This window comes from Salarias fasciatus, chromosome 6, assembly GCF_902148845.1.
Source record: "Salarias fasciatus chromosome 6, fSalaFa1.1, whole genome shotgun sequence".
In the NCBI taxonomy this organism is placed as follows: Eukaryota; Metazoa; Chordata; class Actinopteri; order Blenniiformes; family Blenniidae; genus Salarias; species Salarias fasciatus.
Genome location: NC_043750.1, coordinates 8,160,526 through 8,231,248, shown reverse-complemented (window position 1 = coordinate 8,231,248; position 70,723 = coordinate 8,160,526). Strand labels below are relative to the sequence as shown.

The following is a 70,723-nucleotide window of genomic DNA, read 5'->3' as shown; positions in this document are numbered from 1 at the left end:
CTCTGGATTCGTCCACCACCCGCCGTGTGATGGGGTTCCTGCGGGATCCGCCAGCCCAGGACAAGTACGCCACCCTGAAGGCGCAGCTCCTCCATTTGTTCCAGCTGTCGGACGCGGAGCGCGCGGAGCTGTTGTTAACCCTTAACGGGTTGGGTGACAGCAAACCGACGGAGTTGATGGAGAACATGTTGGCGCTGCTGGGATCTGGCGACACGTCATTCCTCTTCATTCACCTGTTCCTGCATCAGCTGCCGGCTCCTTTGCGCACCGTTTTGGCCACTTCGCCGCTGTTACGCACGAAGGACTACCGGGGTCTGGCGGAAGAGGCCGACAGGATCCTGTTCGCATCACGCGCACTCGGTGTCCATGCTGCGTGGCTGCCGGAGCAACAGCACCAGCCGGAGGAGGACACACCAGCTGCAGTCACCACCGTGAGGGCTCGACATAAGGAGGACGACACGCTGCATTTTTTTCACCTTTGTTTTCAATTTCAATCAATCAATCAATTTATTTTTGTATAGCCCAGTATCACAACAACAGTTGCCTCAGAGGGCTTCAAGATGTTACATTGGTCGGTAAAAGTTTTGGCTCCTGGGCGAGATGCTGCACACCGCCGTGCACATTCCCAGTGCAGGGAAAAGGCAAACCCGGCGCTCAGCAACGGCTGTGAGCGCTGGGGATGCTAACAAGCTGCTGTTTGTTACCGACGCCGTGTCAGGGAGGCGGTTCCTCGTTGACATGGGCGCGCAACGGAGTATTATACCGGCTTCCAACGTCGACAGAACCAGCAGTGAGCAGGGCCCGCAGCTGAATGCTGCCAATGGAACTCCGATCTGCACGTTCGGCACCAGGTTCGTAACTGTGTGTTTTGACGGTCGCTGGTTTGGTTGGGACTTTGTTGGGGTGCTGTGTCTGTGCCGATCCTGGGGGCTGATTTCCTGTGCGCGCATGGATTATTAGTGGACATGGTGAACCGCCACCTGGTGGACGTGCTCTCTTTTTCCACATATCCATGCACCTTGGAGAAGGGGGGGTCGTTGTCCCTCGTGAACATTCTGTCCTCTGGGGATATATATCAGCGGCTTCTGGCAGAGTTCCCCGATCTGACTGTCCCCACTTTCTCAGCCTCGGTCATTAAACACGGGGTGGAGCATTACATTCCCACTGTCGGGCTGCCAGTTTTTGCGCGTCCTCGCCGCCTGGATGCAGCGAAGCTGGCGATTGCCAAGGAGGAGTATGCCACGATGGAGCGGCTTGGGATTGTGTGGCGCTCTGACAGCCCATGGGCCTCACCTTTGCACATGGTCCCGAAGTCAGATGGCAGATGGCGGCCGTGTGGCGATTTTCAGCGCCTTATTGCTGTCACCAAGCACGATCGGTACCCCATTCCGGATATCCAGGATTTCTCGGTCCACCTGGCGGGGAAAGTAATTTTTTCTAAGGTGGATTTAGTGAGGGGCTACCACTAGGTCCCGGTCCACCCCCGGGATGTGGCTAAGACTGCATTAATCACCCCGATTGGTCTATTCGAGTTCCTGCGGATGCCATTTGGACTTAAAGCGATACTTCAACATTTTGGCAAATTGGCCCATTTACCGCGATTCGTTAGTCATTTCGAACAGCATACTTACTTTTTTTGTGAGAGCGAGCTATTGTTTATTCAGAGGCGAGTCGGGGAAGGTTTTCAGGACGTACCGCGATTCGTTAGTCATTTCGAACAGCATACTTACTTTTTTTGTGAGAGCGAGCTATTGTTTATTCAGAGGCGAGTCGGGGAAGGTTTTCAGGACTGACACAATGGAAGTGGATGTATTTTTGTTCCCCCTCATCAAACTCATCAAATACACAATCCAACAACCCCAAAACACTTTAGTGGACACGTTATAATCCGCACATTCACTACGCTGTGAAATATTAATGCAAAATTACGAGATTGAGTTGTTTATGCGTAGATTGCTAAAACAGAACTACTTACTAAACATGGCGTCTGGGCGTTGTGATTTCAACAGAAAAAGTAGTTCCCAGTATTTGCTTCAGTGTCGTAACGCTACAATATTATTTGTTGGTGTTCCACAGCGTAGTGAATGTGAGGATGTGGACTGGTCCCCGGAGAGGATCCGGGCTTTTGAAGATGCCAAGGCTGCACTGTCCAACACCCCCATGTTGGCACATCCGTCACCTGCAGCGCCAGTTGTGCTCACCACAGATGCCTTGGACTACACGGTGGGTGCAGTGTGCGAGCAGTGGGTTAATGGAGCCTGGCAGCCACTGGCGTTTTTCAGTAAACAGTTGCGTCTGGCCAGGTCTCAGGAAGGACGTCAGGAGTTGGGAAGCCTCCTGCGTGGCATGGCAGAGGGCCAAGATTCACCGCCACACTAAGGGCCCGCTGGAACTGTTTTTTGTGCCTGAGCGGAGGTTTGAATATGTTCATCTGGATTTGGTTTGTCCGCTGCCCCCCTCCCAAGGGACGCACCTCCTCACCATGGTGGACTGGACCACCAGATGGCCGGAGGTGGTCCCGCTGGTGTTGACAACGTCGGCGTAGGTGGCTTGGGCTATCATATCCACCTGGGTGGCCCGTTTTGGCACGCCCCTGGATGTGGCATTGGACAGGGGCCCTCAGTTCACCTCCGAGCTCTGGACAGCAGTGGCGACGAGCCTCGGTGTGAAGCTCCACTGCACTACGGCATTCAACCCTCAGGCTAATGGGCTGTGCGAGCACTTCCAACGCTCCATGAAGGCGGCTCTCTGTGCCAGCCTTACGGACTGCAACTGGGTTGACCGACTGCCGTGGGTCATGCTGGGCCTGCGTTCGGCCCCTAAAGAGGATCTGCAGGCGTCTTCTGCGGAGCTGGTCCTGGGTCAGCCGCTGTGGGTTCCCGGGGAATTCTTCCCTGATCCGTCGGAACCCTGGTCAATGGCGGTTGGGCGGCCTGTTTCCATGGAGGCCGTGTTGGCATTTTGTCCCGGTTCCAGCTTATCACTGCCTCCCCCGCTCCTATGTTCCGAGGACGCTGATGGCAGCGAAGTTTGTGTTCGTTCGCCATGATGCCCACCGGGCCCCGCTGCAGCCTCCTTATGATGGTCCATTCCGCGTCCTGGAGGCGGAGCCCAAGAACTTTCTTTTGGACATTGGCGGGAGGCAGGTCAGGGTTTCGGTGGATCGTTTAAAACCTGTGCACGTTCTGCCGGAGGAGCTGGTGGAGGTGGCGCAGACTCTGAGGAGGGGGCGTCCCCCCAAATCGGCTGCTGCCACCGTGCCCCCTGCGCCTGCAGTCGCCCCTCTGGCTGGTCCTGTGCCTGTGCCTGTGGAGGTGCGCAGTCATTTGGCTGCGTCATTCGGCATCCTGTGTGGGGCTGCAGTTGATTATTGATTGTTGATGGTGCTTTTTCGAGTTTTTTTTTTGTGTTTCTCATTGGGACACTAGCTCTCTTCTGAAAGTTCGGGGGGGGGGGGGGGGGCTGTGTGGTGTCTGTGTAGCTGCTGGGTTTCCTCACATTAGAAGGGGTGGGGCTTGCTGACGTGGGGAGGTGTGTGCACTAGTGGCGGGGTTTATAAAGGTGGAAGTTATCTGTCAAAGGGGATTCCTGGTATGACAGCTGTTACTGCCGTGTGACAGGATAGAGGACAAATTTCTCTACAAAAGTTGTGAACAACTTTGTCAAAAGTCTCACGGTGTGGATTTTATTAACGTTCAAAGTTGGAAGTCTGAAATCCTGCCTTGCTCCGGTCCTCATCCGTTATAATGGGGAAAAAAGGAAAAAAAGTCGCCTTTTGTCAGCACCTCGAACAAGTGGCGACTATGACTGAACTGTGACTCTTATCAACAAACTGAGCACACGTGAAGGCTCACAAGGTCCTTCCGAACAAGATGATATAACATAACTGTTAAAAATTTCATGATAAATGTACGTTTTCACAGGTATGAAAAGGTGTGCTCTTTGCATTTTTTTTTTTTTTTTTGCTCTCAGTTATAATGGAGCCGGATGGGGAAAAATCTCGCACTTCTCACAATCTGAGGCCTCTACAGTCCAAACTAAACGTGTGACTGCTCTGAAAGCCTCACCAACTGAAAGACAGCTAATTTTCCTATCAAACGTGGTATTTTTTGTTCAGTTTTGCAAAACTGGAAAGGAACATGGAGCAGTTGTTTCCCAAAGACAAACTTTAATTTTCTCCTCTCTCCCACTCTAACTCACATGACCATATATGGGCGTACAGTGCAGTTACACAGCTGACAGCAGCTGTCAATCAAACTCTGACACTCAGTGCCTTCATTCATTGACTGTCAAAAGCAGATGGAAGAAGCCAACAGCTCCTTGTTAGTGGATGACAGATGCTAACAGCTACATTTTATTGGATGAGATATGCTAACAACTCCATGTTAGTGGATGGGACATGCTAACAACTCCATGTTAGTGGATGGGACATGCTAACAGCTCCATGTTAGTGGATGGGAGATGCTAACAACTCCATGTTAGTGGATGACAGATGCTAATAGCTCCATTTTAGTGGATGGTACATGCTAACAGCTCCATGTTAGTGGATGACAGATGCTAACAGCTCCATGTTTGTTCTGTCAAAACTGGCTGCTCGCTGGCTCCGCCTCCCATCCCCCATCGGGAAGGAGAGGGAGCAGGTGATTCCTATCACCTGACTGATGCCCCTGGCCAGCTGGGTGGAGAGACGACCTGCTTCACAGCCTTCCTGCTTGGAGCAGGAGACGGACCAGGGGAGAGCACAGCTCTCTGGGAATGATCAGGAAAGTTGCTCTTCCTTGGATTTCACCTTGTGCAAACAACTCTTCAACTTGGATGGACAGCCGGTAAGAGCTGCAGAACAGTGACTGTTTCAAGAAGAAATGTTTGCATGCAGAAGCGCCTGGGACTCTCCAGTTGCAAACGAGAACTACAAGTTTAATGTTTTCTTTTCATTAATATTTAATTGAGGTGATGAAGTTTAAGTTAAAATTCACTGAAAAGTAAGTTAATGTATTGTGAGGAAAAGCATTTGATTTATTTGCTACCTTAAACTGATAAGTAAATTTAATATTCAGAATCTACCTTTGTTAGGATTGCTTGGTACTTTGTGGCCAGATCATTGTTAGTTCTTCATTACTTTTGTGAAAAAGTCTAAATACTACTAAGCTGCAAAACGACTGAATTTGAAGAGTGAAGCCATAACTCTTGTGGTCCACGGAATTGGAGGTATGGAAGTTGCGGTCAAGACAAGGCGATACTTCCTAAAAATCCGGATTTGCTCAGACAAAGGGACTTATGACTCCCATCAGCTAGTCTGCTACGGATTGGATAGTATCACAGACATTCACCATCCTGTTACCGCCACGCAACTTCAGAAGATCTTCCCCGACATCCCACTCGACGAATTGCAAAGGCCAAGAGAAATACATCTCCTGATAAGCCACAAAGAGGGTCGGCGTTCGGACTTCCGGCTATGACGCGCTACTAGGCAGACGTGCGGCAGAGGCTCCCATGTAAACGCTATAAAATAGCTATCAGAGCGCAACCAAGCTTGGACAACTCGACCAAAGAAGAACCTTTTGGATCACAACGAACTACTAGGATGCCTCCTAAGGTAAATCCAAAGTCAAAGTTAGCTAAATCCGTTGAAGATCCGCTCCCCTCCGGACAGCTAGCTACTGCTAGCATAGAAGATGCTAATGATAGCCCCGACAGCATCCAAGATAAAATCATTCGCTCAATGAGAGAAGAATTTTCCACAATGAAGGAGGATTTTAATTCGAAGTTTGACGGAATTATGGGCGCCATTGGCGGTGTGAAAAACGATATCAAAACACTGACGGATCGGATAATCGAGGCTGAAGCAAGAATCAGCACATGTGAGGATGATGTAGATGACCTGAAAACCGGTTCATCCACCATGAAAACAACCATGGAGGAGCTAACCCGGAAGGTGGATGACCAGGAGAATAGAGCGCGGAGATCAAACTTGCGTTTGATTGGACTACCTGAATCTAAAGAACAAGGAGATATGTGTGCTTTCTTGGAAAAGTGGATTCCAGACGTTCTCGGAGAGAGCGTATTTCCTCAGCCTCTGATCATTGAACGAGCACATCGTGTCGGCAGACGCGATGGAGGGAATGCAAACCGGCCCAGAGCAGTGGTAATGACATTTCTTAATTACGCTGACAAGGTACGAGTAATGCGCGCGACCAAGAGCAAGGGTGATATCTTCGTGGATAACAAGAAAGTGATGTTTTTTCAAGATTTTTCAGTGGATCTACTAAAACGACGGAAGATTTTTGACCCTGTGAAAAAAGAACTGGCCTCCCTTGCCATCCCAGGTTTACGCTACGGAATACTCCACCCAGCCACTTTGCTTGTGTCTGTTGGAGGAAGACGGTTCACATTTGAATCCAAAGAGGGAGCAGAGAGCCTTGTACAGAGGCTGAAGATGAAGAGCAATGACACCACAGAGGATGACAACTAGAGACATTCCGGGTGGACTTATGTTTACAGGTGACATTTTCTTGTTGTATGTTATTTAGTGCCACTCTGAACCAATATTAATACGAACATTTTTATAGTTTATGGATGTTTTTCGCATCTTGTGTTCAGTACATTTAAGGTCTAATTTTTTAAATATTTTGTTACTAAGAGTTGTGATTTCTGATTGCAACGTTTTTTGTTATTGTTATTTTGCTGGGAGCTCTGCTCTTGCACTTAGTATGCTGTTCCTCAGACTAGTGGACCAGTTTAGCTCCATAGTTAATCCTCTTAAGGATCTATCAGAAGCTAGATATAGGTGGGGTAATGTATTCATTCGGGGGAATACATTTCTATTTTTGTTTGTTGTTGTTGGTTTTTTTTTTTTTTCATGTACATGAGGAACCTTTTTGTTTCATTTTTTATTGTCATAAGCATGCCACCAAATTTACTTCAGCTTCAATTTTTTTTTCTTTAATTAATCATGTTGTCAGAGCTTCAGATCACATCTTGGAACGTAAGAGGCTTAAATAAACTTGTCAAGCTTAAACAAGTAATGAACAGGATTAAAGAACTAAAAGCAAAGATAGTATTTTTGCAAGAAACACATCTGACCCCCGAAGATATTATAAAAGTGAGAAGGAGATGGCCCGGTAGAGTTTTCTCGGCTTGTTACAGCTCGCACTCAAGGGGTGTGATTATTTTGATCCACAACTCTGTACCTTTTCATCTCATTCATGTTGAAGAGGATAGATTGGGCAGATTTCTCATTGTTCAGTGTGAAATTTTCTCAATTAAGCTAAATCTTGTAAATTTATATGGTCCCAATGACGATAGTCCTTCTTTTTTCAGAAATTTATTTTTATCTCTGGCTGTTTTGCCAGGTAGGTATATTATAGGTGGAGACTTTAATTGTACACTTCAGCCAGAAATTGACAGATCAACAGGAAGAGATGCGTCACATGTTCAGACCAGAAAAGAATTATTCCATTATATTAAAGAATTTAATTTAATTGACATTTGGAGAAAATTATATCCGGGTCAGTCAGCATATTCTTGTCATTCGACCGCTACTCAAACATTCTCCAGAATAGATTATTTTTTGACCTCTGCTTCATTGTCATCATCTATTTCAAAAAGCTGGTACGACAGTATTATTATCTCAGACCATGCTTCAGTGTCCCTATGCTTAAATATTCAGCACTCCTTAAATTCTGCCACAAGATGGCGCCTTCAACCTTTCTGGCTGAAAGACCCCAATTTTTTAGAGTATATTGGTGTTCAGATCAGTGATTTCTTTATAAATAACACAAATCAAACTTCAGCTTCTGTACGATGGGAGGCATTTAAAGCATTTTTAAGGGGACACATGATAAGCTATACGAGTTCGAAACATAAATCCTGGAAAGTTGAAACGGAACAATTGGAATCAAAAATAATTGAAGCTCAAGCCCAACATTTCATTAACCCTTCCCTTCAGACATATAGCGAATTAAATAAACTCAGAGCTCAATACAACACTCTCTCTACCAACAAAGCTACCAAAAGTCTTCTGAAATTAAAACAATCCTATTATGAGCAAGGGGAAAAAGCGAGCAAACTCTTAGCCTGGCGAATCAAACAGTTCGAAGCTGAAAGGTCCATAAATGCAATAGAACTGGATGATGGTTCAGAAACCACTGATCTCAATGAGATCAATAACGTTTTTAAGACATTCTATAAGAAATTATATTGCTCTGATATTACCTCTTCTGCCTTACAAAAACAAAAAGATTTTCTGGATTTACTAAACATTGCTCCACTAGAAGAAAACTTGGTTGATAATTTAAATCTTGGCATATCTTGTGAAGAACTGGCAGCAGCAACTAGGGATATGAAGGGGGCAAAGACCCCTGGACCAGATGGCATTCCTATAGAAATTTACAAAACTTTCCAGGATACATTAATGCAACCCTTACTCGAGATGTACCAAGAGTCCTTTGACAGTGGGTCATTGCCCCCATCATTGAATATGGCTGTGATCACGTTATTGTTAAAACCAGGAAAAATATCTACATCATGTGGATCTTATAGGCCAATATCCCTCCTTAATCATGATTTAAAAATACTTTGTAAAGTCTTAGCCCGTCGCCTTGAGAAAGTGTTGCCAAGAATGGTCCATTCTGATCAGAATGGTTTTGTCCAAGGGCGGCATGGTTTTCATAATATTCGCCGTGTGTTTAATTTTGTGTTTGAATGCTCTGGTCTTAAGGACACTGCTATTTTGTCTTTAGATGCAGAGAAGGCCTTTGATAAGGTAGAATGGCCTTTCCTGTTTGATGTTCTTCAAAGATTTGGCATAAAGAACACCTTTCTTAGATGGGTTAAATTACTTTCAGTGAGGACAGCAACTGGAAAATACCAGGAACTTACCTGTGACTCACCTGCCATTAAGCACTCCTACACTGCGACAACGGTTCGCAACTTCCTGAATTGGAGGTGGGAAGGCATCAGCGCTGCCTGCGATCCAGAATGCGGAAGCTGTGGTAACCCTCAACCTGGTGGCAAGGGCACAACCCAGGCAGACAAACGACGAGAAGTATCGAAAAGCGACCCCACACTTGGCGGTGCTGACGAACACAGCTATGTGGGTGACATTTTGGCGTCCCACAACAGGTTGCCAGAATTCAAAACCAATGCACAAAATGCAGAGCAGACTCTGGAAACTGGAGGTTTTGGAATAAAACCTTGGGTCTCCTCAAATCAAGGCATTGGAGGAAACAAGTGGGAGAATCGTAAAGTCCAGCCAAAGATCATCCTGCAAAGTCAATTAAAGAACAACAAAACCCAAACCACAAGAACTCGAGTCCGAAGAACAGCCAAAAACTACGCAGGCTCTAACCACAACCTGAAGACCTCAAAGTGGGAGGCCAGTCTGCAGGCCATGCGAAAGCCAACTTGGGTCATAAAAAGAACTGTCAAAAAGGCGAATCGAAGCTCCTGCATTCCCATGACCCGACCTCCCGAAACCAGCAAGCGACTGTTCAAGGAAACCAGTGTCCAGTCTACGATCCTGCGGAGAGATGCCCGACGACAGCTGGTTCTTCATCCATTGAGGAACGGACTGGAGACTCCAAGGAGGATGCAAAGACCATCAACTGGCAGACCCAGCTCCCGATCTGTGCGGCCTTCCCAGCAGTACCTGTGGAAAGACCGAGTGGGAGGTGTTCTGTCAAAACTGGCTGCTCGCTGGCTCCGCCTCCCATCCCCCATCGGGAAGGAGAGGGAGCAGGTGATTCCTATCACCTGACTGATGCCCCTGGCCAGCTGGGTGGAGAGATGACCTGCTTCACAGCCTTCCTGCTTGGAGCAGGAGACGGACCAGGGGAGAGCACAGCTCTCTGGGAATGATCAGGAAAGTTGCTCTTCCTTGGATTTCACCTTGTGCAAACAACTCTTCAACTTGGATGGACAGCCGGTAAGAGCTGCAGAACAGTGACTGTTTCAAGAAGAAATGTTTGCATGCAGAAGCGCCTGGGACTCTCCAGTTGCAAACGAGAACTATAAGTTTAATGTTTTCTTTTCATTAATATTTAATTGAGGTGATGAAGTTTAAGTTAAAATTCACTGAAAAGTAAGTTAATGTATTGTGAGGAAAAGCATTTGATTTATTTGCTACCTTAAACTGATAAGTAAATTTAATATTCAGTATGCCGCCCACTGAAGCAGGAGAAGGACTCCGGTTCTTTAACTACAGATGGTGTCTTTATTGATGCTCTTAAATAACTAGCAAAGCTAGTAACATGATGCATCCAACCACCGTAGAACTACAAACAGACACAAATAAACAATGAACTTACATATATACAGTGCATGAAATAACAGATCAAATAAAGTATAGAATTAAACTCAACTAACCACTTTGCCCGCTTGTAGCTCCAGATGGGAGGGTGTAGTTGATCTTGTAAATCAAATCTCTTATTAAACTTCAAGTAATACAAACAAACGTCCGCCATCCATCATTGTCTGAGACGACACGTTAACGTCAAGGTGAAAAAAAGAAAAAGAAACAGGAAGTCACTGAACTCTTGTGGCGGAATGTCAAAATAAGAGTGTGACCCCTGCTGGTCAAAACCAAGAATGACAGTATTACACAAGCACAGCATTTACATTCAGAATCTACCTTTGTTAGGATTGCTTGGTACTTTGTGGCCAGATCATTGTTAGTTCTTCATTACTTTTGTGAAAAAGTCTAAATACTACTCCCAGGAGTAATTGGTATAATTGGTTTTCCTGAAGGTTTTTCACCTAAAGAGAAGCCTAATAAGAAGCCCAAAGGAACTAAAAACCAGCTAAAGGTTTAGCTAAAATAAAATAAAATCAGATCCAAAGATTTATCTACAATAAAAGAATTGGAAAAAAAAAAAACTTTGAATTCTTCTTCTTCTTTGAGTGGAATCCTGCCACATCCATACCACATCCATACGAAGAGAACGCTCTTTTCAAGTCCAGAGCAGCACAAAAACTTGGAGGACTTGACAATGTTAGTGGATGGGACATGCTAACAACTCCATGTTAGTGGATGACAGATGCTCACAGCTACATGTTAGTGGATGGGAGAAGCTAACAGCTACATGTTAGTGGATGGGACACGCTAACAACTCCATGTTAGTGGATGACAGATGCTAACAGCTCCATGTTAGTGGATGGGACATGCTAACAATGCCATGTTAGTGGATGACAGATGCTAACAGCTACAAGTTAGTGGATGGGAGAAGCTAACAGCTACATGTTAATGGATGGGACATGCTAACAACTCCATTATGACAGATGCTAACAGCTCCATGTTAGTGAATGGGACATTCTAACAACTCCATGTTAGTGGATGACAGATGCTAACAACTCCCATGTTAGTGTGTGGACGTCTGTCGCAGGCCGGCAAGTAGGCTCGGTTCCGACCAATGCCGCTTGTGGCTTTAATTCTATGAGGTAGTTTGTTCCATAGCTGAGAAGCCCTGTATAAAGATGACTTCTGCAAAAAACAGGATCTAGGGCGGTCAACAACCATGTCTCCTCCAGAGGCGCTTCGTGTGGGATGAACATGGATCTGATTTACAAACGTCACTCTCTGAAATAAAATGTCAGGTTGTTTAGATATGATGATCTTCTTCAACAGCATTAATAACGTATATTGCACTTTACTATGAAACATTAACCAAGACAAATTAGAGTGCATGTCTTTCACTCTGGTAGTGTAAGGACATTTCAGAACGAAACGGGCAGCCTTATTTGGGGCAACCTGCAACTTAGCTAAGTCAGTTTTATTTGCGGCGTACCAAATGATGTGACAATACTCGAGTTGAGATAAGACAAGTGACTGAACGATCTGTTTGATGATCTCTGGAGTGACATAATATATGCACCTTCTGATCACAGCCATAGCTCTGCCCATTTTACTGATCACATGATTGGTATGATTAGACCAAGAGAGATGATGATCCACCATGACTCCCAGCAACTTAAATTCTTGATCCTGTTCTAACAAAGAATTTTCCATAGCAAGTGCAAGTTGCACATTTTTCAGCAACCGTAATTTACTCCCTATAAGTATGGTTTTAGTTTTAGAAATATTCAAAATCATATTATTTCTGACCCATTTCAGTACAGCTGACAACTCCACTTCCAGCATATTAGAGATCACATTTACGTCAGGATTAGCATAGTACATTGTCGAATCATCTGCATACATAACACAAGATGCCTTCTGTAATACATAAGGTAGATCATTCGTAAAAACAGAAAAAAGAAATGGTCCCAGACAACTGCCTTGGGGAAGACCGCAGGGGACACCAGTGCTGCTGGACAGAGAGCCATTATAAAACACTTGCTGACTTCGGTCTCTTAAATAGTCTCTTAACAAAAACAAAGATCTTGAAGAAAGTCCATAGCACTTAAGATTAGAAATGAGGAGGTCATGGTTAATTAAGTCAAAGGCGGTGCTGAAATCAAGAAATACAGCTCCCACTAAGCTGTCGTTGCCCAAGGCTCGATACCAATCATCGATCATGTGAACCAAAGCTGTAACAGTGGAATGATGTGATTTATATGCATGTTGAATCTTTGTGAGTAGGCAATTGTCCACAAAGTATTTCTGAATTTGTTCACATATAGTGCTCTCCATCATCTTACCTAAAACAGGCAATATACTTATTGGTCGACTGTTCACACCATTAAATGACACCTTATTGTTTTTTGGAATAGGGATAATCTTTGCTTTTTTCCATTCATCAGGAAAAAACCCCACATATCAGACACCTATTAAATATGTGGCATAAGGGACGTTACACAGATTTTGCCACAAGTTTATGAAACCACCCATCAATATTATCCAGGCTAGCTGACATATTGTCAGATAGAGCATTGAGAAACCCTTCAACTTTTTCCACATCAACTCTAGTAAAATCAAAAGAGCAAGGTTTGTTTTTCATGATTAGATTTTTTATTATTTCTGATGAAGATGCAGAGTCCCCTTTGCTCATGTTAGATCTTAATTCCTGGACTTTGTCCTTATAATAATCAGAGAAATAATTTGCTATGTCTTCCAGCCTGAAAATACAACCTTTTTCAGAGACAATATGTAGTGAAGGCTCATGTTAGTGATGATGTTTGAAATAATTTTAGTTAATAGTTTCTATGTGAGTCTTCTCTGCCCTTCATGGTGAAATGTTATCACATGTTTCTGTTTATTTGTTAACTTATGTTCCTTGAATGTGAAATATCTGAAAGTTAATTTGTCCTACTTTCTGTGTTGTAATTGAATGCTTCCCGTGTATCTTTTTTATGTGCGTTCCGGGGCATTGTGGGGAAGTTTCTCGTCCTACAAGTGCGGATGTAACTCAGAGCACGGGGGCGGGTACTACTTTTCTCGTTTTGTTGGCCGCTGGTGTGGACTTTAATGAAGCTGGAGCTGTAACTGTATAGTGTGGACTTTCCAAGAAGAGATCTCGTGGCAGCGTCAGCGCGCTTGGTGTGCGTTTATGAGGAGGGATGCTACCGGCTAATTAGCTTTAGCTCACATCGTCGGCTGATCGTCCATAAATACCAAGGTGGCGAGTAACAATCGGAGTTCGTTCGGACCTTGTCACTGCCAGTGGATTATCATCGTTCGGGACATCAGCACTTCACCTCTCTGCTTCGTTTTGGCCCGCTGACGGGTTGTCTGCAGTGCTGCAACTATCGTCATCGTAATCATCGTCAGCTTCCAGGACCTTCGTCGTCAACTTCCAGGATCTTCGTCAGCTTCCAGGACCTTCATCCAAGTAACGAGCTCCAACCGGCCGCAACGGTATCATTTAATTAGAAAGGGAATTTGATCTGTTTAGTAAGTTAGGAATAAGACGTTTCATTGTGGTATTGCATTGTGTGTTTGATTCTGATCATTTTTTATATAAATATCTGTTTTCATGATTGTCATCCTGTCTCCCTCCCCAAGTTATTTAGTGGAGTGTCCTCTTTAAATTTCAAGTACATAGCGGTACACGGTGGCTGTACACAGCGCCATATTTTGGGTTTAGTTAAAATACAGTCCTTTGATTTAATTTTAATAACCGCCAGTACACAATATGTACAGGAATGGCATTTACTCTCCTTCCTGACAGTGTGTTGAATGTTCTCCAGATCATTTTACTATTGTCACTGGCTTATTTAAGTTCTTGCTGATAATATTGGTTCTTTTTACAGTTATTTAGTTTTACCGTAACATTTCTTAACTTGAGGAAATGAGTCCAGTCTGATTGTCTGCCTGATTTGATGGCAGTGACCTTGGCAGCATCTAGCTCTGACATAGAAGTTCTCAACTCTTTAGCTAACCAGGGTGCATAATTTGACTTAACCATTCTTCTCAATGGAACATGTTTGTCTATAAATTGACAGAAAATATTTAACATCGATAATGCCACCACTGGGTTAGATTGAGTAAATATTTTCCCATTTAATGTTTCCAAGTTTAATAGACAATGTTGTCAATATTGAACCATTTAAATGACCATCCATAGGTAATTTTTGATTCAGATTCTGGGGAATTCATTTTTATATTCAGAGCCACGAGGTGATGATCACTAAAACCCACTGGGATTGATGTTATATTGCTGCAAATTTTGGGCATATTAGTATGGATGTTGTCTACGCAGGTGGTGGTGTCAAAACCAGCCCTATAGCCTTTGATTCTTGTTAGCACACACAGTCCCTTTTAATATTCTGTTGATAGTGTGCAGCTGAGGATATTTAACTCTTTATGAGAGATGGATGGCTCTTAAAAGAGCCGTTTTATTTGGAGGATCAAAGGTTTTGACGCGTTTACTTGGCCTTGGCCGGCTTCTCGGTCTTCTTGGGCAGCAGCACCGCCTGGATGTTGGGCAGGACGCCACCCTGAGCGATGGTGACTCCACCCAACAGCTTGTTGAGCTCCTCGTCGTTGCGCACAGCCAGCTGCAGGTGACGCGGGATGATGCGGGTCTTCTTGTTGTCGCGGGCGGCGTTTCCAGCCAGCTCCAGGATCTCAGCGGTCAGGTACTCCAGCACGGCCGCCAGGTACACGGGGGCTCCGGCTCCCACACGCTCCCCATAGTTGCCTTTACGCAGCAGCCTGTGGACACGGCCCACCGGGAACTGGAGGCCCGCACGGGACGAGCGGGTCTTGGCCTTGGCTCTGGCTTTACCGCCGGTCTTTCCTCTGCCGCTCATTTTCTCGTCGGGTTCTCTGGAGTTGATTCTCTGAGAAAGTGAAGCGTTTTGTCTCAAAGTGTCCTTTATAAGAGGGCAGAGAGCGCGAGGCAGTCCAGGACGCACCAATGAGACGCTTTGAATCAACCGTCCTCCAATCAGCAGCTCAGCCTGAGGAGCGGCTCCACTCAGACCTTCTGACCAATCAGAACAAAGCCCGCCGTGGTTTCCCAAGTGGATTTACAGTTTCTGATATGTTCATTCTTTCTTTGTTCAAAAAGGCGCGCAGTCTGGAGACTGGTGATCAAGGAAATACTGTAGGACGCAGACAAAGTCTTCATGCCTGTCATTCCCTCGTTTCATGGGAATAAAGTAACTGAACCGTGTGTTCACTTGTTCATATATTTTCGTACATTTCATTTCAGAGATTCCCCCTCTCTATAGCGAGTGAAGAAAATAAGCTGTTTCCACTTTGTAGGATGATCTGATCCACTGGGTCCAGAGGCTCATGAGAGACTGGCAGTTGGTGGAGTAAACTGAGTAGAAGGTGTCAAATGAGAAAAGGAAATTTAGTTTTTCAAGTGAAGTGAAAAAAACGTCAAGAAATCAAATCCACCAGCGTCCAGATGGATGTCAAGTCTGCACGTTTCATATGAATGAAGGACATTTTGCTGATGGTAATGTTACTGCTGTAACTTCATCCAGGTTGAGATCTTCTGAGTTCATGTGATGGATCCTAAAATTATAGTTTCTTATACCTAGATTTCTTCAGATATCAATACAAAAACGTTTTGTTATTTTATTAACAACCAGGATAAGCTCTTCAGAGAAGGTGGGTGGCCCTGAAAAGGGCCTTTGTTTTGTTTGGTGTGGTCGCTGGACGGAGCTTCAGCCTCCGAAGCCATACAGAGTGCGTCCCTGCCTCTTGAGAGCGTAGACCACGTCCATGGCGGTGACGGTCTTCCTCTTGGCGTGCTCGGTGTAGGTGACGGCGTCCCGGATGACGTTCTCCAGAAAGACCTTGAGCACGCCGCGGGTCTCCTCGTAGATGAGGCCGGAGATGCGCTTGACTCCGCCGCGGCGGGCCAGGCGGCGGATGGCGGGCTTGGTGATGCCCTGGATGTTGTCCCGAAGGACTTTGCGGTGGCGCTTGGCGCCTCCTTTGCCCAGACCTTTCCCTCCCTTTCCTCTGCCGCTCATTTTCAGTTATCTATATCAGAAAACCGAATGTTCCCTCCTTGAGCAGTCACGGTGATTTACGTGCCATCTGAGGACGTAGTGGAAGACAGAGGCGGAGCCTCTACTGCTAATCTTTTCTGATTGGTCGCCACTGTTTTCTGTGATTGACATGGATTGGAGGGTCGAGTTATTCTATTCGTGATTTAAACTCAATGAAAATAACTCAATTAAAACTACATTAAGGTGACACAAAGCATCCCAGCAGCACCTCCCCTGTTCATTTGGTAATGATCTTGATAACATTCCAACACCAAAGTAACAAACTTTATATAACGACAATGTGCATTTTTATATAAAGGGTGCAGTAATGAATTTTTTAGACAATATTTTATGAAAGTAATGTACCCTTCATTACCAAGAAGGATACTAAATTTTCAAAACTTTGAAAAAAAAACCAAATATCTGCTATTCGAACAAATTTCCCTAAATTCCCAATCCCTCCAAAACATAGATGCATATTAAAATATTGAATGAAATGTATCTTCTCAAATGAATTTATAAGAAAAAGATTTCAATTTTTAGTTGAAAACTTCCACCTATGTACCACAAGGTTAGAAACAACCGAGCACATTCCTGTCATATAATTCAAAATCTCTGGCAATCTTTTGACATTTGGTTGAGTTCCAAATCCATAAATATAGATTTATTTTACTTTAAAACGATGCAAGCAGGAATAATTACAAAGAACAAGAAAATAGATTATGTGAACAACATAATTATAATAAAGTATTATATACATAAATGCTGCTATGCAAAAGCCCCCCCCCCCCCCCCCCCCAAATATAAATGCACTAATGAATGAAATGTCTCTGCTTTGTACATTCATAAAAAAGTTAAAAATGCCCATGTTCCAAGGTTTTGTTTACTTGGAGCTGAATATATGCTACTTTAGACTGTTGATTAGGTTCCCCGTTTCTTTATTACAATGTTTTTTCTTTAATTTAAAGTGGCTGTATCGTGTAAAATTCACTTTTTGTATGTTTTAACCTTGTTATAGTTATGTACTCACCAAAAACACCCCCAAAGCGTTTTTTTTCCTTCGTGCCTGCGTGTTTGAGCTGTCCTCGTGTGTCTGCTGCTCAGAGGCAGCCCCTCAAGCACCTGTGAAAGCTCTCCGTTTACCATGTTGACGTCGCACAGTGAAGATGGTAAATTCTGTTATAGTTCTTATATATACACACTCTTGTTCTGTATAACATGAGAATGTCATTGTAATTTCTGTGATATTGTCAATAAATGTTCATATTATACAAGCCGAAATGCTTGCACAGAAAAAAAGTTGGGGTGCTGTGGAATCACAGTCTTACAGTACTTAAGCACTCAGAAGACATATCGAAGCTGCAAAGCAAACGGATGGAGGAGGGGAGTCCCCCGAACCTGGAGCCTCCTAGTGAGACAGCTCAGGCTGGCAGAGACCTGTGGGCATGTCAGGATCAGAATCAGTGAGAGGCTTATTGCAAAATACAGTAGCCGATACGAAAATATTGTTGTGACAGTGTCAAACAGGCAAAAGAACGAATAGACTTAAGAAGGCACAGATATAACCAACAGAAGGACTTGACAGGACATGAATAACTACTTCACAGAGTCAGCTTCAGCCTGATAGCTGCCCGGTCAGGCGGGGCAGTATTTCAAAGCTTAACTGTCTTTCCTTTAATCAAAACATTTATTAATCAATATTGATTCATAACTCAAACAACAGTGCGAACACACTACACTTACGACAGACTAAGGAGACGTGATCTTCAGAGGAAGTGGGTGGCTCTTAAAAGAGCCTTTGGGTTTCAACTGCAGCAGCATAGCGATTTACTTGGAGCTGGTGTACTTGGTGACGGCCTTGGTGCCCTCGGACACGGCGTGCTTGGCCAGCTCGCCGGGCAGCAGGAGACGCACGGCGGTCTGGATCTCCCTGGAGGAGATGGTGGAGCGCTTGTTGTAGTGAGCCAGGCGAGACGCCTCCGAGGCGATGCGCTCGAAGATGTCGTTGACGAACGAGTTCATGATGCTCATGGCCTTGGACGAGATGCCGGTGTCGGGGTGGACCTGCTTCAGCACCTTGTACACGTAGATGGCGTAGCTCTCCTTTCTGGTCCTTTTCCTCTTTTTACCTCCTTTGCCGGCGGTCTTGCTCACGGCTTTCTTAGAGCCTTTCTTGGGCGCAGACTTGGCGGGTTCAGGCATCCTGACGTTCCGATACTTCACAGCAACGAATGATCGGCTGCAGTCAGAGGGACTCTTCTTATGCAGGCTGCATGTAAATTACACTGCGTGGTCTCTCATCGCTGATTGGTCCAGCTGGTCAGACGGTGGGAAAGGATGGCGGAGGAGGAGCCTATTGTTTCCAGGGGAAACTGATCTTTGTGTGTTAGACTGCGCACCAGTCGTTAGAAGTGGCGGTTTTCTGATCAACAAATTCAAATAGGATGGATTTAGCTGAAAGGGAACGAGAGCAGAATTAGGATTGAGCCAGGGAGCTTTTCTGAAAGAGTTCATCAAACAGCAGTGAGGTGGTTCCTCACATCCACTTAAAGCTCGTGTCCGGAGTTTCCGTTCGTTTCCAACTTATGTATCATTTTTCAACAGACCTTCAATGTGTCAGTCTGGTTCGATACTACAATATAATATTAGCATAAAGCAATATAAAAATTTATTTATGAGCCACGCCTTCGTCTCATATACCCCCATGTTATCCGAAAAAGCGCCGGTCAGCTTCAGCCAATAGATTTCCAGCTTCCGCATTCTCGTGTTGTCAATCAAACTGTGCACACAGCGTCACAGCCAGAGAGCACGGCCGCTCGCCCAGCAGAGGAGAGTTAGCTCCGCAGCAGCCGCCCCGTTTACCTCGGATATATCCACTGTCTGCTGAACATCCACCGTAAACAGCTCAACATGGAGGATGCTGTAGGACTCAGAGGCTCTCATTTTCACCCGACGGATAATAGCGTGCACAATTAAAGGGGCGTGGCTTGGTCGCTCATGAAAGCAGAGGGAGGGCGGAACCTCCAGACGTTGGATTAAAAAAAAAACCTCTCTCTTTCAAAACTCCGGACACGAGCTTTAATGCCCACATACTGACAAGAAGTTCCTGAATTTAAAGAGAAAAACAATCAGATGTGAAATTTGAGCAAATTATTCATATGTTGATAAATAAATCAAGAAATGTTCAACATGATAAGGGTTAATTGGAATCTGGAGTCAGAATAGACAAAGAGTTAAATAATCGTTTAAAAATTGGGTGATGATACAAAACACATTGGTCTTTTGTCAGTCTGCTTCCAAGAGAAAATGTGTTCATTAAAGTCATGGTAAAATACATCTTAGGTGCTGATAAAACAATATTCAAGAATACAGCATAGATGAGATGGTGAGTCTTTGAGTGTATGTACAGAATTTCTATTCTATGAATGGCCATGTCAGTTTAAGAAGTGAATTGCACAGGACAGTGACTTTTATTTCCAATGAAGTATTGTTCCTCCTTGAATCTTTTGCAACCCTAATAATAATAAGCAATGTATTGACCTTCATTCACGTTATCTTTGATATATTTGTGGTTCTTGAGCAACTGAAACAGGTTTCCTACATTTAAGAATTGCAGTGCTCTTGGATGTGCATGTAAGTGTGATTTCCCTGCACTAAAAAAAAAAGTTTTAACAAAAGTTGAAACCAAGGATTTCCAGTTCTCTGTGACTGTTATGTGCTGTCATTCAACATCAGTAACAAGATGAGAAATATCTTTCTTCGACATGTGTATTATACAGAAGCCCTAAAAGGACATTGTTTAACGCTCTCTTATTTCCTCCGTTTTCCCGTGATACCAACTTAATTTCAGTGTTTTTCTCGAGTTTTTTTTCGCGTTATCTCGAGAAAATGACAATCTTATGGCGAACCAGAAATTCCAGTCTTTCACCAGACAGCGATGCACTCTGCTGCCACGGACCACAAACAGGTGAGTTCAGCCAGTTCTTGAGTTATTTTGTGCTAGTATCTGTTCAGAATCTGCACAGTACAATAGCTATATTTCGACTCCCTGTTTTCACTCCAATATGGCGGCGGTCGTCCAGTTGCCAACTCCCGGGTCACAATACAGCAAATACTCTGTACCCCTTTCACACTGCAACTAGTGGGTCGACCCGTGTTTTCGACCTGCTATTAATCGCCTTTTGAGTCCTTTCACACTGCCTGCAGACCCAGGTCTAAACCGCCCGCTGGCGAGCCGCGTCGCTGCGTTTTCTTGCACTGACAGAGTCCTGCGTTGATGACATCATCAGCGTGATGGAGCAAAGCGAAAGTAAACAATGCAGGGGAACACAGTCCCCGTTACCTGTAGACCAATCTCCTTTGCCCACGGATCCAGAGGAGCTCTCTGGTCTCGCTATCTTGCCAATACTGGGTGTAGCTGACGCTGTTTAAGAGTCTGGTTGCCATGACAGCACAGGAAGCTGTATAGTTCATAATCGGAAAACAAATTTTATTTTTGAAACTGATGTTCTAAAAACGATTCTGTCACACTGTTGATAATTTTGTGTGTTGGAAATTGATTACTTTAATTTAGTTTTTTGTTTGCCCTGGTTGATTAAGTTTCACTGATGTCATGTGACTCGCGCATATCAGGTAGTGAGTAGCGCGGGAGAGAGAGAGAGCCAGCGAGCGGGAAGTGGCCGATTAAACATCCCAACTTCATTTAATCTTTCTGTTGGTCATCCAGGCGAACACGTTTTCACAGTGTTCCACGGTGCTCCACAAAATGACGTATCTTCTGTGAAGAATAAACCTTGATGTGGACATCAGTATGAAGCGTGGACTCTTTCAATGACCAGCAGTTATATACTGGGTCATCTTGACGAAGGAAATCTCACGCTGTGTCCAGAAACAACAACAAGTGCGCTAATGTAGCCACTGTGTCGACGTCATCACCTAAGTTACCGCATCGCCTCTTCTCTGCCTTTCACACTCCCTTTCGCCTCTCCCACTAAAAGCCGATAGTAGCGACCCGCTAAAAACCCACGTCAATTGCTGAGTTGAAAAACCCGGGTCGAAATGCCGATTAAACCCTTTCACACTGCTGTGAGAAGCCGATTATTAGCGGGTTTAAACGGGTTTATTGGCCAGTGTGAAAGGGGCTGAAGGCACACATATCAACAGCTGGCTGATGCCCCCATGCTAGCCACTCATGTGGGCTCAGTAGCACAGCTTTTGTTATCATTTCTTAACACACAACCGCATGCATGCACACACTGATAACTGACAATTTGTGAGTTTTTTTTTTACATTTTGTAAATAAGCAGTGTTGAGCCCTGCATTCTCGTTGGTCTTCGTTGCAGACTTTGAGCCGGGCGCCTGGTTGTAAAACAACACACAGCTTCTCTGCTAGGTAAAGCTGGGCTCTGTTCAGGTAAGGTACAACAGTCTCTCTGATCTCTTTAATGCTTTAAGAGAAGCAGAAACCAGTATTCAGGAAATCCTAGATATGAATCAATATAATTGAGACTGGCAAATATTAAGAAACACTGGCTTGAGTTTGAAACAAAAATCTTTGTTGACAATGATATTCTGCAATAAAACCAGTCAAGCACTGACAAAAGTTTGTCATAAAAATAAAAAAAAAACTGCATGAAACTGAACAGGAGAAAGCGCAGCAGAAAGTGTAAAGCCGGCTTCCACACGGCTCCAGAATGAGGAATAGACTTTGACATGGTTTCCTCATCCTTCATCCCACCAGCATCTTTGTCCACTTGCTACAGTAAAAACATAAACTGAAATTATTAAAGAAAACACCACTGAACAAGCCCTAACATATAATCAGGAAGCAGTCTGGGCTGCACTACTTGTCATCAATAGGATAACGCCTGTAAAAGCTGTAGCAAAGCAGAACCTTCCTGCAGTCAGCATCAAGTGCTGTAAATGAGATAAGGTGGAGTAGGCGCAGTTTGTTAGGGTTGATCCAGCATTCAAGATGGGTGTCGGTAAGAACAGAGGAGGGAGGTTTATTGCTCTTCAAAGGTGTTTATTCTTGATGCCCGTGAACACAAATCAGTTTCTGAAATAAATTATAATAAGGAACAAATCAACTTCAGTCTTGGGGTTTCACTTAACAGGAACATAAATACTTCATTTAATGACAAATAATACAAATATATAGGTGAATAAGCACCACCCACCTGGATGCGCGGGTGTGGAGAACGAGTGCTCCTATAACGCCGTGGAAGACAGAGCGTATCACATGTGAAGTGATAACACCGCCCGCCTGGAATGCACAGGTGTTGAACCAAGCGCTCCCACCGGCGCAAACTCCGACAATCGGCTTATCAACTAAGGAAATAATAACATGCATTAACCTACTCAGCATCTACACATGAACACCTTAGTTAGATGCAGGCAGGAACAGATTGCATCTTTACTTCATGAGAAAGGCTGGCACGGCACGGAAAGCACTCGGATCACAGCTGACAGGGACAAGCATGCTGCAGATGAATGGCACTCACTTCTGTCATTTACTATGGATCCGAGGCATCAACCACAACACGCACGTCTGAAGGTGAGGCAAACGGTAAACCGACTCGTAGGCAGAAGGATGCAAGCACTGAGGGGATCCGCTAATACACACGCTCTGCGGGACATTAAAGGTGTAATACAACATTTTGATTTCCGGGTGGATCACCTAAATAATTGGTGGGTCTGTTTGTCAATCATTCTGACGAGCTGCTTTCGTAAGGCGGTTCTCCGTGCTTGCGCCCAATCAGCTTCTCCCTTTTGCGCATGCGCATTCAGAGTGTTTATGTTGCCGGTGAGCTTCTGAGCTCCTACTTACCAATGGCGAGTCTGACATAATGAAACTGTAGCTGTTTCGGAAAAAAAAGCTTTATTTATGAGCGAGGCGGATCGCAGAAACTGTACAGAGCCGTGCACGCCGGAGAAGAGGAGATCGCGCTCGTACACTTCCGCGTTTTCTGGGAGAAGCAGGAGAGCCGGGCGGATGGTCTGGCGCATGCGTGTTGTTCAAAAAGTGAGTAACAGACGTGGGGCTTCGTCTTCTCGAGAAAATGTTGTATTATACCTTTAAGCTGACGACCCGTCGTCATTTCCGGCTGCCAGGAACCAACCCGGACACTCCCTAAACCCAGCCTTTTATACAAGTGCAATACATATTTTCAATGCAGGAAGACCTTAAATTTCCTTTTTTGTTTCACTATAAATTCAGACAAAACAGTGGAGGTATTTCATTTGGATGTTTCAGACTTCCAAATACATCTAAAGTTTCTCAAGCAGGTTTCAGCCACCTTCTTGTAACTTAACATCGTCTGTGACTGCTGATGCTGTCGACATGGAATCATTTGCAACAGTGTCTTCTTTATCTTTCTCTGTAATGAGCATATGGCTGAGGTGGCTATTCTGCTTTGCTATATGTGTATATAACACCTCTGCAGCAAGGGTGCCAGAATGGGAAGCACGGACACAGCAGTATTTGATCATTACACAAGTACAGAAAGTTGACCTGGTGAATTTGGTGTGGTTGTTGCAGGCCTGTAAGCTTGTCCAGCTCCAGAACGAAGACAAGTCTATCAGACACAGGAAAACACACAGATCCCAGCATTAGGGGAAATAAGGGTATTGTGCAGATTCTGGACAGACTTCCCATGAGAAGAATCAGTGACATGAAGATCAGCACCATGGACAGCTCCCAGTCATCCAGCGGAGCTCGCTGATACAAAAAGCTGCACATTTGACGGTTGTGTTGACAAACAGTTCAGGTGGACGGGTGTGCAGCCACTAGGTGTCGCTGTTGCTTCAGAGGTAATATGGCTCATAGAGGAGTTACGTTTTCATGTGTCCCAACCAGCCCCTTTCCTCCTGTAAGCTGATACACACGTAAACTAGGCGTCTAGTTCATTCAACTAGTATGGGAAGTCACGTGAGAAAGCAGCTCTCAGTGCGTGTAGTTGGCTCTTAAAAGAGCCGTTGGTGTGGGTTTGAGGCGCAGTCAGCCAGCAGAGAATTTAAGCTCTCTCTCCGCGGATGCGGCGGGCCAGCTGGATGTCTTTGGGCATGATGGTGACCCTCTTGGCGTGGATGGCGCACAGGTTGGTGTCCTCGAACAGGCCCACCAGGTAAGCCTCGCTGGCCTCCTGCAGGGCCATGACGGCCGAGCTCTGGAAGCGCAGGTCGGTCTTGAAGTCCTGAGCGATCTCTCGCACCAGGCGCTGGAAGGGCAGCTTGCGGATGAGCAGCTCGGTGGATTTCTGGTAGCGACGGATCTCCCGCAGAGCCACGGTGCCGGGCCTGTAGCGGTGAGGCTTCTTGACTCCGCCGGTGGCTGGGGCGCTCTTGCGGGCGGCCTTGGTGGCCAGCTGCTTCCTGGGAGCTTTGCCTCCGGTGGATTTACGGGCGGTCTGCTTGGTACGAGCCATTTCTGGAGCTGTTTTCTTCAGGGATTGAGAAGAGAAGTGCAGACGGAGCGGAGAGTCGCTGCTCTTAAGCAGGAGGAGCAGCGGCGACGCGGTGACGTCTCTTCTTCTCATTGGTCACAAGGAGGAGGAGAAGCCCCGCCCACCTGAGAGCGAGCTGCTGATTGGAGGACAGTCTGTTCGAGGTGCCGCAGAAAGTGAGCCTGTCTGTCCCTCTGCTGTGTGATGAGCGCCAAGTAAACTTTCTACCGAATTAAACCATCTGTGTTCATTGCGTTTACTCCAGGACCGTTATGAGAATTATCTCAGGGCAGAAAATGAAATACACCAAGCTTTATGTGGCAACTTTAGAATAAAAGGAAGCAAAATGTTCTGCCATTTGTTATTATATAAATCAGATGTCCAGAGAAAATAATAGGTTCATTGATTTAACATAAAAATGTTGTTTGGGCTTTTGAAGTGTTCACCCTCATTTACTCTTCAATGACATGATGTGATGATTGAAGAGAGTTGAAGAAGGATTACAATGAAACAAAGGATATAAATAAATCTGGACGTAACTTCTGGGTGCAGTGTAACTTATATTTATATTGAAACTACATAAATGCAAGTTGCTTTTTCTTATCCTATTTTCTTAGGTCGAACTGTCTTGTAACAGACTTCAAAAAAACTTGTTTAATTGTAAAGATCTATAAAGATAATAAACGTGAGTCCCGTTCAGAGAAGTGTTCAGTTGGCTCGTCATGCTTGTGTGACAGTGTTTGGCGGGGAGGACTGGTGTCTCCAGAGGAGCTGTGGTGGCTCTTAGAAGAGCCTTTGCTGAGGTTGGACGTTGGACAGTGAGAGCTCACTTCTTCTTGGCCGCGGTCTTCTTGGCTTTGGGCTTGACGGCCTTCTTTGCTGGAGCTTTCTTGGCTGCTGGAGCCTTCTTGGCTGCGGGGGCCTTCTTCTTGGGGCTCTTGGCAGGCTTCTTGGGGCTCTTGGCTGCCGCCTTCTTGGCCGCGGGCTTCTTGGGCTTCTTGGGAGACTTCTTAGCAGCTGCGGTCTTCTTGGCTGCGGCCGCTTTGGGCTTTTTAGCCGCTGCGGGCTTCTTGGCGGCGGCGGGCTTCTTGGCTTTGGGAGCCACTTTCTTGGCGGGCTTCTTGGCCTTGGGCTCGGCCTTCTTGCTCATCTTGAAGGAGCCGGAGGCCCCGGTGCCCTTGGTCTGGACCAGGGTCCCCTTGGCCACCAGGCTCTTGACGGCGGTCTTGACGCGGGCCTTGTTCTTGTCCACATCGTAGCCTCCGGCGGCCAGGTTCTTCTTGAGGGCGGCCAGCGACACGCCGTTCCGCTCCTTGGAAGCGGCCACAGCTTTGACGATGAGGTCGCTCACGCTGGGGCCGGTCCGAGGCTTCTTCGGGGCGGACTTCTTCTTGGCGGCCTTGGGCTTTGCCGGAGAGGCGGCGGGGGCGGCGGCCGGAGCTTCTTCTGCCATTCTTCCAAAATAACACGCTGGTCAGATTTCGAGTCGCGGAGAAACGGGAGTCCGAGCACAGATGAGAATCTCCGAGCAGCGGGCGGGACTTAAACACACCATGAGAACCGTGGAGACTCAGCCCGGCGCCCGGCTCCGGCGCGCAGGCTGAACAGGCTTCACTTGTGTTTTCTGTCGGGAGAATAAAGAGCTCCAGACGGCTTTGTGAGCATCGCTGAGGGCTGAAAGTGGACGAGTCCACAGCGGACTGCTGTCTCTTCACCTTCAGCTCACATTCTCTTCTCAGGATCTCTGCGATTCGTTCCTGGAGCCTTCAGAAGTCACTCATTCAGTCCGGAGCTCAGCGCTTCGCAGCGGCTTTTCTCTCTCTTTCCTGTCAGAAAATACTTTCGGACACTACAATCATCCACGGAAACACATCCCACAGCTTCAGGACATGTTTGTTCACAGAGTGTGTGTAGAAAGCCTCCACTGCTGATCACCATTTTATGATAAAATGATCATTTTGTCGGAGCAGCAAACACAGTGATGGAGGCGGAAGCAGAGCGCAGCAGCTCCTTTCTGACTTCAGCTGGGAGCACATCTCACTAACACTACTTTAAACTGCTCAAATATTAGTTTTCCAGAGGAAAACACTTGAACATAAATCCATAAATAAGAAATAGGGATGTTTTTGTGATTGAAGTCATAAGTTGAGTGTCCTTAGGTTTTTGCTTTGTTGAGAAGATGGAGTTGAGGATTTACAATCAACTTCAGTTCATTTCTTCCCTCTGACATGTCTTTCACAGCATTCCTCTTTTCTATCAATTATAAATCACATTTATTGAGGTTAGAGACCTTGAATTTCCTATGAAGTGATGGAATATCCTGACTGTAAATTGGTGGAATTGATAAATTGCTTTTCAAAAGATATGTCAAATATATCAAATGCCAGTTTGAATTTCTATTTTATTCTTTTTTTTCTGTCCTTTTTAAATTTGCTGAAACAAATCTCTTAATTCTATTTACAGAAACGTAGCATGTCACAGCGACTGAAATTAAACCTCAATCTACTAAGAGTTCAAAACCATTTAAAATTTTCATCAAGCAACAAATAACCTATCATAACAACATCCCAAAAGTTTTGTGCAAGAGAAGGTTACAATTCAATGGAAAACAAAAGCTTCAAAGTTCTCAAAGATCAAACTGCATTAAAAGCACTCTTCATTATGATTGGTGAGGTTAAACTGTGGAATAACCTGTGGGGGGGAATTAAATATCAAACGTGATTCAGTATAATTATAATAAAAAAATACAAAGTACAAAAAATTGAGCCTGGGAAGGTATTTAATACATAAAAAGTAATGAGGGACTATTGTGTGAGGGACTATTGTTGTGAATATACTAAAACAGAAACTTGTACACCTGAATATGTCAAATAGAATGAGTGCAGTGGCAGAAATACTTGTGCTTTCTTTCATGTAATTTTGGAATATTTTTTATTTGTTTTTATGTCTTTATTATTCTCTTGTTCTTTTCCTTACGTTTGCATTTTCAAAATAAACTATTTCAATTCCATTCAATTCAATATTGTCAACTTCCCCCGTCTGAAAGTGAGCTATATATGTATAAAATGTATCAACACTTGACGCCATGTAGTTTCACCACTTTGTGTAACTGTGAATAAATGTGTTGTATGTTTTGGTTTCATCAAAAAGCTGAAAGAAAGACTGAGGACAAGCTTTTAAGGTGGTGTCACTATGGATCTTAATGGTTTCGTTCAAACATGTTGTTGTACTGCATTGTGTAATCATGGTGCAATTTGTGACAAGTTTGTACATTTTCGCCTCTTTATGTATTAACGTTGAGTTCTATAATCCAATTCTTGAACACAAACTAATCATTTACTTTGTCTAATAACTTCTCAGTCATTCCAAATTGCAGATGTTCCACTTTATTGGAGAAAATATGACATTAGATGAAAGGCACTGCACATCTTCCCTTTACTTATTAAGCAGTCATGTCTTCCTGCGCGATCAACACCTATTCATGTTAATTTCTTCCTTGTCAAAAGTAACCCAGACTGATGAGTAAAAACAACGATTCGACAACACGAATCTGAATCATTCTGAAGATTCGACAGTTCCGATTCATTTTAGTCAATTTGACTTGGCATTGTTAAGGTGATGTGGGAAACATGATTGATTTGCGGGGAGTGGATTCATGACGTATCCAAGTCTTCTCGACTTCTGGTGCCAATTCTCAAGCCCAATAGGTGGAAGGACACTGGCTGCTCTTCGTTAGAGGTGGGTGGCTCTTAAAAGAGCCGTTTTGTTTGAAGGCTGGAGATTCTTGAAGCGTCTACTTAGCCTTTGCTGGCTTCTCGGTCTTCTTGGGCAGCAGCACCGCCTGGATGTTGGGCAGGACGCCGCCCTGAGCGATGGTGACTCCACCCAGCAGCTTGTTGAGCTCCTCGTCGTTGCGCACAGCCAGCTGCAGGTGACGCGGGATGATGCGGGTCTTCTTGTTGTCGCGGGCGGCGTTTCCAGCCAGCTCCAGGATCTCAGCGGTCAGGTACTCCAGCACGGCCGCCAGGTACACGGGGGCTCCGGCTCCCACGCGCTCCGCGTAGTTGCCTTTACGGAGCAGTCTGTGAACACGGCCCACCGGGAACTGGAGGCCCGCACGAGACGAGCGGGTCTTGGCCTTGGCTCTGGCTTTACCGCCGGTCTTTCCTCTGCCGCTCATTTCCTTTTCGGGTTCTCTGGAGTTGATTCTCTGAGAAAGTGATGCGCTTTGTGTCGAAGTGTGCTTTATATGGGGTGCAGACCGCGAGGCAGTCCAGGACGCACCAATGAGACGCTTTGAATGAACCGTCCTCCAATCAGCAGCTCAGCCTGAAGAGAGGCTCCACTCAGACCATCTGACCAATCAGAACAAAGCCCGCCGTGGTTTTTCAAGTGGATTTACACAGTTTCTAATATATTAATTCTTTCTTTGTTCAAAAAGGCGCGCAGTCTGGAGACTGGTGACAAAGAGAAGTGAATTTATATCATGAAGACTAAAACTCAGCTGTTCAGCTTCACAGGATCATTTTACTGCCTGTTGCAGTCCCTTTGAACACAACTTATATTAGATAAATGCAGTTCACATTCCAACAGTCCTTATAATCTGTCACATTTCAAAGTTATAAATCCTTCACAGTAGTCGGGCGTTTGTTGCTCACTTTTGAGCTGTGTGGGTCAATTGCAGTGTTCAAATCCATTCTCGTGCCTACCTTTTCCCTGTGATTTTCAGATCATTTTCTGAAATATTTGCAAGTCACAATGAACAATATTTCTCTGGGATGAATCAAGTATTTCTAAACCATGAAGATCCGAGGACAAGCAGAATGTAAACTCAGTCTTCTCTAAAGGTTGAATTGCAATTAAATTATTTCAAACAACAAATAACAATGTAAAAACAAAGCACAGAATACAAAAAAGAAGAGCGTCTGGAAAGGAACAGAAGGAAGTGAATGTTATATGAAACTGAAACTGACCCTTTTTTAACTGAATAAAACAGTGTTCACTTTAATCACTTTACAACCAAAGATAAACATGTATATAACATTTCATTTCATTGCCATGCAGATGATGAACAGATTTTTTGTGCCACTGAAACCATGTTCACCATCATTTGAATCCTTGAAGAACTGTTTGACAGAAATTAAGGACTGGATGGCTCTGAACTTTCTCCGTCTTAATGAACAAAAAACTGAGATTGTTGTTTTTGGTGATTCCACCCTCCTTGAGGCCATGGACAGTGCTACCGGTCTGTTGTCATCCTTTCAGCAGGCCGTTTGTAAAAAACCTGGGTGTGTTCTTAGATCCAGGTCTTACCATGGATAAACAGATCAGTGCTGTTGTCAAAAACTGTTTTTTTCCAGCTGAGACTACTTGCTGAAGTCAAAACATATCTACCTGTCACAGACTTTGAGAGAGTGATGCACATGTTTATCACAGTGCGCCGAGATCACTGTAATTCCCTGTATGACAAGCTAAATCAGGCCTCCCTTCAAAAGTTGCAGTTAGTGCAAAATGCTGCAGCACGCTTACTGACTGGAACAAAGCGGTATGAACACATCACTCCAGTCCTAAATTCTTTTTGCACTGGCTCCCAGTCCTTCAGAGAACTGATTTTAAGATTTTACTTATGGTTTTTATATGTTGGCATGGTCTGGCTCCTTCATATCTTAGTGACCTATTATCTGTTCACAAGCCAGTCAGGATGTTGAGGTCCTCCTCTCAGTTGCTCCTGATGTTCCTAGGACAAACTACAAAACTGGAGGAGAGCGAGCTTTCTCTTCTATTGGCCCAACTCTTTGGAATAGTCTGCCTCTACAGATTAATAGTCTGCCTCTACAGATTAGAGCTGCAGAGTCCCTTCAGCAATTCAAATCCTGATTGAAGACGCACCTTTTCTCACTGGCTCTCCCACATTAGAGGAGTCTATCTGTTATTTGTTATTTTATTGTATATACTTTTATATATTTTATTCTGTTTTATTACTTTGCTAACTCTAATGTTTTTGTCTTTTAGTGTGTTTTTGTTGTTGTGAAGCACTTTGGGCTTTTACCTGTAAATGTGCTCTATAAATACATTTGACATTGACATTTGACATGTAAGCAGCAATCCCCAAACGGAAAATATACACATTCATTACATTATTTAATGTCCACACAAAATAATAATCTGATAAAATCATCCCTTAACACAACCCATCCTCAACCATATAACTCCCCCAAATGTCTGGGTTTTTTTTATAATGTATTTGTCTTTGAGCATTTTTTCAGTTCCTCAGACCCACCCCACAAATCCACACCAACAACTGAAACACACATACTTGTCCTTTTTGAACAAACACAATGTCATTTTAAAATTAAGTTTTCCTCTTAAGTTATAACCGTCCTCCCTGTCACAGAACATTTTCTCAGTATTGCCCAGAACAGAATTGGTTGTTGCTTTAAATTTGACTTGTGCAGCTTCAAATTTGACCAGATCCCAGAGCTTCACTGCACATGACTTAATATTGAAATCTTTACAAAAAGAAAATATTGTTCTGACAAGCTTTGACAGGAAAATATTCCCTGCATACTTTCTTTAAAGGTTTCAATCCTGGATGCAGGGGCTCTGAACACACAGCTGACCATCACATTTTTTTCTATGAATAGTGTACTGCAATACAGTCCATCACTTCATTAAAAGAAGCTGACATCCTCCACATTCTTACAGTTAAGGTTCGTGTTGATTAGAGTGAGACCTCCTCCTTCTTGGTTCCATCTGCTCATTGAATTGAATTTGTATCCTCTTAATTCTAAATCTGCTCCCTTCTCAGAGTTGAGTCAGGTTTCACATATTGCTGAAATGAAATGTTTCATTGAACTGACAAATGTTCTTTACCTCGACAATTGATATTTAAGATTCTGTTGAAGTCAACAACTGAAATTTTCTTGGCTACATTATATTGCTCATGGGTGGAGTAGTAACTGTTAAATTGCTTTGTCATAGTTTGTGTGACTCTCCGATCAGCTTGCTTTCCAACCCCCCAGCAGTGCATTTCTGTGTTTTCTAAAGACAAGCCTTGTTATCGGCTAACTTCATAATCAATCTCTGAAGTGCTCCGATTGGTACCTTAGCTTTGAAGGTTCAGACAAATCCTACGCATCCTGTCCAGTATAGGTGATTAGTTTTTCCACGTGTGATAACAGGAGCTGCTCTTCAGAGAAGTGGGTGGCTCTTAAAAGAGCCTTTGGGTTGTGACTGCAGCAGCAGAGCGCTTTACTTGGAGCTGGTGTACTTGGTGACGGCCTTGGTGCCCTCGGACACGGCGTGCTTGGCCAGCTCGCCGGGCAGCAGGAGACGCACGGCGGTCTGGATCTCCCTGGAGGAGATGGTGGAGCGCTTGTTGTAGTGAGCCAGGCGAGACGCCTCCGAAGCGATGCGCTCGAAGATGTCGTTGACGAACGAGTTCATGATGCTCATGGCCTTGGATGAGATGCCGGTGTCGGGGTGGACCTGCTTCAGCACCTTGTACACGTAGATGGCATAGCTCTCCTTCCTGGTCTTTCTCCTCTTCTTGCCGCCTTTGCCGGCGGTCTTGCTCACGGCTTTCTTGGAGCCCTTCTTGGGCGCGGGTTTGGATGGTTCAGGCATTTTCTCTCTCTTGCTCCTCACAGCAGAATGCGGATCCCGCTGGAGCGGTCCTCTTTATACAGGCTGCATGGAGATGCTGCTGCGCTGTCCCCTGGCTGTGATTGGTTCCAGTCCTCGCTGCTTGAAGGGTGGGGGTCGACTTTCTGGGGGGAACTGGTCTGACCGTCAGACTGCGCGCCAACTGCAGTTATTTGTGCAAAGAAGCGGGAAAATCAGTTAACGCCGGCTAAAAGAAACATTTATAAGAGTAATATTGATGTTCTGAAGCTTCAGTGGACTGACTGAACTAAGCAGGTGTCTGAAGTCAGGAGGGAGCTGGGATCTGGGCTGGGGTTTTCATTCTGTTCACATGTTGAGAAAAACTGGAACGTAATAAAGGAGAAGAGCACAGAAAGAAGAGGATGTGTTGAACATGATCACATCATGTGGAAAGAAGTTCAACCTGTTACTGACCAACTCTGAAGAGTCTGACTGCAGTTCATTTACTATGATTAAAGTGACTGCACCTGGAAAAATTGGAATTGTGCTTTTAAACAGTGATGTGGATTAAAGACCAGAGTTACTTAATTTTTATTCGACTAAACTGAAAATATTTGTTCATGTTCACCCCAGTTTGAGATCAGGTGAATTATGAGTCCACTTCTCAGACTGGATACTGCTAAACTTGAGTTAAACTCATCTTTTTTCCTTCCCTTTAGCTAAACTAACGTCGCTCCTGGTAGGTTATTTTGTTTTCCACCGGACCAGTTATTGAGCATGCCTTTCATGGTAAGTGCATTGATCAGAATTATCTTGTAATTTATGGTTTAGCACGTAGTTATTTAGATGGGTCAATATTAAGAAAGAGCTCTTGGGTGAGAAGGTGAGCGGCCCTGAAAAGGGCCTTTGTTTTGTTGCGAGTGGTCGCTGGACGGAGCTTCAGCCTCCGAAACCGTACAGAGTGCGTCCCTGCCTTTTAAGAGCGTAGACCACGTCCATGGCGGTGACGGTCTTCCTCTTGGCGTGCTCGGTGTAGGTGACTGCGTCCCGGATGACGTTCTCCAGGAAGACCTTGAGCACGCCGCGAGTCTCCTCGTAGATGAGGCCGGAGATACGCTTGACTCCGCCGCGGCGGGCCAGGCGGCGGATGGCGGGCTTGGTGATGCCCTGGATATTGTCACGGAGGACTTTGCGGTGGCGCTTGGCGCCTCCTTTGCCCAGACCTTTCCCTCCCTTTCCTCTGCCGCTCATGCTGTCAATTGAAGTAGAATCTTCTCACGTAACTCTGTAGCGTGTGCTCTGTCTTCATAAAGTCTAACTGAGGACGTAATAGAAGAATGAGGGTCGGAATCACGTGACCGATCCCCTCCGTGGTGTTGTGCTGTTGGACTGCTGCCCCCTGGTGGACCAACAGAGGATCAACACACCGTCAAAGTGTCAGGATCACAAGAACTCACTCATGAAAGTAACTTCCACGTTCACAAATCCTTCATTAAAGGTGTACAAATTCCATTTTGAATGTCACAGTTAAAAAAAAAAGTACATTCTCACATTTTGTGCTGCTATTGTTGCAGTAAATTTCGTGAAAAACGTTTTCGTGCTCTTGTATCAACATGAAGTCAGATTGTATTTCCTTCAACTACAAATCATACTTTGTGTTGCTGCACTGAGCTATTTGGTGAAAAACGATATGTATGTTCAGTCAATGGAGAAAAAGATGGTACTTAATTGGGACTGACAGACTCTACAGAAGATCTGTTGATTTCTGTTAAGCCGCACACTCTGAAATTATCTGCAAATGTTTATTCACAGTTGCAAAACAATTTTGGCTTTATATTGAGCCTATACAGCAGGTCGACATCTGATGAAATAAGCTCGTGTCTTTCCTGTTTCAGAGCTGTTTTTAGTACTTTATGCTCTGCACGCACCAGTGATGTGTGTATTTTCTTTCACCCTCTGAGGCATGTGTCTTCACCTCATGCTGTGTCGAGTATCTCACGTCTAGGAGCTGCTGTGGTACAACATGAAAGCAGTCCAAGTCTCTAACAGCAGCGCGATCAGCTGCAAACATTGGAATTTATTTATTGACTTCTATTCACAATATCTTACATGTTGGAATAACTTCAGTCCGGATGCAGGAAAAACAAAGCTCCAGGCATCAATTGTTTGCTGAGAACTCTATTTGCTTATAATTAAAAAAAACAAACAAAAAAAAAACGCACAAAGTAATTAAGTTTAAGAAGGGAAGCAGCTTTCTTTAATTTGAAATACACTAAAATATACAGAGCATAGGTGTGTTGAACAGCAGGTAAAAAGTACTCCTCTTCCTGCACTTCAACCCATCATGTGCAGGGGTGGTCAGGTCGACCAATCACAGGAAGGCAAAGGAAACGCACACACAAAACTGTGGAGAATATATTTTATGCCTCAACAATACATTGGGAAAATGGTTTTACATAGTAGAATGAATGAATGACTGCATTTATTTTGAGGCACAGGAAAAACAACACAAAATAAATATACTGTACAATACTTCACACAAAATTCCCCACGCTGGGCAGAAAAAGACAAGACTGTAGAGAAGTAGTATATCAAAAAACAAAAACAATAACAACCACAAAAAGAAAAAAACAAAACAGACAAAAAAAAACCAACAAAAATATTAACAATTATGAACTCAACATTTCTTATATTCACATTTGATGAATGTATCTCGAAAAGCAGTGGGATGAAGACAATTTATTAACTCCCACCCCTTGTCCCACCCCTTTAGGTTGCTATAATTGATGAATTAAGTGCATTCAGTATATATATAAATATACATATTACCATTACTATTATCAACACTACTGCCCTTACCATATCATCAACACATTTCAACATATAGTATGATATCACTAGTAATTATAGTGAGTGGTTAGTATGGTAGTTATATTTATCTTTAATTTAAGTGTTAGTTTTACTAGTAAATGATGTACCTTCAAAGGCCCAGGTGTTATGCTAAAGACAACTGTTAAAGCAGAACTATGCAACTTTTTTACCTCAACAAATGTTTGTCAGAATCCCTGTGGGGGTTAAAACAAAGACTTGGCATGGTGATTCGCCGGTCCCTCCACTCCCCCCAGGGTCTGTGACCTGAAAACAGCACTTGCAACTTTCAGGGGAGCGGGCCCGACTACATCTCGCGAGAAAAAACCTGCTTTACGGCACTCATATGGGAGTACAAGGATAAAAGCACGTAAAACCCTCGCTAGCGTTAGCAACGCCACCCTTAGGTGCTCACGGATGGCAGAACCAAAAAGACAGAAAAAACCTTTGTCTGAGGAGTGGAAAAAAATAAAACGGAAGTGGGACACTCTCTGTGCAGGGGTGGGGGTGGGGGAGGGGGGGTGATGCAGAGAACATTTACGACAGTGAGATTTCACAGGAGACCTGTAGGGGGAGCGCTAAAACAAATCTTGCATAGTTACCTCCGCCAGGAGGTTATGGAATCACTCGGTTTGTTGGTTTGTTTGTTAGCAACATTACCTAAAAAGTAATTGACGGATTGCAATGAAACTTTGTGGAAAGGTGGGTCTTGGGTTAACTTAGAATCCATACAATTTTGGTGATGATCCGGATCACTGTCTGGATCCAGGAATTTTTTAAAGGATTCTTTATCACTGAGAGATAGGGCGTCTTTCACATAGTTGGGCAGGCCCACCGACAGGGGGCGTGCGGCATGCGATGTGGCTTGGTGACTGATTTGACCTGTGGCGGAGGTCTGCGCTCTCTGAGTGCCAAATTCTAGTTCTCCTTTAAAATGTCTATCACTAGTTTTTTTTACTGCAATGGTAACATTGCAGAATGTGTGAATTTAAACAGTTTTGCACCTTTGGAGCTGAGAAAGAGGAAGGGAGATTGAGGGGCTCACCCGCCTATATAGCGGTGGTGAGGGGTGTGGGATGCGCCACCGCACATACAGGATTGACACGGCAGCTGCTTTGATCTGTCTCAAAGGAGGTTACCAATAGTGAAGCCCGTAGGTGGGCTAAGCACCACACGAAGTACAATATATTTTATGCCTCAACAATACATTGGGAAAATTGTTATACATATGAGAAAACTGTTAAAATGTCCACTGTCACTAGTTTTTTGACTGCAATGCAAACATTACAGAATGTGTGAATTTAAACAGTTTTGCACCTTTGCAATCCCATTAGTTTTGTTTCTCATTGTTGACATACTGAAGACTCTAACCTCCAAAGTTCCAAAATCCTATTATTCAGTTTGCTGCGAAAATGACTGAATGGGTGGTTGAGTCTGCAGACTCCTGTCTCCAGAATCTAAATCTGCAGTAGTTTTGAGCTATCGGGAGCGTTATCTTAAAATCCCATATCTATCAACCTCTGTGTCGTGTGCTGTGGTTTGATTTGACTTGATGTTTATTTATTTAGAATATGTAAAAAGAAAACAGCGGTTCTCTCTTACCCACAGCAGACTGACATAAGTGCAGCAGGGGGAGTGCAAAGGTCACGTTCTTCTTGGCTCCCTTCAGGAAGCTTGTTGTTCTTCAGTATCAAATATTTCACCTGCTAAAAACTTTCCAATTAGAGAAGTGGAAATTCCTCAGAATTTAGCCAGTTCATATCAGAGACCTGTTAGATATAGTCAGAAAACCAATGAAAACTGGTAGTTCAATGGCAACTTTTGGCTCGTCGTGTTTATGGTGCTAATGAAAGCAGATCAAGAAAGATGTGCACAAACCACATAAAATGTCATACATGTAAAATGTGAACACGCATTTTTTTCAAGACTTTTGTTTCTGAAAGGGTGATTTTTCAAAGTAATGAAAAAAATATATTTAAAAAATAGAAAAAACAGTGATTGTCAGATACTATTCCTGGGGTCATCATTGCCTTTCTGTTGAATTTTAACGGCGTGTTTGAAGGTTCCCTGTGCAGCAGAAACAGCACATCCATAAAGTCTTCACTCTCGGAAGCCTTTGTTCACATTCCCATAAAGTGCAGATGCATCCTCACAACTTGTACTGAGGAGAAAATACCAGACAGTGAAACATTGTGAAATCACAATTCAGACTTTTAATTCTTTAAACATGCTGATGTATGCTCCCAAAAAGTGGCCAAACATGCAGTATTGATAATTTACTCTTAAGTGTGCAGTTTAAGCTGTCCTCTGTGAGGCGCTTCTCACCCTGGAGCACTGGAGCATCTGGGAGTTGCGTAAACGACATTTTCCTCTTCTTGTCTATGGAGCTGTGTCGGGTTGAAGTTAGAATAGACGGGGTCTTCTCTCTTCACCGTGAACTGTACGCTTGCATATTGAAGGTCATCCTCCTGCTGGCCACACAGAAAAAAATAATTTGATGAACAAAAATAAAATCATTGAAAATATATAAGCAGCTGTAGATAAAAAATACATATATATAATAAAAGAATTTGACACAACTGATCATTCGTTACTATTACACAAACTTTAAACATCATGGTTTCTGTAAGAGGTACATGTCAACACTGGATTCAAAGTTGTTTCAGAAAAATCCAGTATGTTGTAATCAATAACACTGAATCCCACGCTTGATAAGTAACCTGTGGTGTTCCACAGGGTTCAGTTTTGAGATCAAAATTATATATGTATTATGTATGTATGTATGTATGTATGTATGTATGTATGTATGTATGTGTATATATATATATATATATATATATATATATATATATATATATATATATATATTTTTTTTTTTTTTTTTTTTTTTTTTTTTTAAATGGAATCATTACTAAATCAAATAAGTAACATTTATTACATTTGCTGATGACACAAATTTAGTTCCAGAAATTATATAAAACAAATTAGTCATCTCAGTGTGAAGGGAATTACTTTTATTAAAAATTATTTTGATGTTATCAAAGGATCACTACATTTCAATAAAACAAAATGTATGGCGTATATATGGGGCTTCTATTAATGATTAAACAAAACTGAATTTACACGGAGTTGAGATCGACAGACTATATGACACCACATCTTTAGGAGAGATTGTAGATGAAAAACCGTGTCAGAAGCCACACAAAATATCTAAGCAAAAAATAATGAAAACTGGTTGTTCTGTTTATAAATTATCCATTATTCTCTATTTTCCACTTATAATGGCATATACGTAGGTCCTATACTGTGCTTGGATCTGGTGAAATGAGTATAAAATGAATATACAGGAGATTTAATAATCAAACTACAGAAAAGAGCTCTTACATTTAGAAATTATGCTATGTATTTTGTTATATTGGTCAAATTACATCCAGCATTCAAAGCATTCACTTGTCCGTGCTAACACTGCACGCAGCCGTATTGATCAGTGAACTCAAGATTTACAGAGTAATCATTGTCTTAATCTGGAATTCCTAATGAGGACATTTATTTTGTAATCCATTTCACATCAACTCAAGCAACTCTACATCCAGGACCTTAAGCATACATTAACACAAATTTCTAACAGACTAACAAGACTGTGGTCAGCACAGAAGAAACTTGTTTTTTCAGTCTGCTGCTGTAACTGCTGCTGCAATCACTGCTGAAGTCCAAGTGTTCTTAGCAAGCATCACAACAGTAAAAGCAAGGTAGGCCCTTTCCTAGGGCCCCAAGCAGGAAGGCAACAACAATCAAGAAAAAAACTGCATGGTTACTGGAATGAAGATTCTCAGAGACTGCAGTCCATATCACTGATATCAGCCACACAACTTGAATCCCAGCTAGACTGCAGTCACAAGTTGGGAATCGTCCTCATAAGGCCAAGTTGAAGACATGGAAATAAAGAGTTGAGGGGGGCATCACCGTGCCTTTTGCCTTTGGCCCCAGGACATATAGATACAGCCCTTACCTGTCTGATGGCCTCTGATCTTTCTGACTGTTGCTTGGAAGATCTCTCTCTTCTAATTAAAACAATATGGACATACAGACCAATAGGTTTAAGAATTTTTCAACACGTGAGAGACAAGCCTACATAAATGGATGATGCTAAAGTCCACCTGACTTACAAGTGTCATGCGAGCGAACTTGCTATGACAGCTATCTTTTCAAATAAATTTATTTGAAAAAATATGAAATGATCAAAACAGTGCAAAACAGAATGAATCTTGAAATCTATAGCTAATAGCAAAACCTCTGCTATTGCACATTCAAGTGAGCCAATGATTTCCTTCCATAGTTCAAAAAACATGCATGTCAGGTTCCATGACCCTAAATGACTTGAAGGTGTGAATGTGAGTGTGTGCGATTGTCTGTCGGCCTGTGTTTGCCCTGGTGACCTGTCCAGTTGTTTAATCCCCATTCATAGTCAGCTGGTATTGGCTCCAGTGACCCACAACTCTGTAAGAGGCTAAAGGATGGATGGATGGATAACTATATATACCTAACTTTCCTCCACATACCACTAGAGGGAGCTACCACAGTTTAAGAATAGCTGTTCAAGGGTACATGACAAATTACTGTAATATGTGATGAAAACGCACCAAACTATTTCTGTACACGATAACGCACATCAGTATTGCACTATTGTAGTAAGTGTGTTAACATGAGTATATGGGAAAAAAAATTATACAACAATTAAAAAAACAACAGTTAAACAAACAAGGTTGGAATGACTGTGAATCATCATATTTTTTAGTCAGATCTATTTGCCAATAGAGCTCTATGAAAACACTGAGCAGGATTACAAAGGGTTAGGAGGTAATGTAGAGAATATATCAGTGAGAAACAGTTTACTCACCTAAACCACAGAATGAGAAAAAGGAGGACAAAACCCAGAAACACAGCGGTGATCGATAGAGCCACTGGAAGTTTCCACGAACCTTTAAACAAGAATGAAGCATAAACATTAAATGTTTGAGTCCAATTGTGAATGACAGGAAAACAAAGCTAATTTCTTTGTTAATGTGAGTGTTTCCATAGATGTTATTCTACCAAAACAGAGTCATTACAATTATACTCATTAGGACGAAATCCATCCATCCATCCATTTTCTACCGCTTATCTGGGGCCAGGTCACGGGGGCAGCAGTCTCAGCAGGAATACCCAAACTTCCCTGTCCCCAGACACTTCCTCCAGCTCCTCTGGGAGGATGCCAAGGCGTTCCCAGGCCAGTCGAGAGACATGGTCTCTCCAGCGTGTCCTGGGTCTTCCCCGGGGTCTCCTCCCAGTGGGACATGCCCGGAACACCTCCCTAGGGCGGCATCCAGGAGGCATCCTAACCAGATGCCCGAGCCACCTCAGCTGGCCCCTCTCGATGTGGAGGAGTAGCGGCTCTACTCCGAGCTCCTCCCTGGTGACTGAGCTCCTCACCCTATCTCTAAGGGAGCACCCAGCCACCCTACGGAGGAAGCTCATTTCAGCCGCTTGTATCTGGGATCTTGTCCTTTCAGTCATGACACAAAGTTCATGACCACAGGTGAGGGTGGGAACGTACACTGACTGGTAAATCGAGAGCTTCGCCTTTTGGCTCAGCTCCCTCTTTACCACGACGGACCGATACAACGACCGCATCACTGCAGCCGCTGCACCGATCCGCCTGTCAATCTCACACTCCATCCGTCCCCCACTGTGAACAAGACCCCAAGATACTTAAACTCCTCCACTTGGGCCAGAGTCTCTCCACCGACCTGGAGAGGGCAAGCCACCTTCTTCCAGTCGAGAACCATGGCCTCAGATTTGGAGGTGCTGATCCTCATCCCTGTCGCTTCACACTCGGCTGCGAACCGCCACAGTACATGCTGTAGGTCTGGGTTCGATGAAGCCAACAGGACAGCATCATCTGCAAAAAGCAGAGATGAAATCCTGTGCTTCCCAAACCAGACCCCCTCCGGCCCCTGGCTGCACCTAGAAATTCTGTCCATAAAGATTATAAACAGAACCGGTGACAAAGGGCAGCCCTGCCAGAGTCCAACACGCACCGGGAACAGGTCCGACTTACTGCCGACAATGCGGACCAGACTCGTACTCCGGTCATACAAAGACCGTACGGCCCTTAACAAGGGGCTCCGAACTCCGTATTCCCGGAGCACCCCCCACAAGACACCACGAGGGACGCGGTCGAACGCTTTCTCCAAGTCCACAAAACACATGTAGACTGGTTGGGCGAACTCCCACAAACCCTTGAGCACCCTATGGAGGGTATAGAGCTGGTCCACTGTTCCACGACCAGGACGAAAACCGCATTGTTCCTCCTGAATCCGAGGTTTGACTATTGGTCGAATTATCCTCTCCAGTACCCTGGAATAGACTTTCCCAGGGAGGCTGAGGAGTGTGATCCCCCTATAGTTGGAGCACACCCTCCGTTCCCCGTTTTTAAACAGGGGGCCCACCACCCCAATCTGCCAATCCAGAGGCCCTGTCCCCGACCGCCACGCGATGTTGCAGAGACGTGTCAACCAAGACAGTCCCTGCACATCCAGAGACTTAAGATACTCAGGGCGAATCTCATCCACCCCCGGTGCCTTACCACAGAGGAGCTTACCAACCACCTCAATGACTTCAGCTTGGGTGATGGACGAGGCCACCTCTGAGACCTCAGCCTCTGCTTCCTCCATGGAAGACGTGGTGACAGGATTGAGGAGGTCCTCGAAGTATTCCTTCCACCGTCCAACAATATCCCCAGTTGAGGTCAGCAGCTCCCCACCTCCACTGTAAACAGTGTTGGCAGAGACCTGCTTTCCCCTCCTGAGGCGCCGGATGGTTTGCCAGAATTTCTTCGAGGCCGACCGATAGTCCTCCTCTATGGCCTCCCTGAACTCCTCCCAGACCTGAGTTTTTGCCTCCACAACCACTCGGGCTGCAGTTCGCTTGGCCTGCCGGTACCCGTCAGCTGCTTCGGGAGTCCCATGAGCCAGCAAGGCTCGATAGGACTCCTTCAGCTTGACGGCAGCCGACCTCCGACCTAGGGTGTCCTGGTGCCAAGTGCACTTACGGACACCCCTGTGCTCAAACATGGTATTTGTTATGGACAAACTGGCTAGCACAGAAGTCCAACAACAAAACACTGGGGTGAACTCCAACACATGGTGGCTGAGCTGTGGGGCTATAAGCAAACCCACACCAGCCCGCTGCCTCTCACCGCAGGCAACGCCAGAAAAGTGGAGAGTCCAGCCTTTCTCCAGAGGTTGGGTTCCAGAGCCCAGGCTATGTGTGGAGGTGAGCCCGACTATATCTAGCCGGTACCTCTCAACCTCCCTCACAAGCTCAGGCTCCTTCCCCGCCAATGAGGTGACATTCCATGTCCCTAGAGCTAGTCTCTGTGTCTGAGGATCGGGTCGCCGGGCACCCTGCCGTCGGCTGCCACCCAATCCACATTGCACCCGGCCCCTACGGTTCCCTCGGTGGGTGGTGAGCCCACCGGAGGTCAGGCCCACGTCGTCCCTTCGGGCTGAGCCCAGCCGGGCCCCGTGGGCAAAGGCCCGGCCACCAGGCGCTCGCTTACAAGCCCCAACCCCAGGCCTGGCTCCAGGGTGGGGCCCCAGCTGCGCCATACCAGGCGACGTAACTACCTTTGTGCTTTTTCTCTGCATAGGGGCTATTGAATTGCTCTCAGTCTGGCCCGTCACCCAGGACCTGTTTGCCATGGGAGACCCTACTGGGGGGCATGCATGATATTCGGCCATCCTATGGTGTTGATGTTACCTGCTTTGGGGCCTTTTTCAAGTTGCTATTAAGAGCATAGAAGTACTTTTCAAAGATGAGGTTTTCCTCTTTCAAAAAATGACTTTAGCATAAGAGTAACTGAGCTGCTTTTCACTGGAAACTTCTGAATATTGTCCACATTGAACCCACTGAATACTCAAAAATTTCCTAACAGCAGCCAGCACTGAATGTGTTACCTGAACCAGTGATATTACAGTTACTGCTGTAGCTTACTTGCAACACTAAGCCGATGTACGGTGGACTTGCGACGTCCTCTGCTGTTCTGAGCTTCACAGTAGTAACCTCCGCTGTGTTCAGGTCTGAAATCAGTGATGGTGAAGATCTCCCCCGATGCTTTGGGTAACTCTTCCTCCTCCTTGTGCCAGGTGTAATTAGCTACTGGGTTAGCGTCACTGCTGCAGGTCAGAGACACTGAGCTGCCCTCCACGATCCCACCAGAGAAACTCACCGACACCAGGGGAAGCTTAGGAGCGTCTGGACGGAAGTGATATATTACTTAAATGGGTATATACAAACAGTAAGACCCTCTACTCACAATGCAACTGGTTTACCAACATTTACTTACACTGCACATCTATGAATAAATACACAGAGTGCTGATCCTGAGACCTGCAGTGGTAGAGCCCTCTGTCATTAGAGCTGATGGAGGTGAAATTATGAGTCCCTGCTGGTCCAAGCAGCAGAGTGCGGTTGTCTTTGGACAAAGTAGTTGTAACTGCTGGATCTCCATCGATGCGACAGGTGAGAGTGACCGAGCCGCCCTCCACGATCTCACCGGACGGACTCACAAATAGAGCGGGAAGCTTTGAAGGATCTGCAGATGAGTGGTTCTTAGTGTTAATTTAGCTGTTCTGACTTCATAACTTGAGTAAATTGCTTTAACTGTTTGTAAAAAGTATTCAAACTTTGAAAACAATCATTTATATTTTGATGTCTTCTTACAAAATCTATCATGCAAAATGAAAAAAAAAAACAGTTGCACTGGTACTGTAGGGCATTGATTCTCAGTGTTGACACGATAGACAATTTGAATGAACCAAACACCACCAGATAAAGAATTATCAGAATTAATATAAATTTAAATCATTTAACGTTTTGAGTTAATCTCAATTAAAGACACATTTTCATTTAAATTCTCTCACTTTGGATTTTACTTTTATTTTTTATCTGTAAACAACACTAAAGAATTATCTGAAATGGTATGTTTCCATTGCATCTGAAGTGAGGCAATTGTGATGTAGTTGTTGAACTTGGAGCAGCAGCAGCAAAACAAGTCTTTATTTAGTCAGGTTCATTTTAAATGAATTTCTGCATAGTGCAAATAGTCACCTTCCTCTGCACTGCTGAATAACGACTGTGAAAGTGAACCTATCACCTTAGCTGTCATGAAAAAAAAAGTGCTTTACCATTTTCACACTGAAGCACATGAGACACATCAACATTTGACATTTGTCACACTGACTAAGTACTAATCATTAATAATTCACCAGAGTAATTACACTTATAGTACTTCTTTTTCCTTTTTTTAAATTGCAACAACAAATACCATTATCTTAGTGCAAAGTCAGGAAGAGATGTATGAAGGTATTTTTGGAGATAAAGGTGACAAACTTGTGAAACTAGAACCATTGAAACAAAATCTATGACTTGCTGGAAAGACCTTCACATTGATACAGGTACAAAATATTTTTCACCATATTTATTGCAATGATAAGCGCAAAGCTGTGAGCATGTCAGTTTTTTTTTTTTTTGTTTTTTCATCCGTGACTTGTAAATTATAGGGTTTTGCCCACCTGTAATGTGTGAATGTATAAGTATTGTGTTGTGTTTGTAGAGAGAAAAAAAGTACAATAACACAAAACTCAACTAGATATTCCACTTTTACTTTAATGCTCAAACCTTTTCCACCACAGATACCTTAATAGGGACGAGCACGGGACGTTTTTGTGTGTGTCTATGTGGTTTCATCATGATCTTTGGTGAACCCACGTCACAGGCATGCGCACAAAATGATTAACCCAATGAGCTGTTTACATGAACTGTGATCAAATCAAAACCCACACTACACCACACCCTCTGATCCAAACAAAATATCAATTGAATGGTGTAAATATGATCAGATTGAAGTGTTTATATGGTGGAAATTTTAATCAGGTTGGCAGTCAATTGGATTAACTTACATAGGTCCTTGTAACCACAGCTATTGTCTTGTTCTTTTCAGTGTTTGGTGATTGTGGTTGTGTCTGCTGCTGTTTGGCTGCACTGTAAACATCAGAGATGAGAGATGGGGTTCACAGCTTTCCGAAAACCCAATCCCTTCTAACAGAAACCCCTGCTTGAGAACCCCATTTGAACTTTTATGGGTGGCACAGTGAAGGCACTTACAGACAGATGGAGAGCAGTTATCCTCGTGTCCTTGAAACGTGCAGGAGACGACATCTCCAGGATAAAAGTTGTCTGTGTAAGTTGAAGTTTGCTGTGTCAGAATTTTCTTTCCATTCTTGAACCACACAAAAGAGAGATGACCAGCCGGACCGCAGCTGCTTCGGCACATCAGCTCCGCCTCAGTGTGGGACTGATGGACCATTATTATTCTGGTAACCTCCACCTGCAGAGCTGAGGGTGACAGCACAACAGTGCCTCAGTTTACATGGGTGTTTTTTTTCCAATCCTATTGAGAACAATCGTGTTGAACACATTTGCGATCCACGTTCAATCCTCGTACACAAGGGCCCGGCTGACGCGGATTATACGTGTCCTCCCAAATGGACGACAAGTCTGTAACATGCACAGAAAGTCTCACGGAATTTTACGTTCTGATCTTTAGCTTTGTAGTCGGCAAGTACAAATAATCCGCTCGTACAATCTGCTCCGCTGTCAGGGGCGGTTTATATGAAGCACAAGCAGAATATTGATCGGCATAGACTCAGATCCAAAGTATAATCCACTCCGAGCGAAACGGATCCACTCAGGTGACTATATGACACATTTATAATCTGATTATAAGGATAATTTTTGGACCCATGTAAACGTGCCTAGTGAAGTGAACAATCATCCACCCATTCATATTCTACACAGCTGTATCTCCCTCAGGTAGTGTAGAATAATTTTATAATATTCTTTACATCATGCTTATTATATTATGCTATTTACTATTGTTCATGTAATGCATGTCTCTGGTAGTTATAGTATGCTAGTAGACACAGGTGTAGAAAAGACATGTATCCTTTTTCTGTTCGCCAGCCTGCCATGTTTCATTTTTACGGCAGCCTCTTGGCAGCTGGACAGTTTGTTTTTTAAAGTTAAGACTACAGGTCAATTGTCTCTCTGTCTCCCTCTGGTGTAAATGAGGCTCATTGGACAAGAAATATAACACTATGATTTGTTGCACAACACCTGGCATTTGGAAAGACTTGATGGAGACTTGATGGAGGCTGAGAGGGCCTCCCAAGGGGTCACGGACATTGACCTTTGTGGGGAGGGGGAAGAGACAATTGAGAAGCAACGAATGGTTTTGAGTGATTGTGTCTTGACGAAGAGTCAACTGAGAAGCAACGAATGGTTTTGAGCAATTGTGTTTTGACGAAGAATCAATTGAGAAGCAACAAACTCTCAAGAAATAGTATAAATAGATGGAGCGGAGAGCGATCGACGCGTCAGTTCTTTCGGTCAACCTGACTGCCAGGAGGGTTTTTTGGGAATAAAGTCCTCCTTTTGCATTCTGACTCTGACTCTGCCTGATTTTTCTGAGGAGAACTACGATGGAAGACTTCAAGAACCAAGAGTGGATATACTTGAGGATTTTACGTTTTTTCTGGAATATATGTTTGTGGGGTTTTTTGCACCGTGACTGGCCTAGGATACTTTTTAAAATAAAATTCCACGACAGTAGGTCAAGACTGCAGGGCACAAGTGATGACTCCCTACAGGCACACACACTCACACACACTTCAACAAACATACTTTTGTGCTGATTAATGCTTGAGGACATGGATTTTTTTTTTTGTGGCATTTTTTTGTCAATATATAAAGTTGTAATTTATTTGTGCTTTTTATTTATGAGAGCTTACAGACAAATACAGTTTAATCTTTATAATGTCTTAAACTGTTCTCTCAGAACATTTTGTGGTACTTTGTGGTTGTGCAGGTCTTCCATCACAATGTTGCACAGAGTGTGAAATATTTTTCCCTGTACTATGATGCAAACTGTATAACAACTGTACTGGACTGTACTTGACATCCCTGCAAAAATATAACACATTTTTCTTCAATTTATGTCATGAAGCTTGAGGGTGGTGTCACCTAGCAGGAGAGGACCCTGGTTAAATTCAGCCTATGATTTCCTGGATAGGGTTTGCATGTTGTTCTTGAGTGAATAATGCTGATCCAGCTTCCTCCAGTCATCCAAACACTGGCTATTTTTCAGTATGTGCCCTGTACTTTCAAGCACTGTCAGTTTTTTTGGACTCAAGCTCTCATAACACAATGAGTTGGATGAAGTGTGGCAAGAATATCGATGGACAAATGGATCTGGTAATAGATGACTGCTGCTAAATGTGTGGATTCATCAGTACCTGTGACAGTCAGCGTTGTTCCAGGTAGACTGCTCCTCCATTCAAACCCTTTGGTTTTGAATTTGAATTGGTATTCAGCTGAATCGCTCTCTTTTAGTTCATTGATTCTCAGAACGGAGCGTCCTCTCTCTGGTTCCAGGACCTCAATACGACCTGCATACTGGGGGTCGTTGTTGAGGTCATCAGGGTCTAACTGAAGACGGGGGTTCGGTTTGAACCAGAACAATGATACAACGTGATCTCTGCTGCTATATGAGCATGAAATATCCACAGTTTGACCACTGAGGGCGCAGATTGCCCTGTCAGAATAGGTCACTCTGTTACAGTTTGGCCTGAGGATGCCTACGAAGAGAAAGATATCAACTGTTAAAAGTTATACAGCACAATTTGTTGCATGAAGAAACAACGTGAAAAAGGGAAGTGTCCTGTAATAAATTTTCAAACAGTGAAGTAAGCACAGGATGACTTTTTGTTTGATGAAGTGAACTCACACACTGAAGGAGAGGGAAACTTCTCATAACTTTTCCTGGCACAGGACATGCTGTCTTCATATTTGAAGTACTGCCGGACCTCAAATTGGTTTTCATAGATTTTCCGTCCGTTCTTGTACCAGACAAAATGATCTGTTGGTAAATTACACCTACTCCAGCACTTCAACTCTGCCCAAGAAGGATACAACCGTGGACTTGGCTTCGTCACCACCACCTGAAGTGCTGGATGTGGGTGAAACAGCATTCAACAATGAAAGGTGTCAATTCCTGTACCGAAACGCCACAGTGATCCACAGCTGATTGAGAGCTGGTACCTGTGACAGTGAGAGTGACTCCTGGTGAACCAGCAGCTCCTCCACCTGGCTGATTTGTTGTGAACATGAAGCTGAACTCTGCAGAGTCGCTCTCTCTCAGATCCTTGATTGTCAGGTTGTGATGGTTCTTATCAGATTCATACGTCACCCGACCTGCAAACTGTGCTTCTGTCTGCAGATCCACCGGCTGATCACCGTTCTTTCTCATGAACCAGAGTCCTTTTTCAACCACTGTGAGCGTCTCATTTATTGCATATGGATATATGTAGATGGAGTGTATTTTTACTGTCGATCCTTTCAAGGCACAAATCTGAGATGAAGAGTAACTCACTCCATATCTATTTTGACTCTTCACCACTGAAACAAAAGAATACAGTTTGAATTTACATATTCATTTTTTGAAAGATTTGCCTTGTAAACACCAAACTTTTCTGAAAAGAAAATGTGAAAATTATGCATTTTCACTTGAAAGGTTTTTGTGTGAACAGGGCCTAAAAGAAACACACACAGAAGCTGTTTTACTAACAAGATCAAAACTGATACCCACCATCTATTAAAGCATTTTACTCCATCAATATGGGTTAGCAGGCCTGTCTCTCCAATTGACAAAAAATACAATAATAATGCATCGGTTTAATGAAGCACCTGCCTTCAGGGAGCTCAAAGTCACTTACAATTGCATTTACTCCATGTTGAAAGGCACTCCAAAAACATGCATGTCAGGTTAATTATCAACCCTAAATTACCCCTAGGTGGGAATGTGAGAGTGCGTGGTTGTTTGTCGGCCGTGCAACAGACTGGCAAACTGTTCAGGCTGGACCCTGCCCTCGCCCAAATAAATCTGGGATTGGCTCCAGCCCCCTGCAACTCTGAAAGGACAAACCGCAAGGAAAATGGATGAATGAATTTGCTCGGTTACTCAGTTACATATGTGGGCACAGCTACCCTGGGGTAGACTGATGGAAGGAAGACTGCAATCTGCACCAGTAGCGGTATATAAAAGATGGACGATTACTACGTGGCTTCACCCATGGTGTTCTGAAATCCCATTTTGAGGATTTGAGCAGGACGTCTCTATATTTAACATTTGATGCAGATGTGTCATTGGTCAAGCCCGTCACATGACTGCATCACTTGGACAGAGGAGGCGCTGTGGTAGGCAGATTTATGCAAAACTCATAAAATAAAATCAACAGTTGATTTACATGAAAATTAGACTCTGGTCAAGATGACTCAGTTGTGGAAACTAGTAATAGAGGCCAAAAAATGTTCTGAAACCAGGCGCTTTATATGGTTTTGGAACCAACTTCATCGGCCCCTACTGGAATTATTCCAGAATTACAACTTTCTGCCCTTCCACATTAGCTGTATTTTTCAACATCAGCCCTGCAGCCACCGACTCTCACCATCGGCCATGCAACCTCTAACTGTATTCACCTAGAATTCCAGGTATTCCCTCGCTGTCTCCCAACCAGGTACTGACCGGGCCTGACCCTTAGCTTCCGAGATCAGATGTGATCAGGGAAAGGCAAGGAGGTGTTACAGCTCACTGTGAGTCACTGACTTTATTGCTTGCATTCTTTATCAGTTTGCTTAAAAAGGTTGTGAAGAGGGTCATTCGTTCAGCTGATTCTCCATGACTTTGATTTCTAAACTGGATTCTGAGGGGTTTTCTGTGTTGTACCTCAGATTCTTTTTGACTCTTGGACCACTTGTCTTCCATATTGTGAAAGGTTTTATTACTTCGTCTGCTCAACAGGTTTGTGCAAAAAGGGCCTCAGTGCTTCATCTAATCACTTGATTGTGACTATCAACAATCCAACGTGGAAGCAATAGCAGATATTCTTCAAACGAACACGGTCTCGAACAAAGCCCTCATATAAATACTTGTGTTAGCACGTGCTATCACTTATGGTGCAAACTTCTTCTTCGTCACAGTTAAGTGACAGTTTCTCAGCTTATCTCCCACACAAGTTCCTCAAACTCTTTCTGATGCTTCTGCTGCTGACTCTCCAAGAATGTGCAATTTATATTGCAGAAAAATACAATATTGGAAAGAATTTTGGATGGCACCACTTCTCATCCCTTCATCACAAAATCAGTGAGTTTTTTTTTTTCTTTCAGGTTTTAATTGTTCAGTCTGATACTTATATTTTCTTGCAGGTTTTTCTGGGTAAATTTACCAATCTAACCACACAGCTATTGTGAAAACAGTACTGACAAAGGCAATGAGTTGTGAAGTGTGAAAGTTCCATGTCAGGTTGTGTCACTTATGTACACATCGTAAAGGAAGTGGAGCTGAACTGGACTTTGGGGCAATATTGTGTTGAACTGATAATTACAAGAAGCCTTGCTTACAATAAACCAGAAAATAGGAAAATAGTACTGCTATGGGGCAATTTCAGCAATGGTTTGATACAGCTTATAAAAGAAGGGATATTTATAGTCACATAAAAAACGTCCAGTTATCCAAAAATTAAAAAGCTGACAGCATCAGAATAAATTATTTTAGAGTGTTGTTTCTCTAAAATTCACTTTTCAAGTCCGAACTTTGATCGAGACATGTGGGTCTAAATTAAAATACTTATTTAATGTTTTTATAACAGAGGAAAGTAATGACTTAGTTTTGCACAGACAATGAAAAAAAGTAGATCAACAGACAATTTGTTATTTAATTAACTTTACAGTTAAAGCTAAAGTTATGATGCTGAAAATGAACATTAAACACTATTATCATACATAATGAACCAGAAAAATAAGATCAACATAAAGTACCTGAGAGAATGAGAAGGCAGATCACAAATCCTCTTTCTGCTTCTTTCAAACTCATGTTGATCTCCTCGTCTCTGCTCTGCGGCTGCAAACTCCTAAAAACACATCAGCTTAAAACATTAAAAAACACAACCAGGAAATTAGCTTCTAAAATCATTGCTTGAAATGGACAAAAGTTGGAGGAATCTTACAGAGATGGGTGCGATCAGCAGGTGAACTTGTTCCCTTGTCGCTTCTTTGCGATCTGACCATGAACAGTGTGATACTTCCCTTCCTCTTAATGTTGTTCCTCCTGAGGTGAGAAAAAAGCTGCAAGCTGAAGACTTGTGTGCCAGTCACCGCCACCGGTCATGAACTTTAACTGTCTGAGACTCTGCTGGATGACAAGCAGCGGAGATAGCACAGTGTTTATGACTGTGTTCACATGACGTTTCCTCCAAAAACGCATCGATTCGTCCATCTACACGGACACAGAGCCACAGAGGTTACAAGAAATTCAGTTTTCCCTGTTTCTACAGGCATGGAGTCGGAGCACTTTCAAAAGCTGCATTTTCAGTGGTTCCAAGCACAAAACAAAATTGTTGTCACTTTCTGTTGTTGTCATGTAAACAGGGCCAAAGAGTGAACTCACTCACTATGTTTTACTTCTGTTCGTTCTAAAGAGAATAAACCCAAATGAATCCTGTGAATCCTGTACCTCATTGTGATACATTAAAACTTTACATACCTGCTGCTATTTGTTGTCTCCTTTGAGCTTTTCATGTTGTAAATACATATACTGATTACAAACCTCTCCACTATCTAGTATCTATTACAGTATCCCCATTCCCCACTGTATATTTAGAAATAATATTTTGTAATGATTATATTTAATTTGTCAGAAGAGTCCATGAAGCAGTGAAAGCATGAGCCAGTGACTTTTGATTTAGGGCACAAACCTGGGACAAAAGACCTTTTTCTTTCTAAGTGAACAGCTATATTTTGATAAGCTGATGCCAGACAGAATGAGAAATCTTACGATTTCAATCCAACAGCACCACACTGGGTCTCTTCAATGTTTAGTTTTAGCGGGGGGGGGGGACGACACCAACCTCGTTGGGCTCATCTCCGATGGCGACGAGTCGGCCTACAGGAGGGAGGTGGACCGGCTGGTGTCCTGGTGAAGCCGCAACAACCTGGAGCTGAACACCCAGAAGACAGTGGAGATGATCTTGGACTTCAGGAAAGTCACAGCCCCACCGCCCCCCCTTGCCCTAACAGACACTCCAATCTTCACTGTGGACTCTTTCCGTTTCCTGGGCACCACATCACCCAGGACCTCCTGTGGGAGCCAACCATCAGCTCCCTCATCAAGAAGGCCCAGCTGAGGATGTTCTTCCTGCGACAGCTGGGGAAACTCAAGCTGCCCACTAAGATGTTGGTGCAGTTTTACACGGCCATCATCGAAGTCATCCTCACCACCTCCATCACTGTGTGGTATGCTGGAGCCACCGAAAGGGACAGACTCAGATCACAGCGCACTGTGCGAACGGCTGCACGCTTCCACCTCTAAAGGACCTGTACGTCGCCAGGACTCGCAGACGTGCTGGACGGATCACAGCCGATCCCTCTCATCCCGGACACAGTCTGTTTGTCCCTCTCCCCTCTGACAGGAGGCTACGGTCCATCCGGACTGGAACCTCCCGCTTTAACAACAGCTTCGTCCCCTCTGCCAGTTCATCACAGACAACCACACACACTCAGGTTCACACCGAGTGAGTCACCAGTTAAACTGACACACTTGTTTTGGGTCTGTGGGAGGAAACGTTGAGGAAAACCACAGACATACAAAGAGAACATGCATACCCTCTTTTGCAGTTGTTTTATTCTAATTTGAAATCATTATGTTGTCAATGCCCCGCTGTTACATGTCGTCCTGCATATGCTTTATTTTAGATCTCGACCTATGTGACATTTACAGGATATGCGAGTGATCAAACATGGAAATAGCACTGATACCATTAGTTTCAGATAATTGATGCAGACTGAGGAAAAACAGACCGTTTCAGGTCTGTTTAATGTTCTTGCAGCTCAAAACTGCATACTTGCGTCATTTCTCCTCTTGAACTCTGTCTGTATAACATTTTTAAGATATGTGGCTGTTAGTTGCGGATCGAAGATAGAACTAGTGATGTTAACCGTGACACCGAAGCTTCGAAGCATGTGTTGAAAAAATGAACCTCTTCTCAGTGGAGCTTTGTATCGGAGCTTGATTCGTTTCCTGATAATCACGTGATCCGTGACGTCTGAAGCTTCATTCGCGCACACCCACGTGACGCTTCAGCCGCTGCTTCACAGGTTTAAAACGCGCTGCAGCTGTTTGTGGGTTGTGGAGACAGTTTGTGAGTGGAGAGACAGTGAGAGACAGTGAATATAGATTTGATATGGAGCCTGTGACAAAAAGAGGACGTTCTGAAGTTTTGGAACACTTTGATTTGATTTCATTTCACCCAACAAGGGTGTTATGAGCAAATGTGTTATGCCTACATTTTGTTCATTCTTAATGTTAGACTTTGAAATATATTTGGGGTGGTTGGTTGCCAGTTGCAACAATATGTCATATGTAAAGTATTGTTTTGTCAGACCAAATCACTTCTTTAAAAAACATCCCTCATTTGTAATTTATTTTTCTAGGTCCAGTGTTTAGTTTGTGGCCAGCATCTGCCAACGTCAATTCACTTCCACCATCTCTCATGATACCTTAATAATTACTGTGTCTCAAATGATAAGTCAGCTTGCTGCCGACTTCTTATGTGAGACACAGCAAATGTACTGGTCACTTCAAACACATTCAGTCATACATATGAACACTCTGCTTTTTCATCCCCATCTTTATTCAAGTTGGCCTATGAACAATAGAAATGCTGCCATCAAAGTATTAGCTATACTAGGTTTTAGTGATGTGGACAAATCATTCAATAATTTAAAACATGTAATTACTCATACATCACATTCATTCATTCAGCTCTGACGCATGACATGCTTTCCTTGACTTTCACCACCAGGGGTCCTTGTTGGGCTCTGATTTGAAAAGCTTCGAGTACTGAACCTTTTTTCAATACAATTGTGCTGAAAACTTTGTTGCTTCAGAAAGCTTCAGATTGCCATCACTAGATAGAACTGTACTGACAATAGTTGCAGGCTGGAATGAACGGACCTCTTTTGTGGTCTGTTTAGTCTTCCTGCAGCCCTCTTTGCATACAGATGTTGTTTTTCTCTTGTCAAAGTCTGTATTCAAACCGACCAATCACGAAGAGGCACATGCAAATCAGAACAGTTTGGACACGCCATTTCCGGTTAATCCACCAATGAATGTTGGAGTGGGCGTGGCCTTGGGGCAGGAGCGGAGGATTCAAACGGAACATGGCTGCTGGCTCGGGGTGCGCGGAGGCAACGGAGGTCGATGAAAACGCACGGAACAGACGGTAGGAGCCAATTTGCACCCAATATTTTCGCTTTCATATAACTTTCTGGTCAACCGCGACTTGTTATTGGCCTCAACGGGCTGAGCTTGTGGAATTTTTACGCTTTACGCTCACGAGACAGCCGTTAGCCGTCTTCAGCCATTTAAACGAGCGACGGCTTCTTTTTAAAACAACATAAATTAGATTAATTACTGATTCATAACGAGTCCGAGCCAGAGATGTGCACATTTTCTGAGTGTCATGTCGCTTTGAACTCGACAGTGCTATTGTATGATTGGAGACTTGGAGGTAGCGCGTTGGGCTAATCTACATTAGCTGTTACATGTTAGCATTAGACCCATGTACACTGTCTAAAGTTTTACACCAACATCTGAGCATAATGTGCTAAAATCAAGAGGAGAATATGTACTTTTACCTGCCAAAACCGGAATATGTATGCAGTATTATCCCAGCAATGGACTGCATTTGAGTTGAGGACTTTCCTTTTCAACAAAGAAAATCTGTGATGTGAGGGTGAATCACATCCACGGAGATCCAAAACCACTCTGCAGCCACAGCTCCAGCAGTATTTTCAGCTTTACCCCACACAGGTTACACTTTCGGATGTAAACACGTTCTGTGCTTTGTAATTGACAACACCAGATTCAGTGTATTAAAAGAAATACATCGAGTATTTGATTCTGTTTTATTCATATTCTGTTATTTCAACTGCAGCCGGGTCAATCACACCGAGGGTAAATTAAATCTAAAAAGATAATTTAGTGTATTTATCAAAGATGTTTCTTTCTTTTTTTTTTTACACCTCCCATCCTGTAACTACAGAAATATTAAATAAAAAAAATATTGGAAAGTTGATTGATTTCTCAGATGGCAGGTGCCTTGGTCTTCAGCATTACTCCCAAATGGCGTGTGAACCTGAGCAATCTTTACACATCTCATCTTCAAAATAAGAGTTTGACTAAAAACAAACACGTTTTGTTGGTTGATTGATGATACAGGACCTCCATGACGGTCCAGGTCAGACCCTCTGGTCTGAAGCATGATTCTGAACCCTTCATGACCGAAAAGACAGTTTCTACCGTTTTCCCACCAAATACATGTTTCTGAAATGAAAGCACATTTTCCAGCTGTTTGATCTACTTTACCTCAATCTGTACATTGGACACTCTTTTTTTCTTGTTGTTTTTTTTTTGGGGGGGGGGGGTCAATGTTGAACACAAATGAAAATAAAATGAATGTTGATCCACATTATTCATCTTTAAAGTGCTGTAGGTGTGAGGGAACAATGGAATGAAGTCTGGTTTTCCCTGTGACCACATGCTTGACCGTCTGCTTTCCTCCTCCAGAGGAACAGCTTGCAGGATGGTGATCAGTCACGAGGAGTCTGCCGACGGCTCCCGGTCCGGCCGGCCTCCGGTCATCTTCAACCCGGACTTTTTCGTGGAGAAGCTCCGCCACGAGAACCCGGACGTGTTCCTGGAGCTGGTGCTCAGTAACATCACGCGTCTCATCGACCTTCCCGGGACGGAGTTCGCTCAGCTCATCGGAGAGGACAGCCCGAAAACACCGACCGGGGGAAACGGAGGCTTTTTCCGTTCCTTCAACTTCCTCAAGCGCAAAGGTCAGAATCCCCGTGTTTTCTACGTCTGTTGTTACACGTCTTTTAGTGGAGGAATACTATTATATCTGCAAAGTTTTTCACACAGGCTGAGAGCGAGATCACTGAATTTAGTGAATGACACTCAACTGGACTTTTTCTGTCCTCTGAAAGGGGATTAAAATATCACATCTGAAATCTAAAGTGTATGACTGATCAGACAGTGTAGTGACTCAGACAGAAGTATTTGCTTCAGCTGAGGTGTCCATGCAGTGGTTTTTTCCTTTTCATTCTCACCATGTTTCCAAAAAGTTCCACTGTGGGAGCCATTTATAGTTGTGTTTTCAGCGGCTCCGGGCACTGTGATCATGTGAACGGACCCCAAAACGCACTGACGCCTTTGCGTTTTCAGTTGAAATCGTAGCTGCGTGAGCGAGTCCTGAACGTCGATGTTAATTTTCCTGCAGATAAAGGCGTTGTGTTTGGTACGCCGCTCACTGAGAGCTGCATCGCGCAGATCTACCACCTGATCGAGTACCTCAGCAAAAGTAAGTCGTGACTGAAGTGAACGGACTGAGTGGATCTGGTGTTTGAGCTGGAGTCCCTCCTGAAGCTCTGCCCGGCTCTCGCCCTCAGATCTGCACGTGGAGGGGCTTTTCCGGGTCCCGGGGAACAGCGTGCGGCAGCAGACCCTGAAGGAGCTCCTGAACAGCGGCGCCGACGTGGACCTGGAGTCCGGAGACTTCCACCCCAACGACGTGGCCACGCTGCTCAAGACCTTCCTGGGAGAGCTGCCCGAGCCCCTGCTGACCCACCGGCACTTCCACGCCCACCTGAAGATTGCCGACATCACTCTGTTCGACGACCAGGGCAACAAGACGGCGCTTCCCAACAAGGAGCGGCAGATCGAGGCCCTGCAGCTCCTCTTCCTGCTGCTGCCGCCGGCCAACCGCTCGCTGCTCAAGCTGCTGCTGGACCTGCTCTACCACACCGCCAAGCAGCAGGAGCGCAACAAGATGTCCGCCTTCAACCTGGCCCTCATGTTCGCCCCGCACCTCCTCTGGCCCAGACATGTACGACACACACACATACTTGCATTGTTATACTCTGTGTAACGCATCAGGCATATAATAATGGTTTATTTGGGAAATAGAAAATGTCTATGAGGAAATGCGTGTGCTTTGTGAAATAATGGAAAAAAATATATATATATCTTGTTGCTTCTTGTGTTTCATTTGAAACTCATTTGATGGGACAGTTTTGACTGATGCAGATATTTCAGAGGACTAGTGTCAAACATGCAGCTCGCAGCCATTTCCAGAACTTGAAAGGATTTCATGTGGTTCGCTGGATGAAACCTAAAGAAAACAAGGCGTGAAAGTAGCTGCTGTTCCGGACTTGTCCACTTGGTGGCAGCAGTGCATTTACCTAGGTAGTGAAACGGCATTAGTATACAGAACAAAAGATACACTGAAGGCTGCAGTGGTCCGAGAGCATTTTCTCCGCATTAGTGGGAAGAGAAACACCAATTTACCAGTGAAAACATTCTGTAAAAAGTGCATTAAATGACATTTTCCTGTTTGTGAACGTTCCTTAGAGCAGATCGGTGAAATCTAAAATTCCAGCTTACTTCTGATTAACTTTAACGTGGACTGACGGCGGCCCGCTGACCTGAGCAGCTGCGTCTTTCCTGTGATCACTGAGGCGTTCAGTCGTGTTTGTTGTTCCTGACTTCTGCTCTGTGCTGCAGATGACTGCTGGAGACCTCAAAGACAATCTGAAGAAGCTCAACAACACCATGGCCTTCCTCATCAAGCACTCCCAGAAGCTCTTCAGGGTGACTGTCGACCACACGCGCACACACACACACAGGCCCTGAAACATAGACGAGGTGTGTGACAGCTTGCTCCTGTGTCGTTCAGGCTCCAGCCTACCTGAGGGAATATTCCAGAGTGCACTTCACTGGAAGCAGAGCTCTGCAGACCAAGGTCAGTGACGGCAGAGAGGGTTGTATTGATGTCCAGAGGGTAAAACACGCAGCGTCCCATCGAGGAGGGACGTAGGAAATTCCCCGAACCACAGACTAAACATTTATTATTCTCTGGATGAAAAAGAATCACGGATTCATTTTGAAACGGGGGAAACCGATACAAACGAAGCTGAGCTCTGACTGAGCAAGAAGCAGGATTCAAAACAATTCTGCCTCTTATGACTGAAGCTACTTCAACACTAATTGCTGATGAAGTTTCTACATTTTGGGAGGGAAGACACAAACACACACACACACAGACGAACGCAGAAACCATGCAGCAATGATTAACTATAAAAATGATCGTCTCTTTATGGCAGAAACATTTGACCAGCCGCCTACAGTCACTCTGCTACAGACGGAATATAATTCATTTCATTTCATTTGGACTCAGCAAATCCATCGTTATGCATTGATACTGATGGATATCAGGTCCAGTGGTACTGAACACACAACCTGGCGAGTGTTACGTGGTCAGTGTGTCGATAGATGCTTTGCACGTTACAGGAGTGTGTAACGGTGGTTTGTGGAAACGTGTAGCTTTCACATTTTATTTGCGTTTGGAGTATGACATACCCCCGATGCACACTGGATGCGGAACGGCTCCGGTCCGGTTCCGGAGCCTCTGCGGAGCTCCGGTCTCTTTCCGCAAAGATCCTATTTTTCCGCTTGCCGGAGCCCTACCGCGTCAATGCAGACGGAAGCAAGTCGGGTGCCCAGAAGGAAACGCGATACGTGTTCCAAAATAAGTGACTTCAAAATAAAATCTGTGTCATGTTTTTGCCTTAATATTCTATTTTTTTACTTCTTCTGGTAGAATACAGAACAAACAACGTCATGTAGTCATTATAGCTTTAGAAGAATGAACGGTGTTGTACTTCGTCACTGCTATAAAGTCAAATGACTCCAAAATGGCTCAAAACAGCTCTGTGACCGGAGCAGCTCCGTGTTGCCAGATTGGGCGGGTTTCTGCCAAATCAGGCTTTTTTTTTGAACACGTAGGACGGGTCGATGAAATGATCATGTGTTCATGACGTACTTGTTATTATAAAAATACAGTTTTAACGTGCATTGTCATCCGGGGTGGCGGTTTGGGCTGCTTTCTATTGAGTAAAATGGGTTTCAAATTGTTTAAGGGGAATAACGACAGATCTGGCAACTTTCTTCAGTGGCCTGCGAATCACAGTGCTGCGGTATACGCCGGACCGCATCCAGTGTGCATTGGGGGTTAGTCTTGGTGGAGTATGACTTAGTCTTGATGGTGTTTAATAAGTTCTCATATTGGTGCTCGATATCGACAAGTAGCTGAAATGAATCGTGTTCATAAAGCGTTTTAAAAACAACTACAGCTGTAGATAAGTAGACATTAAATGCGAGAAAAGTGTAATAATCAAAAAGTAAAAACGGGAGCCGAGTCTCAGCCTGGGTTTAAAACCAAGGAGTAAAAAGTGGGTGAAGGTCGGTTCTTGTACTGCTCCGTCCTTTTTTAACACATAAAAAGAAAACGAAATGGAAATCAAAAACGAAGTAGCTTCACAATAGGAGAAGCATTTCAAAGTGTTTAAAATTGCCAACAAACGCACCTCAGACGAGGTTTTGAGTCTGCGGTTTGCCCGTAATGGGGTTCTGTGTTCAGTCTCGCTTTACATCCTCAGAAAATTAAAAAGAGAAAATGCAGCTGCCTCAACCATTCAGTTTAGATTGTTTTAATCAGTCCTCGTCAATATTCCTGTCAGGATGATCTGGATCTGCTGGCGGCCAGCAGCTCTCCGGCCCAGCGGATGGTTCTGCCTCTGAAGAGGCCGGCGGCCCTCTGTGGGTCCGGGTCCGGGTCCGGGGCCCAGGAGCAGGTCCAGTCTCCGGCTCAGCAGTACACTGAGGAGGCCCTGAAGGAGCTCTTCAGACACGTCCACCACAACATGCCCGACTCGGCCAAGAAGAAGAAGCTCGTCCGACAGGTCCTGCTGCTGCTGCTGCTGCTCCTCCTCCTCCTCCTCCTCCTCCTCCTCCTCCTCCTCTCCATGTGTCCTGCTGAGTAAAGTGAAAGCTGCTGATCTATAAACAGACTTTTTCCTGTTTTGTGTGAGCAGCTGGTCAAACAAACGACCTCAGGAACTCCGACCACGGAGCAGCATCGAGTGGCGCCGGCCGCCAGCAAGAAGCACCCGCGGTCCCGGTCCTTCGGAGGCCTCATCAAGGTACCCGACGCCCCCACAGTCCTGACCTGCAGCAGAAGTTAGAGGCTGCTTTACGCCTGGACTGATCTCCGGATGCCCGCTCTGAGTTCCCCACATGGCTGGAACTGAGTTCCTCCTTCAGACGTCCACAGCTGTGCTGCTCCTCGCCGCTTCAGTCAGGCTTTTGTCAAAAGTACACATTCATTTTTAGTCATTAAATCAATTAGTTGAGTAATTTCATAGTAAAATAATCCATTACCCACTCTGGATCAGACTGGCGTTTAGCTTTTCTCACCTGTGGTCGCAGAACGCTGCGCCTCCTCCCGCCCCAGCATCTTACTGCTGAATCACTCTCCACTGAGTGCCTGCCTTCAACTGAAATAAAAAACATATTTAATGTTCCCCTCTTTTTGTTAATTGAGGAAAATGTCAGTTATATCTAAATGTTCCTGCTCTAGTCTGCATGTAGTTTGCGTCTGGCGATTCTTCGTCAATAAAACGATCGGAGTCGGTGGAGAGAGCAGAGCAGCTCCTCTGATTGATTCTTCCAATGCCGCTGGTCATTTATTCAATTACCTACTCGGTTAAATATGTATTCATATTCTGCCTTATCCAGTTTTGTCTTGTTAGATGCATTTGAATCTTTATTTTCTTTTTTAAACTTCTGATTTCCATTCACAAAAAGATGAAACATTTATTGTATTAACTTTATTCATTCAGGAATGTCACATTTTTCTTTTAAAGTGAGTTTTAGAGGTCGGTCTCACCATGTGATTGTGGCCATTTGGTTTGTTTGTATTAATAATATACCATGTTTTTAAAAGACACAAAGCAATTTAGTGATCATTTATTTGTTTTATTTCCTGATTTTAATACATTTGTGTTTAGAGTTCAGTTTTCAACGTCAGCTTTACATTTTTTGTGTGTGTGTGTATTACTGAATATATTTTAACTTTTAAGAATTTAAACTTTCTTGATGTTCCTGGTGGAGTTCATGAGATCTCTGTATGATGAGCAGCTCTCTGTAACCTGCTAAACCGAGCCCGTCCCTCTCCTTTCCCCTCTCTCTCCGGTTGCCGTGGTAACAGCGCCGGGCTCGAGGTGAGCAGCTGACGTCCGAGAGGCGGGTCCGGCACATTTCTCCTGAAGCCGTCGGCAAAGAGAACGTGGTCCTGCAGGCGGTGAGGCGGGAGGAACACTGGGATGATGGCCTGTTGGAGCGTTTGATCTGATTCCGTGTGTGTGTGTGCGTGTGCGCAGGTGAACAGCCCGATGAACGGCCTTGTGCTGGGCAGAGCCGGACTGGTAGTGAAGAACCCTGATTTTGTGTTTCACAAAGACAAATCCCTGAAGGTTTCCAAGGTATGACCGCTTTCCTGAGTTCAAGGTAAATCTGGAACGGACTCGTCTGACGCTGCTCTGAATGTGTTCTTTTTAAATATAAATCAGGACTTGAGCGGACTTCACCTAAAGTTTTGATTGACACTTTAACTCCGGGGGGGGCCAACTCACTTCAGGTTCCACATTCAGCCCGGTTTCACCCGGACTGGGCCGGACCGGAACAATGCTGCCACAATAACCTTTCCATTTAAACTTTCTATTTCTCGTGGTGCACGCTGCTATAAAAAGTCTGTTTGTGGAGTTCTGGGGATCTCTGCTCAGACCGCTGCCCCCGCCACCCGGGCCTGGATAGGCTTCAGAGGATGGATGCTTGTTTGTGAAAATCTCCATCATAACTTAATCTCTGTAACACAACAAAGAAAACCTCATAAAGTCCAAATTTGAAGGTTGTTGTGGCACTACTTTTCCGACCTGGTCCATATTTGAGTAATCTATTCAGTCCAAGCTCTACCTCCCCTCAAAACAACCAATCATGAAGCGCCAAATACTCAGCAGCATCAGTCCATGCTGTCATTCAGGTTCCGGGGTAACGTGGCGTCCAGTTGTTTGGACTTTCGTTTTGAAAACACAACAGAGAAAATTACTAATATTTGCAATTTCATTTAGCAGACACTTTTGTCCAAAGCGACAAACAACAGACAGACAACCATTTACACTCACATTCAAACCTAGAGGCAATTCTTATTTAAATGTAATTTTTTTTTTTTTATTTTGTAATATAAATGTACTCCGTAGTGCTACGGGTGTTGAAATATTTGAATGTATCTATAAATTATTACTGACTTTGCATGACTTTGGCAGGCTTGATCCTTAAAGAAAAATCAAACATGAACAAAGCCGCAGACTTCTTAGTTTACTGTTTCTTTATTTTGCCTTATTAATCCACAAAACCCACAACACGGCCATCATTATTATTATTTCAGTCTTTATTTCAATGTTTTTCTTACTTTAGAGATTCTTGTCTCAAACATTCATGTAAAGTAGCATCATCAGGAGTGAAACGAAGTGAGTTTTTCTATCCATATTGAATTAAAACTTTTATTTTCATGGCTGTTTTAAGTGTACATATAGTTTTGAACAATAACTAAATGCAGCTATTGGTAGTTTTATAGTTGACACTCCTGTAGTAGGTCTGGAATGTCCTGCTCCCTATTGTTCACCTCTATAGCATTTTGATCTGGGAGTGTGTGTGTGGTTTCATTCCAAAAACGGTCAACAGCGCCCACTATTGGCCCGACATGCTAACTACTTCCTCTTGGAGGTGAGGCCTCGTTTTGAAAACGTTGCCGTGCAGACAGGAGACTTCTCTAAAACAGAACAGAGGCGTCGTCGTGTGACTGTTGAACTCCTGAGAGTTTCTGTGGTCGTCCTGACCTCCTCGATGTCTCCACAGGACTCTCCCGCAGCGTCCAGGATGTGTTTGACTCCTGACCAGCAGGGGGCGCTGTGAAGCCGCTCCTCCTCTTCAGCAGTATTCTAAGATTCCTCGTGTTTACTACGTTTTCTCTCGTCTTCCTGGTGTAGTGAGGTTTTTCTAACTGTGACTAATGTGCAGCAGAGCCGAGCCAGCAGCAGGTCTGGGAGAATCCTCTAGAACTCTGACCGAGCCGGTAAAGACGGGACCATAAAGTTTAATCCTCTCTGACTCCACCAGGAGCCGCTTTTTAATCTGACCGGGTCAAAACTTCTGTTTTAATAAAGATACAGATGTTCACGCAGTTTAATTTGGAGGGATTTGGGATTGCGGATACATTTCTAACGTACACACACATTATGCAAGTATACACACAAATAATTCAGTGTGTGTGTTTAAAAAAACAAAAAAACATGACCAAAGCATTAACACTGTCAACTTTTGAAAATGTTCTTTTTATATAATTTGACATTCGTCCAGCCCTTTAGAGGCGGGTTTCCTCTAATCGGTGTGTCCGGCTTCTCCCACTCATTTCTTTGCCCCTCTGCTAATGGGATGCTGAATGCTAAGCTAATGCTAAGCTAATGAGCTGAACGTTTCCAGCCTGTCTGGCTCTGCTGCTTCTGACCTGCATGTAAAGATGTGTGATTTAGCTACTGTATCAGGATGTTTGACCTCTAGAGGAGGATCCACGCCGGACACTTTGTGCATACTTGTGTACGTTTACAGTTTTTAACTTTTTTTTTTTTTTTTTTTTTTTAGATGTTTATTATTATCGGTACATTTTGTGAAAACATTTTTCCTGAAAACTGGAGGAAGTGAAGAACTTCTCCTCTCACCCGCTGAATAATGATGTGAATTAATGTGACTTGTTTCATTCCCTCAGTTCTCAAATAGATTTTATTTTTTTGATGATGATGATGATGATGAAGATGGTGGGAGAACTTTACTTGAAGGGGTGTTTGTTGAAGGTTATGAAGAAAGTTGAAAGCAGGTATTTTTTGTAAGTGTTTAGTGAAATGAGCAGTTGTTGTTTCCAGCCTGGCAGTGTGTCTGAACCTGGACCGAACCACACACTGCCGGCTCTTCCTCCAGCAGATGAAAATAATGGGCGATTACAGACTCTGTGGAGTTTTATAAACACGGAAATGGAAATATTTCCAAGAAAGGAGTTGTAGTTTTTATGATTAATTTTTCCCCCTGGTTAAATTACACCATATAATGTGAGTGATGTTGGAATTGTCGTTCCCTGTAAACGTGGAGCCACGTGAGAATCTCGCCAGACACCTGCGGATTAGTCCCTCCGAGCCCAGATGTCGCTCCTGTCTGTCCGTCTTGGGATTCTCTGGGCTCTCAGATGCACCTAAACCTGGAGAGCAACTCTCCACGGGCGTTTCCTCATCGTGTTAGCCAGATAACCGTGAGACATACTGTGAATCGACGATGTTTGGTCCGTCTGATCCAAACCCAGCAGGAGCTCCTCAGAGGTGATTTAGATGGAGGGAATGAGTTGTTCTGACGTGGACCGAGTCTGAGGCCGGTGCCAACTGTTACTTCATGACCTCCTGCAGGTTTCAGCACTGTCATTGTTTTTCTCGGTCAGGCGTCCGTCCGTGTTGTTACTGCTCATTTCGTCAGGATGCACTCGTCCCAGACGGCCGGCCTCCTCCTCAGGGGGAACATGAAATCTCACCGTAGCTTCCCTCCTCGGTCTTGTGAGTCTGGCTCGGGAGCATCCTGACCTGGATGTGGAAATGGAGGCTTGTTGAAAGAGAGAGAACGGGGTTGATGTGAAGAACGTCTGTGAGCTTTGTTTTGTTTGATCATCTTCCATTTGAGCCTTTTTTGTGGATTCATCAGCAGCTCTGTACAATCAGCAGGTTTAAAGCGTGACTGCACAGATTGCTTTTTTTTTTTTTTTTTTTTTGAGTCCATCAGATTTTCCTTTAATTCCAGGCCAGTTCCTTAGTGTGCAAACTCAAGTCTAAAAGGCCATATGTGGTGGTTTGTGTCTGTTACATAACTGTGAATTCTGCAGTCACTGATGAGCTCTTTATCTTTGTCACTACAGCAAATTGTTTCGTCATTGCACTTTTTTTTGTCTGATTTGAAGTCACGTTTACTTCCTGCTCTCACAGTTTTCTCTCTCCTCATTGGTTTGTTCAGAGTTTCCCAGATTACAGAGCACTGATGTGACTGTTGGATTATCTCAAAGTTCTTTTTTAATGTATTTTGGTGTATTCTAAGTTAACCCTGTACAGTGGATCCATTCTGAATTAAAACACTAAAACAATAACCAAACTTGTCGTTCTACTTTTTCAGCCGGAGAGCTGCGGTGAGGCTGTTTGTCTTAATGAAACGTCAAAACCTCCAAATGGAAGCTCAGTTTATTTAGACTCTGCTTAGTTCTGGAGTTGTACGGACATCCTTCATTCTACTTTCTAACTTTAGTCTTTATTTGTATCCAGATAAAATATAAATCTGATAAGTTGTAGTTAAGTTGTTGTTTTTTTTCTTCTTCTTTTTCTGCATCGAGTTTCTTAGAAGCAGCCTCCTGTTGTTTCTACAGTTTAGGAAAATGTTTCAAGTGAAATCTAAAACCTGACGCTTAACCTTCAGATGAAGCTGGTATGTAAGATGAGTGTTAAATGTCATTTCTCTTACTGCAACTTTCTGTTTTCTCATTTGTTCGATCTCAGAAACCCTCTCTTCCGTTACCATTCACTTCTCTTCTTTTGCCATTACAGTACAGTGGGACTTTTCTGTTAATATATATTTCATTAAACTTTAATCCAGAATAAAACAAACTGGAATGCGGATGCAGTCAGGCTGCTGCTGCAGTACCTGTGTTTGTCCACTGAGGGGGGCTGTTGGAACGCAGACGGTTAAAATGTGCGCCAGCAGCATGGGTAAAAACTGTTATTTCCCATCTCCCCCTTCATGCTGGTCATTGATTCTTCACTCACAGCTTCCTGAATAAGTGATTGTATAGAATATTTTATGCTTATATCTCTTGCCGTGAATATTTATTAATTTTACATTTATTTAGCGTTTGCATGCTGCTACAACAACGCTGATATTTTGATTCACATGACTTTATGAACGGAAATGGTAAAAAGTAGCACAATTGATTTGACATATTTTAGTTTTTGATAACACCAAAAATGTTGATTTAAATACACATTTCTGATATTCTACTTTTTCTGCCGTAGAGCTGCAGTTTCTTACTGAAACATTAAAAACCCTGAATGGAAGTTGAGTTTATTCAGACTCAGTTCTGACGATAGAGCTGAAGAGGTACAGACGTCCTTTATTCTTCTTTCTTAGTGTTTTTATTTGTATCCATTAAAATGTAAATGTGACCAGTTGTATTCAGCAGAATTTGTCTTTACTTTTTGAGTTTCTTTTGCTGCTCTGTTGACAAACCACTGACTTGCTGAGCATCGTGTTTCCATGACGACGGAGGGAGCCTCATGTTTACATGGATACTGACCTGATCAAAGATGTAAAGGAGAATTATCAGTTAAATATAAAGGCAGGATGAATTTGGTTTTATATAGATAACGCTCAGTTTGGAATAGCTGCCAAAAATACAATAATGACTGAATGTATCAATAGCTGCAGATTGAATGTGATGACTCCACCGTACCGTCCACGAGACCTGCTTTTGGTGAGTAGATTCCACAACAACTGCAGATCGACTGAATTTAGCAGCTCTTCAGCAGTGAAATCTCATTGAACATCCCAGATGTGTCGTGATCCGTTTTCAGGTGCTGCTTCTTATATGAATCTTAACCTGTATTTACTGGAGGAATATGGTTGGCATGTTCATTGAGAGGCTTAAAGTTCTGATAGGGAACGTGAATTAAAAAAATAGAAAATGCATAACTTTCAACAACCGTTTCAGCTGGTTGAAAACGTGATTGGTCCTCAGATCCTGCTGTGAGGCTGCATGGTGGAGGTACTATCATGCTTTGAGGCTGCTTTTGGTTCTTTGGGGACTGTCTGTATCCACTCACAAAAATAAACTCTGAAGCTCTTTGAGCTGTTTCAGAAAGAAATTCATTTTAAGAAGAATAGTTCCTGACTTAAAAAACAGTTCATAAAAATGAAACGGATATATTTTTATGTGGATTAATGTACACACTGCATCTAATTAAAGTGTCAAAACGGGATGGATTGTGGGTGTTATGCTTGTGGAGCACAGTAAAAAACTACAATTAATTCAGTTAGTATTCTACTGAAACACGAGGAATAATTCTTCTGTCATTAGAGTCGACTTGTGAATAAATGAGAAATGCGAAATGAATTTCGTGAATTTCAAACACGAACGAAAGATGAGATTAATTGTAATTAAATTTAAAAAAATGCAATTAACTGATTAAACATTAATGGAGTGGGAGCTCTGATTGCTTTGTCTCTGTGAAGACATTCTGACGTGTGCGCTGAGAGAATTACCTCCGCCGGTAACTGTGATGGCCGACGCAGGTTTGGCTGTCTTTTCCCCTTCGCTAAATTGAACGGTCATTATGAGAGAAGACGCCAATTAATTTCCCGGCCATCAACAAAATTGGTTTAATTAACCGTTTCAAGTCTCTAATTGTTAGGTGAATGTTGGTTGACCTTGAGGCAAGCTTAATCAAATAAACTGTACTGAATTTATTCCATTACCTTTTTTCTTCCTCCTACAAGGGTGAAAGTCTCCTCGTGTCCACTAATTCAGTGCTTTAACTCATTGGATTTATGCTCAAGTTTATCGGCTGTTGATTCCCTGAGCATACTCTTCTGGCTGTCAGGTTTAATTTTGGGTTCTGAACATGTCTGGTGAAATCTGTTCTTGTGGTCACATGACCAATTTTGGGAATAATTTCATGCTTTTTTAAGCTTGCTGTTAGTGACGATTCCACTAAACTCCTGTCTGCTCAGAACAAACACAGTGCTCCTGACAGCCTGTTTTTCCACAATTAATACACATGTAAATTGTGTTATAGTCTGGTTCCCATTACAATAATTCACAAAAACATTTAGTTATGACACACGACCCTTTGAACAAAAAAAAGAAAAGTGGATGTTCATGATGAAACACATGGTGCGAATACTGCATTTAAAAAAAATAAAATTACTTCAAATGCCAAGAAGTTTGACTTTCAAATACTCCTGTGCGCTACGTCGAACAATAAATGAAGTCCAGAGAAAAAGCTTTATAGTGGCAGCAGAATTCTGTCTGAGAGCATGGCAAATGGTTCTGTTAAACACACACGCACACACGCACGCACGCACGCACGCACAGGGTGCCCATGGTGGAGGTGCTGTCATGCAGCCTTCACAGCATAATGATCCCTCCACCATGCAGCACTATGGCAGAATCGTCTCCAAGCTGTGGTTTAAATAAAAAGTGTAGCTAGTCACTACATTAACCATCTTTATTAAAACTTTTTTTTTAATATATAAAATAATGCAAATCAAATATTATTACTGCATATTACAGACTGTAAGTAACAGTTTTGTTTTTTTTTTCTAAATTGTTGAGCTTGTTAACATCTCACAATATGCAGCACATGCCATCTGGAACCACTAGATGTCACTGTGTGACAACAGAGTGTTGCTACAGCACCACAGAAAAACCTCCATCCCTCTTGTTTTTGACTGATAGACCAAGATAAAATGTCTCCAGAAAGGAAGAATGTACTGAGCAGAATTTCAACTAAAAAATTAGATAAAGTAAAAATCTTTTGAAAACTTTTGTTGAATGGTGTTGCACATTAATAAAGTACATTCCAGGTTAAATATCTAGTGTAGAACAAATCTGTCTCCTATCTCATACACCAGGTGACCTATATATGATTATTTTTGTTTTGTTTTCCTTCTAATCTGCTCCGACGTGACTTCCTGGATCATCTGGAAAACACAAAAGAAATGTTTGTAGCAAAAACTGTGAAAATGTGTTGTAAAATGAGCAGTTTCTGATGGTGAAGAAACTGAGGAAAGTTCAGAGTAACAATAAGACACACTTACATTTTTAAAAGTTTTTATTGGCATTATTTCTTCCTTTAGCTGTTAGAATATACACTTTGTTCATATATATATAGATGTTTCGTATCGTTGTTTGATTTACTTTTAGCCTGCTGGTGGTGATTGATGGGAGATTATCAGCCAATCAAAAAGGTTTGGGATCCTCGTCTTCCTCCGACTGACTGAATTCATGCCTCCAAGCTGCACATACTTTCAGTCATACTGTAGCCACGATGGGTCGAATGCCAGAATTTGTGAATCTGATCACATTCAAACCTTCTGTTGAACTTTTACATGTCAGGTGTTCGGTCACGAAACACAGTCCTGCACCGCTGCACCTCAAGTTGTTTTTAGAATGTTTTCACACAGCTTTAATTCATTAAATTCTGTAGATGTACGGACCGTCTTTCCTTCATCACGTCAACAGTTTATTTGTTTTCTCCAGTCCTGACCTCTTTCTGATGCACACGTGATCATTTTGACTTTAAAGTCGATTGCAACTGTTTCTTCTGTGGGGAAAAAACAATAGTCATTCAGTAAAATATGGTGATAGTTAAGGTGTACCTGTAGTGCTGCAGCAGCACTCTGTTGTCAGACAGCAACATCCAGAGGTCCCAGACAGTATGTGACTGTGACGGTTAACAATAACTACATTAGATATTTTCTTAAATAGTTCAAACTCTTCCTATTTTATTTCATGTAGTTTTTAAAAATGACTTTTTTTTCCATTTACAGCCTATATACAGCAAAATCTGGTCTGTAATTAATGCATACATTAAAAAATAAAGTAATTTGACTTCTTTAGCTTTTAATGACTTGTAGCTGTAATCAAGAAATCTATTTTCAGTAAGTTGTCACAACACTGGATTTGAGACAAAGGCATCTGGTTTGTACTTATAGAAATCAATTCAGACGCGTCTGCAGTGACCCCCCCCCCCCCCCCCCCCCCCCCCCCCCCCGGCCCCCCCGGCCCCCCCCGGCCCCCCGGCCCCTCAGAAAGCTATTATGGCCCCAGAAATGAGGGGATCCAATCCTCACCCCCCCGTCTGGAGATGTCAACATCTCGTCCGTCTCTTTGTGGCAGATTACGGCCCAATGAGTCGTTGATTTGCGCGGCACAAAGGCGGCAGCCGGGGCCCTCCGCCTGTGGCCAATTTGTTTTCCATCACTTGAGAGGCGCGCCTGGTTAAATTAACCCGTCACAGCGAGTCTGCCGGGAGCAGACAAAGCCAGGCCACCAGCAGTAATCACTCACGTATGGTGGTAAATAAAACGCCGGGTAAACTGTGCCCTCCGGTCCCAAACAGGCGAACAAATGACAGATCAAATCTGCTGGTTGGGTGGAGGCGGAGGT

General features: G+C 43.8%; 6 protein-coding genes and 1 pseudogene across 8 annotated transcripts; 1 reads left to right on the top strand and 6 right to left on the bottom strand.

Moving 5' to 3' along the window:
- Positions 1-11,451: 11,451 nt before the first annotated feature.
- Positions 11,452-15,189, bottom strand: LOC115390180 (histone H2A-like). Its single transcript, XM_030093951.1, has 3 exons — positions 14,799-15,189; positions 14,688-14,692; positions 11,452-11,462 (listed from the first exon to the last, which is right to left on the bottom strand). Exon 1 carries the CDS (start codon positions 15,187-15,189, stop codon positions 14,803-14,805), a length of 387 nt encoding a protein of 128 aa, XP_029949811.1. The 3' UTR covers positions 11,452-11,462; positions 14,688-14,692; positions 14,799-14,802.
- Positions 15,190-16,056: 867 nt separating this feature from the next.
- LOC115390199 (uncharacterized) lies at positions 16,057-33,686 on the bottom strand (annotated as a pseudogene).
- On the bottom strand, positions 18,153-18,588 carry LOC115390189 (histone H2B 1/2-like). Its single transcript, XM_030093961.1, has one exon. It carries the CDS (start codon positions 18,586-18,588, stop codon positions 18,214-18,216), a length of 375 nt encoding a protein of 124 aa, XP_029949821.1. The 3' UTR covers positions 18,153-18,213.
- On the bottom strand, positions 25,657-26,286 carry LOC115390195 (histone H1-like). The gene has a single exon (XM_030093966.1). It carries the CDS (start codon positions 26,281-26,283, stop codon positions 25,657-25,659), a length of 627 nt encoding a protein of 208 aa, XP_029949826.1. The 5' UTR covers positions 26,284-26,286.
- LOC115390192 (histone H2B 1/2-like) lies at positions 32,070-32,456 on the bottom strand. The gene has a single exon (XM_030093963.1). It carries the CDS (start codon positions 32,454-32,456, stop codon positions 32,082-32,084), a length of 375 nt encoding a protein of 124 aa, XP_029949823.1. The 3' UTR covers positions 32,070-32,081.
- Positions 33,687-36,017: 2,331 nt separating the features above from the next.
- Positions 36,018-51,515, bottom strand: LOC115390164 (B-cell receptor CD22-like). Of its 3 annotated transcripts, none has more exons than XM_030093923.1 (11): positions 51,467-51,515; positions 48,504-51,370; positions 48,190-48,411; positions 47,699-48,040; positions 45,510-45,740; positions 43,690-43,938; positions 43,338-43,598; positions 40,201-40,282; positions 39,313-39,364; positions 37,629-37,774; positions 36,018-37,464 (listed from the first exon to the last, which is right to left on the bottom strand). In XM_030093923.1, the coding sequence occupies exons 2-11, from the start codon at positions 48,709-48,711 to the stop codon at positions 37,404-37,406; spliced, it is 1,854 nt and encodes a 617-aa protein (XP_029949783.1). In that variant the 5' UTR covers positions 48,712-51,370; positions 51,467-51,515; the 3' UTR covers positions 36,018-37,403. The 3 variants fall into 3 exon arrangements, 2 of the variants coding, with proteins under 2 accessions (XP_029949783.1, XP_029949784.1); XM_030093924.1 differs by having other exon boundaries at positions 37,629-37,771; XR_003931650.1 differs by lacking the exon at positions 39,313-39,364.
- Positions 51,516-54,671: 3,156 nt separating this feature from the next.
- On the top strand, positions 54,672-65,342 carry arhgap19 (Rho GTPase activating protein 19). The gene is made up of 11 exons (XM_030093935.1): positions 54,672-54,739; positions 56,086-56,360; positions 56,804-56,884; positions 56,973-57,409; positions 58,087-58,173; positions 58,259-58,324; positions 60,102-60,323; positions 60,456-60,563; positions 61,631-61,723; positions 61,803-61,904; positions 63,337-65,342. The coding sequence occupies exons 1-11, from the start codon at positions 54,678-54,680 to the stop codon at positions 63,391-63,393; spliced, it is 1,590 nt and encodes a 529-aa protein (XP_029949795.1). The 5' UTR covers positions 54,672-54,677; the 3' UTR covers positions 63,394-65,342.
- Positions 65,343-70,723: the final 5,381 nt, after the last annotated feature.

Bases quoted from the DNA above. Each gene is read 5' to 3' on its own strand.
- LOC115390192 (XM_030093963.1), bottom strand. From the start codon at position 32,456: ATGCCTGAACCATCCAAACCCGCGCCCAAGAAGGGCTCCAAGAAAGCC.
- LOC115390164 (XM_030093923.1), bottom strand. From the start codon at position 48,711: ATGAGAAAGAACGGTGATCAGCCGGTGGATCTGCAGACAGAAGCACAG. The intron at 43,599-43,689 runs GTAAGTAAATGT...ACTTCCGTCCAG, and splicing joins TTTATTCATAGATGTGCAGT to ACGCTCCTAAGCTTCCCCTG. The intron at 39,365-40,200 runs GTGAGTAAACTG...TGTTTTAATTAG, and splicing joins TTTCTCATTCTGTGGTTTAG to AAGAGAGAGATCTTCCAAGC.
- LOC115390180 (XM_030093951.1), bottom strand. From the start codon at position 15,189: ATGAGCGGCAGAGGAAAGACCGGCGGTAAAGCCAGAGCCAAGGCCAAG.
- LOC115390195 (XM_030093966.1), bottom strand. From the start codon at position 26,283: ATGGCAGAAGAAGCTCCGGCCGCCGCCCCCGCCGCCTCTCCGGCAAAG.
- LOC115390189 (XM_030093961.1), bottom strand. From the start codon at position 18,588: ATGCCTGAACCCGCCAAGTCTGCGCCCAAGAAAGGCTCTAAGAAAGCC.
- arhgap19 (XM_030093935.1), top strand. From the start codon at position 54,678: ATGGCTGCTGGCTCGGGGTGCGCGGAGGCAACGGAGGTCGATGAAAAC. The intron at 57,410-58,086 runs GTACGACACACA...TCTGTGCTGCAG, and splicing joins ACCTCCTCTGGCCCAGACAT to ATGACTGCTGGAGACCTCAA. The intron at 58,325-60,101 runs GTCAGTGACGGC...TATTCCTGTCAG, and splicing joins GCAGAGCTCTGCAGACCAAG to GATGATCTGGATCTGCTGGC.